The sequence below is a fragment of the Gallinula chloropus genome, assembly GCF_964237585.1.
Source record: "Gallinula chloropus genome assembly, chromosome: 4".
In the NCBI taxonomy this organism is placed as follows: domain Eukaryota; kingdom Metazoa; phylum Chordata; class Aves; order Gruiformes; family Rallidae; genus Gallinula; species Gallinula chloropus.
This window is the reverse complement of record NC_140088.1, coordinates 53204157-53276245: the sequence shown is the minus strand read 5'-3', so window position 1 is coordinate 53276245 and position 72089 is coordinate 53204157. Positions and strand designations below refer to the sequence as shown.

The 72089-nt window shown below is 37.6% G+C and overlaps 2 protein-coding genes across 2 annotated transcripts; one reads left to right on the top strand and one right to left on the bottom strand.

Moving 5' to 3' along the window:
- Positions 1 to 23682: 23682 nt before the first annotated feature.
- LOC311191435 (UPF0462 protein C4orf33) lies at positions 23683 to 30813 on the bottom strand. Its single transcript, XM_084263623.1, has 6 exons — positions 30684 to 30813; positions 27589 to 27778; positions 26126 to 26186; positions 25895 to 25946; positions 25565 to 25764; positions 23683 to 23933 (listed from the first exon to the last, which is right to left on the bottom strand). Exons 2-6 carry the CDS (start codon positions 27767 to 27769, stop codon positions 23834 to 23836), a joined length of 594 nt encoding a protein of 197 aa, XP_084119749.1. The 5' UTR covers positions 27770 to 27778; positions 30684 to 30813; the 3' UTR covers positions 23683 to 23833.
- A 599-nt stretch (positions 30814 to 31412) lies between these two features.
- On the top strand, positions 31413 to 68437 carry SCLT1 (sodium channel and clathrin linker 1; the record flags this gene model as incomplete). Its single annotated transcript, XM_084263246.1, has 21 exons — positions 31413 to 31623; positions 35091 to 35158; positions 35860 to 35912; positions 36689 to 36758; positions 37831 to 37886; positions 38221 to 38347; positions 39160 to 39282; positions 41766 to 41831; positions 42994 to 43064; positions 44516 to 44606; positions 44779 to 44870; positions 46427 to 46604; positions 48941 to 49039; positions 50645 to 50716; positions 51627 to 51701; positions 52185 to 52330; positions 53174 to 53366; positions 54703 to 54899; positions 64182 to 64260; positions 65323 to 65418; positions 68262 to 68437. The coding sequence occupies 21 exons, from the start codon at positions 31413 to 31415 to the stop codon at positions 68322 to 68324; spliced, it is 2226 nt and encodes a 741-aa protein (XP_084119372.1). The 3' UTR covers positions 68325 to 68437.
- Positions 68438 to 72089: the final 3652 nt, after the last annotated feature.

Sequence of the window (72089 nt, the reverse complement as noted above, 5' to 3'; positions counted from 1 at the left end):
TCATTTTAATAATGTTTCTGCCAGCACTCACTGTTCTTGTTATTCAAGGTACAGCAGCCATAACTCATGTCTCCAGGGCATTATTGTATGTATACTTTGGAGTAAAGAGGGCTCTTAGGATGTCTAATATTATGTCCTTTGCAATCTGTTATTAGACTATGAATCACCTTGCCAGTTAATCATACGATTATGAATACTGCTGAAGACATGAAAACCAAGAGGGATTGAAATGCATATATTTCCAGATTAAGAAAAGCTGTTTCAGAAATACAGGCAGACTAGTGGTGATACGTTCTGAACTGCATCGGATTGGTGCACAAAACTGAAAAAAATTTAATCAAAAGGGCTTTTTGGCTTAGTTGCTTGCAATGATACTGGAAAAGAGAGGGAAAGAACATGTAAACTTCCATCTTCTGCTAAAAATGGAGATGTAAAAGGAGGAATTCAGTGAATTTGGATGAAACCAAATACAATTAAAAAACAATAAATACATCAACCCTCTATTTACCTGCACTGTCATTTTGAGCTAGAAGAGGCTGATGCATTTAGTTAGTTATCATCAGTACTGCATAGCATCACTAATCTCTTGCCTGTTTATGCTTTAAGAAGTCGTTTTACTGTCCTCCCGCGTGCTTTGCTGCCACCTCCAGGATGCTGTGCTTATAAGACTGGAAGTTTAAAAAAAAACCACTTAATGTACTGAAAGTTACTTTGCTCCGAGACGCAATATTTTAAGTTGTAAGCATGGCTTTAATTTCATTTAAATAAAAAGTCCCCCAAAAATCTGTTTGCAGACACCATCCACAGCATGGGTGCCATGACGGCTTACAGATGCAAAAGCTGCAGGCTGCTTGTTAGAAAAATAAAACGGTGCTTTAAAATAATAGCCTATTTAGCATAATGCTAAATTACAGAGGAAACCCTATAAGAAGATATTTATGCCATACTTTCATTCCAAATGAGTCTTTTGTGATTGTTACTCTACCTAATTCCAGTAAAAGAAAGAGTAAACAGGCAGTTCTTAAAATGGAAGTATTTGATAGGGTGGGATTTTTCTTTTTTTCCCAATTGTTTTAAGTCATTCAAGGCACTCCACGAGTCCCTTAGAAGGAGTAATAACTGCAATGAAAAAAAGGTTCTAAAGCCTGTAGAACAAGAACTTACTGGTGGTATCTTTCTTCCTCATTTACTACCAAGAAGATCAAGTTCAAGTAGATTGAGTAACAGGTATCTCTAAGGAATTCATATGTCCAGAAACTGTAATGAAGTAGTAAGTTTCACAGGGCAGTCGGACATGATGGACAATGGATAAAAAGTCCTAAAACAATTGTCTTAACATTGAAGTGAAATTGCTTAAAACGCTGTATAATTAGTCATATCTACTTAAGTCATTAACAACAGCAATTCTCTTACACATAAATCCTTTCATTCCTCTTTTTAGCCACATTCCCTTGAATATTTCCTGACATACCAATGTATTAATTCTGTACTGTACTTGACTCTCTCAAGTGCATACTATGTACCTTCAGTGGATCACAGTCCCAGAACTACACCCACATTGATAATGTCCTTTACCTCTCTATCTGAACATCAAGCCATTTCTAAAACGTATGATTTGCCTCTTCTACACTCTATTTCCAAGGTCGCTGTTTGCCAATACAAATGTATTGGACCCATAAAAAATGCACAGAATAGGTGTTCACTAAACTACATGTACCTTTGGAATTCAGAAGTCTCTATTATTTTTTCCTCTATTTGAGATACAACTCATTTGCTTTCCAAACTGATAAGCATTTGAAGCAGCTATTAATTTGTACACAGCTATTATAATACTTCTATATAGTTAGAAAGAGTAGTTTGAGAGGAAGACAGGACAAGCACTCTGGTAGAAAATTTGTATGTAACTTGATAAAGTTTGACCTGTAATCCAGAACACAGTGCATATGTCAATATTTCAGAATACTTCAGAACTACTAAATAAGTTATTCCCAAATAAAAGTATTGCATTCTCAGTAAGGACTTGGCTGCCTGGAAAATTCATCTGTAGTTGCTTGAATTTAAATAGTCAACTACTCTGGGACCTTGGACTAACACGGTCATTTCTCATAAATCCTTTTAAAAGACATCATAATAGATATTCTGTTGTATTAGCCATCCCAAAGAACTAAAACTTAACACAAATTAATTTTGTTCTAGAGAGGAACCTGTGGTAACTCACAGCATCTCAGCACCTCATCAACATCACATATTAGTAATCATCATTTGGACAATGGTTTAAGTGTCTGCTAGGAGAAATTTGAGCATTCAGGTACTAAGGATCTTTTGGATTGTTTTCTTCTGCCTTTTTTTGTTTGCTTTTTACATGCTCTGTAAATTCCAGGATTTACATTTTAAAATGTCTGCATTTCCAAGGAAAGCTAAAAATTCGAATTAAAATGGTAAAGAAACTGGGAATTCCTGAGATGAGGTAATTTTGTTATTCATACCAACTCCTTTCTTATATAGATCAGAAATAAGACGTTCATATAGTTTACATATCTGAATTTAAGTTTTAAAACACATTTCTAGAATACATTAACTCCATTATTGTTATAGTACCATTTTTCCCCCTATAGCAGTAAATTGGATCACATCTTTCTCACTACTGTTAACTTGCTTTGGTTCCATGTAAACATAATCCCAATTAGATGTTCATCACATACACACTTCTGTCAATATTCACTATGGTTCTTCAGCAGAAGCCATCGATATGACCTACACTATTTTCTAACTGACAGGTCATGCATCAGCCACATGCTGTTTATTTGTTAGCTACATTGATTTAAATGCTTTCTTATGCTTTCACTTGCATATCCAAGAGGGGGAGAATATTAGGATGTTAGGATGCAATGAACTACTCAAAGCGAACACACCATGAGATGAGCGTCCATGTCTCAAAGAGCAAGAGAAAATTAAATACTGTAAGTATATCAAGCTGCTTTTGCCATGATGATTAAAGGGTAACAAGCTTTCAGGCATATATATCCCTGAAAGAGTTCATACACTCCACTTACCATGGCAGCATCATCAATGTCTTTTTCACCTAAACCTTGTCTCATTTTTTAAAACACAGAACTGCAAACTTTATCATTTATGCTGATGCTGTTACAGCTAATGTAGATGGGAAAATGGAGTTCATGTCTCCAGTGTGGAGAATGAACCACAATTTCTGACCCCTTTAAACCAGACAGAATTAAGCCTCTTCCTCATCACATGAGGTTGAGTGGAAACAGTATTGTTTCATGCTAAAAGGAGGATTTTATAGTCTTTTTGAGATTACAGCAACTACAAAAAAAGCAAGGTGGTGTAATTTGTAATTTCACTCCATGACTGCAAAGGGATCAGATTTCCTGTATTCTCTAAATATATGCAGAAAATTCATGACATGGAAGAAAACAAAAAAATAAAAAAATCTCAATCACGACAAGCCACAAAGGAAAAAATTAAATTAGTGACCACTGTGGGCACAGTCTGTGTCCTATTTCAGAATAAATCTTATTGAGATGAGAGTCCCAAGACAGTCCCATTTAAACTAATTTGGCATAAAATACCACTCAACACAACGGTGGCAATGTCTAGTCTCAACTGTCTCCTGCAATTTACTTTTAATCTATCACGTTCCTCACCTTCTGTGCAATTTCATGGCAGAAAAATAATACTTCCAAGTCTACTTTAAAATAGTGTTTCTGATTACAGACCATTAGTTGTAAAGACATTGAAGTACCTTATTGCTTCTATTGAAATGTAAATATTTGTGATTTTTAACATCTTGCTATTCAAAGCAAAGTGAGGTATTCATTTACCACACTTTATTCAGAACACACTGAGTAATATTTACAGTCAACATTTTATTTTTTCTCCAAGGAAAGTAATTTCTTTCCTTGGTTCAATAATCATTGTCTTTCAAGCATTGCTATCACTAGTGCAACTAAATACCCTGGCATCTTTTTCAGAAATTATAACAACTGCAGGAAAAAGGTAAGATATTTCAATTACAAAAGCACATTGTAAATAATAAATTGGGTAGTTTATAACTGCTGTGCCTCAGAAGGAACTGAAGGCAGGATCTTTAAAATAATTACCATTATTTTCTGCCTACCTTTTGTTCCAAGACCTTCATCAGTAATAGGTTAGTTCTTCCCAGTCCCCATCCCCTCCCCGCATCCAGCCTCCACAGTACGAGTTAGACAGGCCAGTACGGCAAAGGCTAAAATATAAGTGGTGGCCATTCCCCATTTCTCTCTACTCACCTCGTTCAGCAAAGAGAGTAGACACAGCAGAGATCAGAAAAGGGGCAGCAAAGAAAAACAATCATGCAGACTGCACTGAAGATCACTTACCCACTTACTCCCAGGCACTCTGGCCCTCAGCAACCGTGCAAGTCAATGATGAATATTCCAGTAAGACCATGCTGTTCGAGTAAACAGTTGTGTCTAACCTTTAGCTGATAGAAAATGATGCAGTATTCTATTATCTTCACAGACAAATGATTTATTGGTATACTTCATATTCCTCAAAGCCGTTTCAGCTATTACACTTCACAACTGTACTTAATTTCTAATTCTATGTGCCATTTTATGTCTGGACAGTAACACCAGGGATCCTTAATTGCTAAATGTATGTTGGACTAGTCCGTTTTTTCCCCAATACATGCTCCCTTAGGCATGCTTCTACAACTACTTCACTATGATGTTTAAAGGCTGATCTCGAAGTCCTGAAGCGTTTTTCATAGCAGATGCTTTACTTTCATCTTGTCCTCCCCTCCAAGATAACAACCAAACGAACCAGGAAATCCTCTGTCAATATTCTGTTACACTACCATGCAGCTTAGCATATTTCACACCAAAGCATTTCAGGCTACTTCTAGGTTGTTGCTAGCTGACTACAAGTAACCAACTTTAGATATTTATTCCAACTTATTTCCCAGTCATTTTTTAAAGGATCAACAAGGCTTAATTTTTCAAAAGTTCTCCAGAATTCCCACTGTATTCCAGAAAGTCTAATGATTTGCATAGAAGTCATTAGAGAAGGGGAAAATGTTTTATATCCAAGTATTGTTTATGCACTGGACAAGCTTTACTGCCTAGTATCATTCTGTTCTCAGAGATAATGCAAAGACTTTTCTTTTCTTTTCTTGAACTTAGCTACAATTAAAAAATATTCTGATACATACATAATATAAAAATCTAGATATATTACATAACAGAACTCAAGAACTGAAGCACCTCCATTAGGAATTTTCAAATATTAACAATATAAAAGCAATTCCTTAGTCCAAAATAATGAAAGCTGTTTTCCATCAAAAGTTATTTCTGATATCTACAGAAGATCTGTGTATTTGTGCTTCATATTCATATCTAGATAACCATGAATGGAATATACATGGCCTGAGCTCCGTCCTCTCAGTAAATCAGCTTCTGCTAAGCTGAAGTGGAAATACTAAAATTCACAATTGACTGTTTCAACAGTAGTTAGAGAATTTTTTCAAGCTTCCAGCAGTAACCTGGAGTGCAAAGACACTTCTGTAGTGTTTAAGAATCTCCTCTTTCCTTCAGTACTACTTGCATGGCTGCTAGCACAGTTGCCTCTTCACAAGAGTCATGTTTAAGTAAGGCTCAGCATCAGCTATTACAAAATGTAATCCTAAATATAATCACTAGATTAATGCAGTGTCTCTTTCACTATGTTTAATTTATATCTCCTAGTTTATATTCAGATTTGCCTGTACCTACCTGTTCAATCACACCACTTCTCATTCTGCAAGATCATTTGCAGGGACTTCATTCTACTTCCATAATACACAGCATGATCTCTTGTCTAAGCTCAAGCTATTCTGAGTCTGGAAAAATTCTAGTGTGGATAAAGGTAGAGTATCTTAAATAAAAGAAAAAAAAAGTAAAAAAAGGAAAAAATGTAACAATGTCATCAGAAGGCAAATTATCATTATTATTACTCCTTACACTTCTGCATTCTAAGTCTTTTCCATTCCTTCCCTGTTTTTTAGTCCAATCTCCAGTGTACCACGCATTAAAGTCCAGTTGCTCCCAGAATTGGAAACACAGTAAACATTAACCTCAACTCATTTTCAGCTCTAAAGCAGACTAACCTGCCCTCTACTGCTTGTGCAGACTTCATTCAAAAGAGGTATTACAGTTGGAGATTAGGGGAGCAGGTAGGAAGCACTGATATTTTTAAAAACCCTGCTAGGTAACACCAAAAATAAATATAAAAGACACCCCATCAACCACATTCCCTTTTTACTGCATTACATACCTAAAAATGATAACGTCTGAAGAGCTGTTAAAGGAAAATTTCTGTATTTCCAAATCTTTCAGTTCTTAAGGGATGCTATTAAAGGAAACTCAAGTTTCATTTTACTTTAGTAAGCTTTCAAATATTTCTGAAAGACATCTATAAAGAAGTGAGCCTTCCAAATCTCCTTTCCACCAAAAATAACAAAGTATTGTGCAATTGTGGGAAACAAGCTCTCCATGAACTAGAAGTCCCCCTCTCTTCTTGGCCTTTGCTCACTGATTTCTGTTTTTCTGTACTGCAGGGGTTAGCTAGTGTTGTAAGTCCTGAGCCTTAGCTGATTACACCTAGAGGTCACTACTACTTACAGAATCAAAATCAAATCTGCAGAACATTCCAGTAGAACTTCTGAACCAGTTTTTGCCTTGGCCTCAATAATTCACGACTGCATTAGACGTAACTTGTATGAAAGACTGTCCTGTGTGAACAGATTACTATGTTCTTATGTCATATTCTCTGTTCACTCAATTTAAGTGACAGACTTGCCAAGTCTGTGTCAGTCTCACTGGATCTGGGAATACGCATATTCACCAACATATAACCTACAGAAAGACACCATGGCACAACCTTCTCCTTTCTGTTATACTGAATCTGTTCCATATTAGAGAAGAACCAGTGAAGTACCTGAGTTCTTGTGAAATTTTCATTAAGCAAAATATGGAGCCTTTGTTGCTTATGAACCCTTTCTAGAATGAAACTACAGTCAGCTGTTCACACAGACTTCAGATTTAAGGTATAGGACAATTTTTTTGTTCTTGTTTTAATTTTCTATCATTTTATTTTATAAGCTAAATGTATATTCATAGTGATTTTCAAAGATCAAAATTTGTTGATGGTACAGCGATATTTATATATGAATCAGCTTTCAGCCCAGAAAATAGTTATAGGTGCACTTACATTTAACAATGCTGGACATGGATTACACAGAATTATTCTCATGAGTTTCACAAAGCTACTGTACACATTGTTTTAAACTTAGTGGGAAGCTCATGAGATCTCAACTTCTCCGTACCATAACGTAATAGAAGGCAAGGTACAAAATTAAGAGACAGCTTGATGATACCCAAGGTCCCCCTAAGGATAAGCAAGCTATTTTGTTGCTGAGGTCCACAGCAGCATGCCAATCAGTGTTTATGAACTTGCATACCCTTCGTAAAAACGCAGTTTTGCAGTTAATGAGCCATTGATATATATACTTCAGAGATGCATAAAATTAGAACTAAAGCAGGCTGCTGACCTAATAAACCTTCCATTAGAACTCTTTCAGGTATCATTTTTATCAAAGTCATGATGAAACCAAGACCTAGGGAACACCCACTGATTTCAAGGTAGAGTCCTACTCAATTCCATAGTGAACCCTTCAGCAGGATAATTGATGCTACCAAAGCATGAATTCAAAACTCTGTGTTTGACAACAGCCTGAGTAGGCACTGAGATAAGATCACTGTTTCACTGCCAGGGTTTCCACGTAGTCCTCAGGAACTCAAGAGAACTGGCAATAAAATTGCTCTTTATACAAGAGACAAGTGCAGTAAAAGACTGACCTTGGATCGCCAGATATTTTCAAAGATATCTTGTTGCCATTTTCATGAGCACTAAATTTGGTTAAATGGAATGGAGTTTATTGAAGTGATTATTAAATTAGCAGTGAAGTGATGATGGTACCCGAGAGTCTTGCGTTCAAGACCCTACCTAACCAGCAATAGAGGGTTTAACTCAAATCTAGTCTAGTATGAACTTGCAAATAAAATAAATTTAATGATAATAAAATAAGCTCAAAGATTTATTTTCTTATTAAGTATATTTGCAGGACTTTCAGAGAAAGGACATTATATAAAGGAGCACTAAGATGAAAATTGAGTCTTTTGATGAATTAAAGACAACTAAACACTGCTTCCTTTTGATCACAACTGGGTCGATGTCACAAACCTAACAAATAACTATGAAGTCTGGTGTAGGAGTTTTAAGACATACGTTATTTTTTCCACTTCAGATTCCTTAATCTTGAGTACTTACAAGCACATTCAATTCCATTGTAAAAGAATCATCATTATTTATCATAACCCAATAAATATTGCAATACACAAATAATGGCATCTAGTTTTTTCTAACTTTTCTGTGTTAAAAGCGAGAAATGTGCAACCCTACTAAGAGAAATGTCTTATATCAAAGTACACACAACAGCTCTGCACACACAAAAAGTCAGAAGAGGACAAAGAAATTTAAATTCAGAATTTTGGAAGCCTATATAGTCTCTATTTAAGTATCTTCTATGCTGCTCAGGTTCAACTCATTTAATAAACTCAACAGCTTAAAGCTTAAGCGATTAAAGAAAGGACACGTAGTAAGAAAAGACATATTAAAAGTAAAAGCCATACTCAGATGTAGCCACGTTAAAAAATAGAAAAAATTGTAATGAGCCCTACGCTTAGGAGAGAGCATTGTGCAGTTAATTTAAGTAATGAACCTTTCAAGTGAAATGATGTAGTGTCACAACTCATTTGCATCCCACTTAAAGTGTAATTAAGTTTCCCTGACAGCATGGCTTATGGCTGAAAGAACAGACCTGGCTGCTAAATTAATCCAGAATCCCTCTAGTTAATAACACTCTGCAAAGAAAAATTAACACACTTTCATTTAAAGTTCCTAAACTTAGATTTAAAGCAACACTATAAGGAATTTTAGAGAATGATTTTGAAGACTTCAAGCCGTAATCAAATCGCACAACTGACTTGAAGGTGGTTGTTTCAAACCCAAGACAGTTTGACCCCAACCACAGTGCACAAGATAATGCAGCAACATGTCTAAACATCTTCCCATTTTTCTATTATTCTCAGAAAATGCACCTTTGCACTGCAGGACCTCCATGACCAGGGGAGTATTCTCAACTACAGGGAGATAAAAGGTCACAGTGAAAAGGTGCTCCTAACTACAGCAAAATGGGTGATCATCAGCTGATTCATTACTTTCAATTATACTGATGACTGATATTTTTGATAGAACAGTAACATCCAGCAATCCTCAGTAACACTGTCATCTTACTTGCAGTTATATTCCTGTGTGCGTTTAACAGCGACGAACCTACAGAGTCTCTTCTTTATTCTGAAAATCTCATTAGAGACAGTTCCATTTCTGCAACTGGAAAGAATCCAATTTTAGCAGCTCCACAAGATCATTCCCAAGAGTCACTCTGAAATACATTACATGAAAATCTGCAAAGTCAGAAACTTGATCCAAAAGGAACAGGTACACAGTGGCTATAATTAAACTGTAGCCATTACAAAGGGCTTATTCCTTTCCTACAAGAGGATTAGTTATAACAGCTTTTGTGATTACCAAGTATGACTAACTGAAAAACAAAAATCATGTACTGCAAAGTGTTTTGATGTTCTGGAGAACAATTTTACTCAACAGTTGAAGAAAATGAAAGCTGGAAGAAGTTATTTTCTGTGTAACTAAATGTTCCAACTAGTCACAAAAAAACATGGTATTACAGTTGGTAGTAATAGAATGCGACCAACTGAGTCTCTGAATTTGAGAGATTAAGCTACAGTTTTATAATACGAATGCCATCGCTACTTAGAAGATTGGTCAAAATAACTTCAAATATTTTCAGTTAAGGGGATGTTTCAGCAAAGCACACTGCACCCAGGAAAGGAATTTTAAAGCACCTCTACGGTCATAATTTATACCAATGAAAAAGCTAAGTAGTACTTGAACTGTAGTCCCTTAGATGATAGATCTTGCTCATCTGCCTGAATGTGACTTTCAACATAAGACAACATAGTTTTAGTAATCTGTACCAGATGTTTGTTTTCAAGTAGTTTTAGTCATTACTTGACAGTAGGAACTGATTAATCTATATCCACAATACTACAGCAGCTGGTTCACAGATCTCTCCCAGATTCCACTTTTGACCTGACATTTTTAAATACACCAAATGTTAACTAATGGGGAAAACAAGGAGCAGGAAAACAGCATGAAAGCAAATGTTAGGAGTTCCATTGATAATTTACACTTAAAAATTTAATTCTTTTAGATGTGATATATCCATCATTCATAGTGTTTTGCTTTCATATGGAGCCACTTGCAAGTCTAACACATTACTCAAGGTCACACACATATCACAGATAAAACTGAAACCTGTGGCAAAGACAGTTGTGCTTTAAATACAATGAGATTTTGAGTTGGTTTTGCAAGTAATTATCAAGAGTTTATTGGTGTTAAATGAACTAGCATTTTATAACAATTGTATAGTAATGCTGTATAATTTTCAGAATATGAATGTCGCTATATTCCCACCAATCAGGTCATTAAACACTAAAATATTACTTTCTTTAAAGCAGCAGATAAATACCCTGTTTTGGCAGGGACAGAGCAATTTCTAATTCCTTTTCTGCAATAGTGAACATGAAGACATGTTCTAACATAGGTTAAACAGAGACCACCCAGGGTTCTTCGGGTAACCAGAAAATTCTGAAGCACTACAGAACCATCAATCCTGAAATGAAGCAGAAGCTGCTACAGTAGGTTTTTTTCCCCCTCTATCAACATCCTGCTTAAGTTGTGAATTCAGAGCCACTGGGACTTGAGCTCTGAATTCAATGCATTCCCTTACAGAAGCAATATAGCTGAATACATTCTCTGCAACTTATTCGTATACAGCCATTACATTTCCTCTCGAACATTTACACTTAATAATTGTATGCAAATAATCATGTAACATGGGATGCTCCATATTCTCATTAGCTGAAAAAAAAAAACCTTACTGTAGACAACTGTCCAGATGACATTCCATTCTGGATTTAATCCAAAACCCATTCAAGTCAAAAGTAAAAACTTATTTCTAGACTTCAGTGGCCTCAGAGCCCAATCTTGCTTTATGGGCAAAACAACCTATTCATACTCACAAATCAGCCCCTGACCCGGTTCAATTTCTTCTTAAAGTATTGGATAAATTGCTTGTATGTTCTTCCAATCATATATCCATAGATAACACAGAATTCATTATTCTCAGGTAGCAAATACTTTCAATCAATAAATGACACATCATTCCAACTGCTGCACCTTATATCCACATTTTATAGCAGATCAATCCCTTCCCAGGGTATTTAAAAGAAAATCATTAGTATTTCAACCTCATTTATAACATGACATTGGCAAAGAACTTTGAACTAAAGCATTTTCAAATACTCCAAAATATTTTCATTATTTGAACAAGGATCTCAAACTTTCTCTACTGTTCCATGATTATTTATTATTCAGGGATTACTCAACTGATTCCCCAACAAAAGTTTCAACATACAAGCTTAAGAAATACAGAATATTACCTGTGGAAAAAAAATAGTTGAATGCTATCATTGCAAGCATTAAAATGAACATTGAATTAGACACTGATTGTGATTAAGAGCATTCTTTCTGCAAAGTGCTATATCAAAAGCATACTTAGAGATTGCCCTGGGTTTGGTAGGATAGAGTTAATTTTCTTTGTAGTAGCTGCTACATTCCAGGAAACTGCTTGTAGGAAGTAGGTCCTACTTATGTAATGAAGAACTCTTAGTTCATAATAAAGATTTATGTATGTAATTTGCATGTTTGTGGGTGTTTTCAAAATAACATGGCTCTGTAACTGTCAAGGGCTCTGATCTTGTTGGAAAGAAGCATCCACAATTCCTAGAATACTAGGATTGCACTTCTTGCCTATCAGAAGCTTGCAGATGCTGCTCAGCAAATCTCAGAATCAGGCCAAAATTTGATTCATACTACAGATGCTTATATACTTCAATCCATATTCAAATCACTACAGCAAGGCAATTCCAGCAAAGTTTTCCAGGAACAAGAGTTAATTTAACATAACTAGAAATGGGATTTCAAGGTACAACCACATCATTTACCATAGATTCTCTCCTGCAACTTGTGTGAACTTCAGTATGGGCTTTCTGGATTCAGTTTCATATTTTACTTGCACTGAAGACTGCTTGATTCCAACTGGAGATCCTGTGCTGTATAGTGGTACTAATTGCAATTTATGGCCAGACCTATCTAATCAGAAATATTGATGTTCCAGTTGGCAGGTGGCATCAGTTGATTTCTCAAAAAAAATAATGCTTCTACTGTGCATCATCTAGCACCCAGCCTTTCAGACATACACATCACTTCAGATTCTGACAACTTTTAACCATTAAATACAAAAATAACCTTCAATACCAGTGCTAATGGAGCTTAAACATGAAAAGCTTTGGACTACCTTCTGCTTCCAATAACTAAGATGCAAATGCAAGCTCATAGGCCTTCCTGAAAGCTGATACTACATGTGCAAAGAAACAGTTAACCTCACCATATTCCTGTTATCTCCATTCGTGTTAAACAGATGACTGATACTCAGCTCAGTCTGACAGCAATTACAAGCTCCTTAACTGTCACTCTCCTAACAAGACCTAAGATTCTGAAGTGATTTCTAATGCAGATAGAAGGGCTCAGGGAACATAGAACACAAATTCAGTGGAAACGAGGCTTCACAAAACAGCTTGTAACTAGTATGTTCTAATTAGATGCTGAAAGACACACAACCATCCACAATTAATTCTATTGATAATATGGCTTAGGGAACATCACACCCAAGTTCGAAAAGAGCACAAGTGCCCAAAAAAATGCAAAAAAGGGTGGCTCCCCTTATGTGGCCTGCTGAAAAATAAAAATCTTACTTTGTATAATACCCAGACCACAGGAAGGCTGGAGAGGGACTCTATCAGGGAGTGTAGTGATAGGACAAGGGTAATGGATTTACACTGCAAGAGTAGATTTAGATTAGATGTTAAGAAGAAATTCTTTACTGTAAGGGTGGCAAGACAATGGTACAGGCTGCCCAGAGAAGCTGTGGCAGCCCCCTCCCTAGCAGCGTTCAAGGCCAGGTTGGATGGGAGTCTGGGCAACCTGGGCTAGTGGAGGGTGTCCCTGCCCATGGCTGGGGGTTGGGACTAGATGGGCTATGAGGCCCCTTCCAACCCAGTCTGTGAGTCTATGACTTTAAACAATCCAGTCCTTACGAGCACAGTTACATTGGATCTGCTGAAAAGACGACAATTAGTAGTTCTAATTAACTGGCCATTAACTTGTGACTCTAAATGCCTGATTTTAAGAGCAGTATATTTCTTAGATTTAAAGCATTATTAATCAATTGGCACCATCTTTTTTATTGTATTAACTTTCTAAGAGTGGAAAAAAGTACAGAAGATGTTTCATGAACTCTGAACAGAGCAGACCATTCTTCTGAATAAAGTCCAATTTTTAAGGGCTGAAATGGCAAAACCAATGTTTTTAACTCTAAATGTTGATACAGGAGCTAAACAGAAAAGGAGAAGTTGCACAGATCTTTGGACAAAGTTACACTTTAAGGATATTATTCTGGTCTTTCTAATCAGAAAAAAACTAATGGATTTCAGCAGAAAACAGACATTGTTGAAAACTATGGAGGGCTTTCAGAATACATGGAAGGGGAAGCTGTTAAAAACCAAAGAGGAGAAGTCAGCATGTTGTATTTCAGCGAACATAAAATTGGGTGAATACAGTAAATGCTTGTGATATAATTTGTGAAACAGTCCCCATTTTAACAGATAAATTACACATAATCTAAGCAACACTATCCTGATTTTAAGTACTTCAGGCATTGCAGACTCAGGAGGATGAGAATCAAAATAAAGACTTGGCATTGTGATACTAACACATGCAGAATGTGATTACTTTTCCCTATATAATTTACTAAGCCTGCTAATTAATCTGGAGAGCCTCACCCAAGCATCAAATCTACAGATTAACTGAGATGGAAAGCAGTCAATTTAATTCTCTATTAAAGCTACCTAAACAGGTGCAGAAATAAAAAAATAAGTTTCCACTTCCCATTAACTCGAATATTTTTAAGTCCTGAATGCTAAATCTTAACACCACAGAGATGCAACATGTGGAAACAGACTCCTGCCTGAAAGAGCTTCCAGTATACAAAAACAGTCTTTCCTTTAAAGAAAAGAAGTGCCTTATATTTGCCATTACCTCAAACTGTAGTAGTTATCCCTTTTGTTCATGTCTATGTTCCTTTCTTTACGTCAATACACAGTCAAATAAAGTTTATTTTGGTTTAGGGTTTTTGCATGTGTTTTAGTGGTGTTCTCACCCCTCCTAGAGAGAGGATCTAGGGTCAAGGTTGGGTGGGGAAAAGGCTTCTTTGCTTCTTCATAGAGTTGTATATACTGACTTACCTGGTGGCTGAAAAAATTCCACTGGAAGCACCAAAAAGATATCAAGCCAGAGGCAATGGCAAGACTTTTAAGTAGCAGCCCACATTCAACTTTCAAAGCCATCTTTCACCCCAAAAACTCCACTAATGACCATCTCATCAACAGTATCTGAGTAGATATAATACAGTCACCATTTCCTAGCAAAAGAACAGTATTACAACATGATCTGACAGATTTTGAACTATGAGATCCCTTAAACGAAGAATTTACTCTCTTCCTCTCTACACAAATTATTGCAACTATAAAAATAAAATCAAATAAGATAGTCAGCTCTATTCAGTAGTACAAGAAAACACTGATTAACACTAGTTTAAGCAGTGATTTGTGATATACAGACTGGTATCTCCTTACCTATTGTCCTCAAGGCAAAAGAGCCTATAGAAGTGATTGAAGGGATCCATCGCAGAATAATAAAGGAGCATAAAAAGCCACTGTGACATAACTAGGCAAGAGTTCAGGGATAACCAAGTACTCTGCAGCCTTATATACTTCATAGTTAGTCTCTTGTCTTTGACTGCATGTTCCTATACCACATTGAATTACATATACCACATGAACTACCACATTTATTCTGTACTCTCATTTCACACAAGGGACAGAACGCAGGGAACGAATCTTTAAACAGCAAAATTTTGCTATTTATTGAGACAACAGGAAGAACATACAAAAAAAAAAAAAAAAGGTCATCGAAAGCTAACTTTCCATAACTCACCACTAAATGTAATCCTGTCCTGCCCCACATTCCACTACTACAATTTTATTCTTCATGTTGAAGTCTCCCATACAGGTTAAAAAGCAATAGCAATAAGAGGCTAGTTATGGCATAGTCCACCAGACTACAAAAGACAAATTCCGCATGGCTTTCATGATCTTCTAAAGGCAGCAGAACGTGAAAGCATTGCTGAATCCAAAAAGAGTTTCCTGTAACAGCCACAATTTTTGCATTTTTCCCACTGTCCCTATCTCCATTTCTTCTTTTTCCTCAGTGATCTTTCCCTTGACTTCCACGGACTTTTTGCCAGGCCAAGTCTTCTCTCCTACCTTCCCTTAGTTCTCCAGTCATGTATCCCCAGCCATCCCCTTTTATTTTCTTGTCAGTTGCTTTCACATTTTAGAACCTTCTCCTAGAATTAGTCTTCCTTTGTAGCTCCATGTCCCACCCAGCATTTCCCATTCCCTTTTCATTTCATGGTTCCTACTCAACCCACAATAGCTAAGACTGAGCTTCCCAATTTCCTGATTTGTAGCATCTTTCTTCCACTTCTCAGTACCTTGGTTCAGCATGGTATTTTGAGAACATCAGCAAGAACAGTTGCTTTGCTCTTCAGTTGTAACACACAGTTTTAATGCAATTTGGAAGTAATGAGAAACAACTGCACGGAATTACAAAACAATTCCAGACCTATGTATTTCCAGATATAAAATAGATAGTGTTTCAGACCATGAATTCATCTAGCCCAGTGGCCTTTATGCATAAGTAGATGCCTAAGAAGAGTAAGAACAGGAAGTGAAGACTTACTACACTCCCAACGTCCAATTGTTTTCAGTTAAGGAGGATTTCTTGAATATACACTCAAAAACCTCCACTTTATATTTCTTCCAAGTACCTTTCCCAGTCTCCCACTGGGCCCACAGAAACTTCTCAAAGCCACAGTGGCAGCATAATGGTCTGAAAAGTGCCACCTTCCTCTGCTGCAAGTGGTTCTCAATACATTCGTAGTACGGTCCATCCTCCTTTTACTAGGAAAAGTCAAGCAGCATCCAGCTTCTCTTTGCTGCTACATGCATCCAACTCTACACAGTAATTTTTAGCCCTCTACCACATCCTCAAACTACCTCTTCTCCAAGCTGAAGACAGCCCTAGCCTAACCAGTAGATGCTCATAACAAAAGAGCATTCCTTATCACATGATCTGTCATTGTGAAACAGAAAGAGCACTTAACATTGAAGGAGTTAAAGCCTAGCAATTCTACCAGCCAGTGATGTATTCCCAATCCCTGCAGAATCTTCAGAGAACTCCTCTGTCAAGATACAAAAAGCTCTTTTGAAGACATACAGAATAGTTTCTGAAAAGCTGTTGCAGACATTACAAAAGACTCCTCCTGACAAGAATTCAGACCTCCCACCAAGTCTCAAGATTGTGTTCTAGAAGTTGTAAGAATTTAAGGAAGTACAAGACCAGAGTTTTGTATTCTGACATTACTAACTACCTTCCTCTAAAACAGCTAAGTATTCTGCTGAAATTAATAAAAGTTTTGAAGTAAATGCCTGGCATAAGAGCTTACAGACCACTCCATTAACATTTTGGAAAACAATACATAACTTTAAAACAGGAACCAATTATTTAAAGTGCCAGACACAATTAAATATAAACACATGACTTGTAGAAGCTGTAAAGCACTGAGAAAGAATAATTTTCCAAGATGTTTAATTTGCTGATGGAAGCAAACTCAGCAGTAAGGAAGTGAACCAATTACATTGCCTAGACTTAGAGAGATGAATAATTTTATGACAGCTACTACTGGCATCAAGATATAAACTTCATTGCCTGCAGTGACTGAGTTCAAGAGAGAACTCATGGAATAAAAAACAAAATTAAATTGGCTAAAAATGTGTTCTACAGAGGGGAGTTCTTTATTTTTAAAAGTTGACATCTGAAAATTCCTTTTTTCCTCCTGTTTCATATTTCAAGAAAACCACTAGTCTAGGTTGGATTAAAACAGCAGTAAAGGCACAGTAATTTAGATTTGATTTCAGAGCTATTTCAGCATAATCCAGTTAGTTCTGTTTTACCATGTGTAAGAATATACTTGTATCTGCAATTGAACTACAGAATTGGCAGAGGGTATTTGTACACATACTCAGTAGTCTATAGCATTATTTTTGAAAATGAATCATGAACAGATTTTGATAAGTTTGCAACAAATAAGTTTTTCCTGAATCATCACTTAAACCCCTCCCACAGACCACAAAACTAAGGCTTTTGCTTATTTTAAACCAGAAGAAAGAAAACAAGCATTCCCAAACAACATTCTCAGATAGAACTAGTTTCTAGAATTTAATTCTCCTGATAATACTGATACTAATTTCAACAGATAGACAAGTAGATGGAAAAAGGCACAATTACAATACACTTTAACTGTTGCATTGATCTCAGTGGGACTATTTGTATGAGCATGTGTATAGCTGTTTACACAACCAGTGTAAATAAGGGTTCTATAATCAGGCTTAAAGCACTTCCCAGTACTTTCACTGAAGCACTGTTCAGAGACACTATCGTAAACTCAAGCACTCAGTGAAAGCAAAAGCAAGGAATCATCAATAAAATAAATGCAGGTTAACTATCAAACTTCAATAGCATTGCAGTAAACATACCATAATTAAATGCAGTGAAGTCCACTTTACAGATAGCTTTTTGGCAGCATGAAAGAATTGTTTTAAATTTTACATGCAGCAAACGATGCACTGCACTCTAAGTATTTTACATGGCCAGAATTTAAAATACAACAAACATTCTGTTCTGAGCCTTTTCAGGGGCACAAAATGCCTCAGACTGGGGAAAAAAGGAACAGCAAGCAACAGAGTACTTACCATTACATTCATCAGTATTGTACCATCATACTACTGGGCAGTACAAGTAACAACCAATTTGCATTACTAATGAGTTAATGAGAACAGGTATTACAGTAGCTATACTTGTCATGGCAAATGAAACATACATAATCCAGTACAAAGTTAGAGCTTACTAACACCTGATCTGGCATATTAGAGAAAAATTATTAAAAAGCATATAAAGACATCAGCAAAATTTTACTCCCACCCTGCGCCTTTGCATAAACTGCCCTCACTGTGCAGTGTCACTAGATGTAGTGTTAGATTCTATCACCACCATACCTGACAGCCTGGTGTTATTCCATTTTTGCATTTGAGACACACATGATCTCTGTCAGTAGGACACACTACCACTAAAGGTTTCTTTAAATAAAACTTGCTTTTTGCATTTGTGTCGAAGAATAATTTTCTGTCTCTCCAAAGCTACAGTTTTTGAATTGTTTCACACTCTCCTCTAAGTTTCACACCACTAAAGCCTCACCCTTGAAGAGATACACCACCTCTTATAAACCAGGTGGTATTAAACAAAACAAACAAAAAATATTAATTCAGAATTGAATAGAGAATTTTTGGAAAGTTTGCCAAAGACCATCCAAAACGTTTGAAAGAATCTTCAAGTTAATTACAAATCACAACACTTATATTACAGACACCTCAGAATTTATCTTCTGGGATTTTTGTCTCAGAGTTCTTTGTAGAACTACCATAAGGGACATTAGAATTTAGCTACACAACATTCTTTTGATAAAGAGGTCTCAAAAATCAAAATAAGCCATCACTGAAATGTCTTTTTTCTAAAATCAAGGATATATAGTAAGAAGGAATAGATCCAGTAAGGAATGGTAGCACCAGGGCAGTTTTGATATCCTTCTTCTTCCACCTAGTGGCAAGAAGCATAAAAAACAAGGTCTTCTGGAGCGCAGGCATGAGGTATTTTCAAACACAAACTCTATTATAAAGATTCACTGACATAAAAAGGATTGAGCATTACCTAAGTAACAGAAAAATATTTATTATCTCAATTTGAATTTAAATTAAGACCAGTGTTTTCAAACATTCTGCTTCTCTTTAGGACCAACATCTTCACAACAGGACATACTGAATTAGAAAATGGATTAAATCACAAGTGCATTTTCAGAGGCAATGGCAAATTGACATCACATCCTCATGCTTTCAGCTAACCCTGGCATTAAACTTGGGGAAAGTCCATCCCTTGTCCTTTGTGTGGGAACTTCTCCTGAAAAAAGCTGAAATAATAGGAATGGGTGATTTATTTCCTCAAGTTTGAAACGGAACAAACCAAAAAGCAGCATTGAAAACATGCTGGGATATTTATCGTTTCTGATACATTAGCAGCAGGATTAACAAAACATGACTCCTCATACACTTAGATTTTATCTTGAGTTTAGGAGACAGAATGTCTGTATAACACTAGTCTACAAAATCTAAGATCACCGCTGTGACAGCACCTCACAACCCTTCAGTTCCACACGTTTCCTAGTTCGCTGATCAAAGTCTAAAGTTAAGAGGCTATATGTATTACAGCTGAAGTTAAGCATGCATCAACTGCTTCAAGTACTGAGCACTACAACCACAGGATAGTATCTCCTTTTCCTCAGTTTGGGGTGCTGTGAGGAACTGTCTCCCATTTGTGTCCACACATTTTGCAAGAATACAGTATGTTCTGTGACTATCTGTTCCCCTGTTATTCAGCCTCATTTCCCAAGGAATTCTCACTAAATAGTTGTCATTACACAACATTATCTAAAGCCTTCGTGGAGCTAAAAAGATACAAAACAAAACCAAGCAAGCTACAGATACTGTGCATACCTCACTGGGTATTCACCCATTCCTAAAGTAATAGAATTCCTGCATCTTAGACTTAGCATGTCACACGACTGTCACATTTTTAAAAATTTAAAAAAATCTGTTTCTAAGAGAGCAATAGATAAGAAGTAGTCATAGGGTTGAAGTGCTTAAATCCGTTTAGAAGTGAAATGGATTTGTGGATGGAGTGCTTGCATGTTCTATGCTTTCTATCATTCAGCTCTGCATTTTATCAAATAGATATCCTACATAAATAACCAGTGTGATGACTTATCTGAATTATTCTTGATAAGTCCAATATACAGAATGAGCACAATGCTGAATGCCCACATAAATGCACAAATGTATATACACACGTGCACTTAGCTAGACTGGATTGAATCTCATTCCTTTCAGACAAGGGTTAACAATTAATCAGCATGTACTGAAATGAAATTCACGTATTTCCTCATGTCATTAAAAAAAAAAAAAAAAGAAAGAGAAGCAGCAACTGAAGACAGGCTACAACTGGACCCCACAGTGTAACACAACGCCTGGTTTAAAGCAAATTGAAGCAAGCAACCTACAAACTAGCTAGTTATCTCAATGACCACTGATACCCCTCCTGAGAGCTTTAAGTGATGCTAGCAAGGATTGTACCATCCATTGATATGCTATGAATTCCACATGCCAGTACACTGTGCTTCCATCTAAAATATGCCTGCTGTAGACTCCCTCCTCTACCAAGGGATTAATTTAACTTTAAACCTTTAGAAATAAGTCAGCACACAGGTTCTAGCTCTGCACTCCATGAGCCCACATGGAAATCTTCTGATGAAAGCTAGTACTTCGCATTCAAAACTACTCTAAACGCTTAGAAACATACAAATGAACAAAGTGACAGCAGGGTGGAGTAGCATGTGCCTCGAATAAAGCCTGTATGATAATTCTCATTTTCAGAAGCATCTAGCATTACAATTTGTACTGCAGAGACAATTTTACTTTAAATTACTTATTACGGAAAGTAATGTATTTGTCTCAGTTTATAATTTTCATCCCAAGTCAAATGTGAAATACTCAGTTTGAAGTTGGAATGAATGAGATGAAGCCTTTGAATAAATTTGATTTACTGTCCTTTGCATATAAAACATTGTCACATGATAAAAACCTTTGTCAGAATAGTAAGCTAATTTTGAATCTCTGTAGATGCTTTTTTTGACAGTTTCAAGCAATTTCTAGAAGTTTAGTGTACTTTTTTTGCTTTTGACTGAAATTTCAAAAGCAGCTTTAAGATATCAGTACCTGGAAGATGATTGAGTATTTCAGATTGATGTAATTCTTTCAAAAACTGTACATGGGTTGAAGGTAGAACCTGAAAATTAAATGTACAATACTTACAATTTTCAATAGATGGCACTTTATAGCAAGGAATCCATAATGTCTAATTAAAAGAGCAAAAACAATTGGATGGCTGAGTGCATTGACATGCCAAAGTTTGCATCTGAAAAAGCCTACTACACTTAAATTTGAAAGTACAGTTCTACAAAACTGAAAGTACGAAGTGAGAACATAAAATCAAACAAAATCTCTGGAGTAATATTCTCTCTCATATTAATCACACTGAGATGTTCTTCACAAAGCCAGGAAATTCTTTTCTTCTCAGGTAGAATTTACAGTTAGAATAAAATTTAAAGATCACACACAATCAGAATCATAGGGGTTGGATGGGAACTTGAGAGATCATTGGGTCCAACCCCCCTGCCAAAGCAGCTCCCTAGCTCATATTGCACAAATCGGTGTCCAGACGGGGCTCGAATATCTCCAGACCACCCTGGGCAGCCTATTCCAGTGCTCTGTCATCCTCACTGTGAAAAAGTTCTTCCACATGTTGGTGCGGAACCTCCTGTGCTCTAACTCGCAGCCATTGTTTGCAAAGAAAACACAGTTATTACTGCAAGCAAACTCAGAAGAAAACAGAGAATCCCTTTTAGTAGTATGACTTAAGAGTACAGTCTTGTGCAAAGTTTTATACATATTTTGATATCCAAAGCTACAAAGTATATTTTTAGAACTATTTATGAGCTAAACAAGAAAGGCCTGGGAGCACTGCTGCCTCAGTTATAATCCAAGTTACACTTCTAAACTGTCTGCCAATATTACCAGAGTACAAGGTGCTTACTGATGAGAGTCAAAAACAGCAAACTGAAAGTGACATTTAAAGAAATCCATGCGGACTTAACAGTTATCTTCAGCTATCAGTAGCTACAAGATCAAAAGTCACTCTTCTCAGAGATGTACAGATTGAACAAAAGGCAGTGGGCACAAGTTGTGTCATGGAAAATGGCAATTTAGAGAAGGTTTCATAACAGAACTAGTTGAGTATTGAAACAGGCTACCCAGAACATTTGAAGCTTCATTTTCAGTTATTTAAAACTTGGCAAGGCCTTGAGAAAATTCATCAGCTTCAACAATAGCCCTACTTTAAGCAGCATGTTAAGGTACAGGAACACCAGTCCCTTCCAGGAACTTGTAGGATTCTAAATTTTTCAGCAGAAAACACTACACAAAAGGATAAGACAAATCTATATCCACCAGGAAAAACTTCTGAAAGACACTCCCTCAATTATGACTAAGCCATATTCTCTTAGACTCCCAAAACAATTCTTCTCACAGGACTGAGTACCACGTCTTGGTTTGAATCATCATTCCAAAAAGTTTGATTTTGAAGTTACCAATTTTTCAGATTTAGGATAAGCTAGTGGGTAAGCTTCCCATTTACTAAATTTATTTATACATGATCAATTCAGCAGCCACAATCATGCTGGACAAAAAAGAAACATCTTATTTTTAAGTCTTGTGCATACTTACAGGGTAGATGTTACCACTTAACAGTATTCAGTAATGTTAAAAATATTCATGCCCATCTGTAGAAAATCTAGGCACATACAATTAGAGTATTTCCAAGTCACATGCAAACAAAATTATCATACATCTGAGCTGAATCCTTAAGGTGATGTGACAAGGTATTGGAAAAAGCTTTTGTAGGCACACAACCATACCTAAAGGTTTTACTAAACATTATTTGTCCCAGAAGCTTTTCCTGGAATACATGAAAAGCTTTTTAATTCCATCCTCTGTACCTAAATATCACTAGAAAATCCACACTGAATTTGAAGCACAGAGGTCTCCTAATCAAATAATACAGTTTAAGTTTCCTCTGAAGCACTGTGCAAGGAAAAATTATAGGAAGGTATAGGAAAGGGTAGTGTAATACCTCCACAGCACCTTGCAGTGCAAGCACTGGGCCACAAAATACCATGACGGTTATAGCCTTTTGTGCTCCTGAAGGTGTTCCTTCTACTGACTGCAATTATAAAAATTAGACACATGATCTCATTTAACAGCCAAGAAAAAAACCCCAGCAACAGTGAATACAGCAACTACAGAAAACTGAAAGAATCCAAGCCAGGTGTTGGCCTTGTCAGGCTTAGGTCTCTTATTTTTCCTCTTCTATTGGTAGGAACAGATTCATCTATTGCACAGATGAAGAACTCCATACCCAGGTGAACTGAAACACAAGTCACTGCATACTTCGTACACTTTGAATCAACGAGCCCAGACACTTTGGAGTTGATTTTAAGATTGATCAGTGATTTTTGTGTCAACGACAGCCTTACTAATCTGGTATTTACAAACTCTGCTCAAAAAGCAGAAATTGTTTCCATACAACTTCATCCAACCTTAATGCTATAAAAATGCATGCCTCAATCCATTTAATTAGTGAGAAATTTCCATATATCTGATTCAGGCTGCTTCCAATCTTCTCCCATTAGTCCTTTCAGGTTCAATTCTTTGAAAAATTCCAGGCGATGACTGCAAAGAGAGGACAAATAAGAGTTGTAAGTGTCACAGTTTGTATCTGAATTAAAGGCAGCATCCTTAAGTTTAATTAATCTTTCTTTTTATGTTTTCTTACACAGGAAATGTTAGCAGCACTCCATACGTTCATCTTCCAAAATCTGAGATTAATGAATAAAAAGACACTACCGTGTTTCTAAAAAATCCTGCACTGGAAAAGACAGGGCAAAATCCTCATGTTCATACCTATGAACAAGCATGTCACAGCATCAAGTGAAGTTAACATAATGCTCACCTTTTAAACTCCCTCAACTTACATTGCCTGGAATTGCAGTCAGAGCAAGAGCACAGCTACATCCTTCTTTAAAACTCATCCACACTTCAAAAAATTTGAAATTTCTAACACCTGACCAACTGAAAAACTGTATCACAGGGTTACCCTTTCCTTACAGAAAGGGGGAAGGACAGATAGGATAATGAAGCCAGCAAACATATTTTGTTTTCCTGCAGGATTAGAAGTCTTGTTTTCTTTTAAACATTATGAATTAGTTCTCGCTAAGAATTTCTCCTTTAGGCTACCACATGGACACTGAAGCCAATTGCTAATTAGTACTTATATTAAACAACTGCCAAACATTAGACAGTATATCTGACACTGTAATAATCGTTTTTAAGGGAGTCTCTTCTTAGGAAGCAATTTGTAACAGTAAAGACAAGCTAAGAGCAATCTCTTTGGATAAATGCATCTGCTACCTATGTCTGAAAACATCAGTGTTTTTTTAAGAAAGGCACTACAGAAGAAATAATCCCCTTCTGAGAAATATTACAGGCATTCTCCACTTTGCCACAGAAAAATAAAAGTATCTGTTTCTTACAGAACACAGATGTAAATGTATTTTATTAGTAATAGCTTCAATCTTTATTAATAAAGACATGCCACACTTTTCTTAAACAAAAGAGGTTAACTTAGCTAAAATATACCTTACCAATCTGTCACTGTATGTTGGGTAACAAGTTGCATAAGAACTACAGCATACCCTCTAGAACTAGTTCTCACACAAAGTACCCAGAAGTAGCAGTTTTTAATCAAATCATCTCAACCTCACAGTAAAAGAAAATAAACAGGCCAAAAGCACAATTAAAAAAAAATAATCAAGATATTCTAGTTTTTCTACTGATACTGGGTATTCTTTTATAATACTTTCCAATTTAGTATACCTTTTCAATTTTTTTCACGACACAGAGCCATTTGTAGAGGTGAGGCTGTTTAGAACAGCAGAGGATAAGCAGAAGAGATTTACTGGAAATTTATCTAGTGAAGTTAACACCAAACGGCATTTTCCTTGTCTCCAGCATGTCCTGAAAAGTAGAACAACCTATCTATGATTTAGCTAAGGAAGGTGATAAAACAGATGCCAGTGGTGTTGAATGCATCACTTTCTACACACCTAGGGGACAACATAGAAATCAAGCACTAATTACAGCTATCTGCCACAGTGTTTCATACAAAGTACAGCACCAATGGATCTGGGGCTAAGCAGTATAATTAAAAATACTAGAGGCACTCAATTTGAAAGCCAGATTAGGTTTTTATGCATTCCAAGCATAATGTAACATTATTACAAAAGAGCTAATTTCACGCTTACAAATCCGGTTTCTGTCCTTCCTGCAGTTGATGTCGAGGCACAGGATAAAGTGCTTCATATTTTCTGTCTTCTCCTGAGCCATGAATTGCAAATGCATTGAACTTCTTAGTGCACGGTGGAAAATAATTCCAAGGAAGGTGAGCTTTACCCTCCCACTTGTTTTTTGTTCTCGTCACCTCAAACTCTAAAGGAAGTTCTTCCTGTTAAGGGAGTGAAAAACAAAAAAAAAAACAAGACAAAATAAGAGGTGATATGACCTTCCAATCAGGCAACAGGTACCAAAAGCACAATTAGTTTTTCTGTATATTATGAATGTATTTAACCACTTACTTTCCATACTTGTCTTCTGCCTGAAAGCAGCAGCACTAGGTGTTGCCCATGTCTGTCAAAAATATCAGACCACAATTTTCTTTAAATGATGCCAAGGTATTGGTGTACTGCAAAGCAGTACAGTAAAATATAAACATTTCCCATATTTCTGTACAATTCTGTACCCAGTCTTCCTCATACATTTATCTTACAAGCATTAGAACTGGACATGTTTCAGAGTGCTGTACTTACGGACAAAGTTCAACTTCTAAATACTTTTCAGTTCTGTCATTCAAGAAAAATGCTTCTACAACTAAAAAAAAAAGCTGTCAGTATTTTATACTAATCATACCCCACTAAAACTATTCTGTTAGCATGATTTTTGGCCTGTGCCATGCCAGAGTTTGTCTAGATGTGTACCTGCTAGCGACTGTTTCCTAACTATTTGCGATGCTGTGTCATAACTGTAACATCAATAAATTTTTAGTTTTAATGCCTATCATCATAAAATCAGTACAGTGCTTCATAATGCTTTTTATTAACTTAACTCCAGCTTTAGAAACACTAATCTTGATGCAGCAGAAAAGTGGCAGGGGTACTAACTAATACTGTCAATGCAGTAAGAAAAGCATCAGCATGCTGCTATTTCACCTAGTATGCTTGCTGTGAACAAAGCTGACCAAGACAGAGTGATCCTAGTCAATCACACTCACAGTATGCACTCCAGGTAGAGCACTTCAGTACAAGAGTCTTGAGTTTGCTGGTAGCCTCACGATAAAGAGCACCAGAGACAAGAAAACATACGATGGGAAAGGAACAGAACAGTAAGAATGATGAAAGAATAAGCAGCACAGTTGCTCACCACCCAGAACCAATGCTCCACTAGTTCCCAAGCCAAACTGCCTCCCTGCCAAAACCGCCCCACCCCCAGTTATATATGGAGCATGATATCATATGGTATGGAACATCCCTTTGACTAGTTTCAGTCAGCTATCCTGTCTGTGTCCCCTCCCAGCCTCTTGTGCGCCCCTCGCCTTCTAGTTGGCAGGGCAGTATGGAAAGCTGGAAAGACTTTGACTTCACATCAACACTACAACTACCTAGCAACAACTAAAACCATCAGTGTGTTATCAACAGTATTCTCACACTAAATCAAAACCAGAGCACTATACCAGCTACCAGGAAGAAAATTAATTCTATCCTCGCTAAAACCAGGACAAGTGCCTGTGCTGTCATCAGGAAGAGTCAATCTCATAATTCCTGAAATCAATCTAGCTCCTTGCACTCCATTTCTTTATGGCCACTGAGCAACAGAATGTATTTACTTCTTTCACCAGCCACCTTCCAGCCAGCAGTGTTAGAAAAATCAATCCATTGCCAAACATAAGAACATTGTTCTTGGTATCAGTTTGGGGTGGTTTACAGCTGAATGTAGTATGTGGCTTATGGTTACTTAAGGAGCTGTGTAAGGGTAAGGCAGATATTATAACCTTGTGCTTTCCCAGTATTCTTCCACAGATTTATTTTTCTTAATTTACATTTCAGATCTGATCTTAAAAGCAGTGCTGTGACCAAAGACACGGAATTGAATCATACATCATACACTCAACCAGTTTGCAAAAAATAACCATCATAGACTCTTAAAGACAGGCATATTAACTACAGAAGAACATCAGTGCCTACACAAATATTTACAGCAGAAAAGTTATACTTACCCTCATACTCCCACAGTCGACTAAATGGTTTCCCTGGCTCTCCAAGTGGTGCTGGAGGATCATTAAAGAAGGGAGCATTAACTTCCATTAGCAGTCCTTCATTGCCTGGCTTCAGCACGATTGTTACTGGCTCATGACTCACAGGTAAACCATCCCACGTGTGTTTAATTGTAAATTCCATCTTCTTTTACTACATAAATGAGAAAGGACATTTCTGTCAAAGAATACCTCAGGTTCCATTCCAGCATCAACAACACAGTTCACTTCCCTAAGAAAAAGCACCTTCTCACAAATTCAATCATCAAATCATGTTTTTAGACATCAAAAGAGCTGGGATAGTTTAACTTTATTAAGCAACTTAAATTATATCAATGTTTTTCATAGATTTTTATATCTGCATGGTTACAAATTATTCTGAACAGTCTTACCAAGCTTAAAGCATCTCAACTATGTATCTAAACAGCTTCCACAACCATCAGAAATATTTACCAAGAGAACAGATAAACAAAACAAAGTCTCCACTACAAGATCTTAGAAAGTTTGTTAATATGAGAATAATCGAGAAAAATCTTCCATGAATCTGAGAACATTATTTCATCTCTACCCAGACACCCATTTTCTTGGGACTCACAGAAAAGTGAGCGTAATTTACCACATGCTACATCTGATAGCAAAAGGCGTATCACGTAAGATAAAACATAACCACATGCATCGTACTGCCTATATGCCACAGCCTAGCGCTTACAACATATTAACTGCATCTGATAACCCTCTGCTAGCTACACTAACCAGTTTCCATTCTCTAATGTTTATGCAGAAAAGCACCAGACTTCTTCTCTTGAAGTTCAAGTTGGTACAATAATTAGAATGTTTGGTAAGATATATTAATGATCAAGGAGATGATGATGTGGCAAAACAGGTGTGACAGATTAGAGAAAAATTGAAGCAATAAATTGAGTAACTAAATGCCTTAATTTAAGAAGTCCAGTAGACAGGAAAGTCAACTACATATATAACTTTTGACAAGATTTTTAATAAAATGAAAGCTAGTTAAATTCTGGCCAGCATTTTAACTGCATGATATGCTAGACAAGCATCACATGTGTTTTATAGAAGACACCTGAGATAGCCCTAGAAACTATCAACAGCTGTTGAAACATATTCAGTGGACTATTGAGCCTTAAACTTATCTAGAAAATATGAATCCATAGGAAACATAGGCAAGCATGGGTTGTAATTTTCTAAGGAGCCAACACTGAGCAGCATCAGCATGAAGTATCCACAAACAGTAAGACCCTTCCCAGTGTTCTTTTCAAATGAAAAATATTCCTGTAAACAGAGTGCACATGCCTTATGTACATGGCAGATGTACACACCATACATACACTTAGGATGAAAGGAAACAAGATAGAATTTCACAAGCAGGATCACTTACTCAAAAGAATAAGGTTCACAAATATATGGGTGCATCTAAGACAGTTTTATAAAGTGTTATGAACCCATGTTATACTACATTATTAAACTAGCTTTATGCACTCAGAAGTCAACTCTTCCTTCTATTACTCTATTTGGAGTTTGTGCTAATACATTTAGCTATTTGCATTCACTGGTCAGAGCAAATACTTGAAATGCTAATTTGAATAAATTGTCAGATTTCTCTAGTATTTTAAAATAACATAAAGTTCAAATAAAAGTAGCCTAGGAAGATCTTAAAATCCAGGGAGATTTACAGGACGAGCGATTTCGATTTCTGAGGGAAGCAGGCAACATGAAGCATTTCCTCGTGCACAACATGTCAAAGGTTCTATCAGGAAGAGTCACAACATGGCAATTAAAAAGAAATTCCACGAAAAAAAAAAAAAAACCCCAAACAAAAATCCCCAGCAGCTTTACATTCTTATTTACACCTCCATGAGCAGCAGATTACGTTTTGGTAAAAAACCTGACTCCTGCAGGGCCAGTTTACAGCGTATGGAAACCAACATGCTGAATGCTCAGCCCATCGCTGTAAACTATTACTGCTCTTGATTAGAAGAGCGTGCAATTTTTAAAAGAAACAAAGTAATAAGGGAAATTACACCACAGTTATTAGCTCTCATTAGAGAGATACATAGCTCTCAGGTCTTAAAGGGCATCAGATCTACGATTTTCCAAATGAACAGCCCTTTCATGTGAGTGTCACGTTTATCGCGCCACCCGGTGCCGTAGGCCAGCCCCAGGCTGCGGCTGAGCACCGCGGGCCGCTCGCTCACCCCTCCCCGGGGGACAGGGAAAGCCCCACGGGATGGGACAAGGGCAGCTCGCTCTCACAGCACCACGGAAGGGAAAGCAATAACATAGCCCGTGACAAAATACGCGCCCGGTGACACCATTGAGTACTTTAGCGAGGTGATAACGCAGAGCGCCAGGCCTGCCTACCCCAGAAACTATTCAAAGCCCCACCACACACGGACCGCCCCGGAGCCGCACGGACCCGCCCCTCACAGCCCCTTTTGTGGAGGAGCGATTTCAGGTGGGGTGGAAACAGACCGGGATAACTCTGCTCACCTGGGCTGGCTGCTTGGGCAGGGTAACTCTGGCCCGGACGGAACCAGGACACACGGACTTAGGGAAGTCCATTACCAGCATGCTTTTCGATTACAGTAAAAGCAGCGGCGCAAATTTAAATTAAAGCAACAAGAGGAGGCCATTAAGTTATCTTTTAACGCTACACCTCTGCTAGCTGTTAGCAGAGACGCAAATGCTAAACGAGACGGTACTTTGCAGCAAGTACTTTCTCAGCTATCCAGGAGCACTAAGCCTACGCAGCCCCAGGCTGATCCTCATCAGCGAGGGGAAGCTCCTGCTGCTCGCCCCTCGCACCGCCTCACGGCTACAGCTCTCCCCACCAAAATCCACAGCCTCCCTCCCACACTCTGCTGGCGTGAATAACGAGGACAAGACAGAGGAAACAATTACACTGCTGTTTGTCTTCGTTGCTCCACGAGCACAGAGGAACAGCTAGAAGCCGCGTAACAGGCGGAAGCTTTTACCACAGTTAAGACTCCATCGCCAGACACAGACATGGGCTGAAAACTGCTCCAGGTTTCGCTTACCCCCTACTGCCCCAGCCGCTACCGGCGGCAGCGGCACTTCCCAAGGAGAAACACCTATCTTTAACCTATAAGCCGCTCAGAAAAGTTTGACGAGCCGCTCCTTACGTCTCAGGAGCGAACTTCTTCCCGCTGGTCCTCCCCCAGAAGCTCCACCGCGCACGCGTACACCCCCCTCCCTCTCCGCCTGCCGCTGGAGCGCTTCTCTGTCACGTGGTCTAGGCGCCGTCTGGGGCCGAGCTGGTCGGTAAGGGAAGAGCTGAGGTGTATGGGGCTCACAGCGTGGGTAGGTGGGCACGAGTCGGTCCCCGGCACGGGCAGGTCCTGTCCCGGCCCTTAGCCGTTACGGGGGCGTGGCGCAAGGGCGCTTGCGGGCCGTTAGCGGCGGCAGGGGCCCTTTACCTCTCAGGCGGCTGGCTGGGTTGCTGCGCTGCGCTGGGCTGAGGGTAAGAGGCTGGTTCAGAGGGGAAGCTCCCACTCTGGGAAGCGGTTGCTGCCCCCGCTCCATCCAGCTGCGGCTTTACTTAATGAAAGAAGTGCGAGCTCGTGGGTGAGGGGAAACGCGTTCTCAGCGCCTGGAAGTTACTGCATCCGACCCTCTCCCGAAGAGCCCTCCCCTTCCCTGTCCGCCGGCGGAGCTTTGCCTCGCACCGAGGGGCGGAGAGCGGCTGAAATAACCAGCTTTTCCCCCGGGGCGAACCCTCAGCGGCGGCGAGGCGTTCCACTGGAACCATGGCCGCTAAGTCCGGCAGCGGGGGAGAGACAGGTAAGGTCTTTGCGAACGGTCGACTTCGCGATCTGCTCCTGACGCATCGCTTGATCAATCACCGGTTGACTCAGGTGTTGCCCCGGGGCCATTGGAAGGATGGAGCAGAGGAATCTAGGCACTGCCTCTTCGAGCTGGTGTCTGCTTTTATAGAGGCTAGAAGCCCTTTTGCCTGTGGTTGTAGCAGTGAAGATTTATATTCTGTCTCTCTTAATTTAAAAATAGTTTTGATGCTGTTATTTGTTAGATGAAGTTGTGATAATGCTTCTCTGGTAAAACAAAAAAACGTATTTCCTATGTTTGGCTTACAAGACAGCTTTTCTTGCCTTTCAGTTGTAGGTTTCATATAAGATTTGCTTTACAGATTAAAGCACTCTTATTTAAACTTATATAACTTAATACTTTTAACATCATCTTAATATGACTCACTTGGGTGGGAAAAATCCCAGACGTAAGATACAGACTGGGAGAAGAGCTCCTTGAGAGTAGCCCTGCTGAGGAGGACTTGGGGATTCTGGTGGATGAGAAACTTAACATGAGCCAGCAGTGTGCTCTTGCAGCTCGCAAGGCCAATGGTATCCTGGGCTCCATCAGAAGAGGGGTGGCCAGCAGGGACAGGGAGGTGATTGTTGCTCTCTACTCTGCCCTCGTGAGTGCCCATCTGGAGTACTGTGTCCAGATCTGGGGCCCACAATACAAGAAAGATGCCGAACTGTTGGAGAGGGTTCAGAGGAGGCCACAAAGATGATTAGAGGGCTGGAGCACCTCACCTACGAAGAAAGGCTGAGGGAGCTGGGCTTGTTCAGCTGCCCCTTGTTCAGGGGCAGCTCATTGCAGCCTTCCAGTACCTGAAGGGAGCTTATAAACAGGAGGAGAATCAACTTTTTTAAAGGGTAGATAATGGTGGACCAGGGGGAATGGATTAAAACTAAAGGAGGGAAGGTTTAGATCAGATATTAGGGAGACAGAGAGAGTGGTGAGGTTCTGGAACAGGCTGCCCAGAGAGGTGGTGGATGCCCTGTCCCTGAAGGTGATCAAGGCCAGGTTGGATGGGGCCCCAGGCAACCTTGTGTAGATTCAGGCCTGGAGGTTGTTGGCCCTGCCTGTGGCAAGGGGGTTGGAACTCTGTGATCCTTGGGGTTCCTTCCAACCCAGACCATTCTATGAGTACGCTTTAATTACTATCAGCAAAATAATGGCAAAAATTGATTCTGCACAATATAGAATGAATTGATGTGTAGTCCTGGGAATGTTATTGTTCTTGTCACTAGTTAGTGTTGTAGGAAAATTTGATAGCACAGTAGGAAGTAGGGCAAGATTGCTGTACATCACTCAAAATTTCAATTGATGCTAAACTTGGCATGACAGCTTTGGGTGGCCGAGGGTGAAAGAACAGGTCTTCTTGATTCCAAGGACCTTAGTAGCGTAAAAATTTCTGCCAACAGATTCATCCCAACTCAAAAGTCTGTATGTTTATCAACTTTGCATGATTATTATACTGTGGTGAGAACATGTCATGGATTTTTAAGTATTGGTGTTTTGCTTTTTGCCTTGGGTATTTAATTTGGTGTACCTTATTTTATAAGCCTTTAGGCTCTGTACAGAGCTCAGACTGAATTCACTGTGAAGTGGTAACAGTTGTCTTTTTTATCAAGGAGTTTCAATCTCTTTTTAAAAACCTTCATATGTTTTGAAAGGTGCTGAATGGCAATTTGGAATTGTGGCTTATATGCCATCTGAGAGATATTTGAGGCCTACTCTCATTCATGGATTGCTGTTTCTCTTGTTTCAAGAATATGAAATCAAAGTTCTAAAATGCAGAATGTGTGTCATACGCTTAAGAAGGGATTCTCTAAGCACTACTGTATTTAGCTGTGTGGAATAAATATTTTTTGTGTTCACATGAAGGTTTGCAGAATGAAGTGCTAGTCTCTGGTACTGATCAATTATAAATTGAGCTTTATCTGACTGCTTTTTGTGCTGTCAGCAACCAGCCCTGCAAATAATAATTCATTCACTCCATTGCATGTTTTTGAGATAAGCTACTAAATATATAGAACTTTCATTACCAGAATGTGTTTAATGATTCACTGTCAAAGGTACGTCTGTTGTATCTTTTGTACCTCTGGGCTCTCATGTTTGCAGGCCGCTTTGGCTAGCAAGGGCAGCTACTTTCCCTTTCTAGTTCTTTGGCATCCTTTTGCTATCACCTCCTTTCTACCCCCTCTGTCTTCTTCCTATATCCTCCTATAGCTTAGAACCAGAAAAAGAATCATGGAACATTTATCAAGAAAAATAGGCAAGAAGTTTTTTTAAATAGAAGTGTATGCATTACCTGCTTGGCTTCCCTTTTCTTTCTCTTTACATATCCGTTACAAAGGTGTCACTCAGTTTCTTATACGATAGACAACTTGGAAGAGACCTACAATAATCATGTAGTCCAACTGCCTGACCTATTCAGGACTGACCAAAAATTAAAGCATGCAACTAAGGGCATTTTCCAAATGTCCTTTAAACACTGGCAGGCTTGGGGCATCAACAAACTCTAGGAAGCCTGTTCTGGTGTTTGACCACTCTCAGTAAATGTTTCTTAATGTCTAGGTTAAAGCTCCCATGGTGCAGGTTTCAACTGTTCCCACATGTCCTATCACTGGATCCCAGGGAGAAGAGATCAGCACCTCCTCTGCACTTCCCTTAAGAAGCAGTGGAGAGCAATGAGGTCGCCCGTTAGTCTTGTCTCTAGACAAGCCCGGAATCCTTAGCCACTCATCATAGAACATCCCTTCCAGCCCTTTGACCAGTTTTGTTGCCCTCTTCTGGGTGCATTTAAGGACCTTCATGTCATTTGTAAATGGTGGAGCCCAGGACTGCATGCAGTACTCTGGGGAGATCATACTAATGCTGAATACAGTGGGATAATCACCTCTTTTGACCACGTGGTTTTGCTGTGGTTTTATTAGATCAAAGAACACTCCATGAACAAGTGGAAAGAGCTGTTATTTCTCCCTTTCAGCCTCCTGCTGGTTCATTAATTTGTAGTACAAGTAATCTCTGAAATGCCAATAGACAGACTTAGATGAGTAAGGAAGAGTGATGCCTTTGTTGATGTTCCCAGCTCGGCAGTGTGAAATTTCATAATTCATTATGCTTTGCTTTTATCAGAAAAAGCAAATACTGACAGACTGCCATTTCTTCATTCTTGTCTAGGTTTCTTCAGAATGTACTTGAACGCTCAGATCCATTTATCAGTGAATGTCTCTTGAGCTAAGTTTGTTGAAAATTTATTGAGAACAGCAGGGCTGAGTTCCGAACAAGAGTTAGTAGTCAAACATCCAGCTAATTTAATTGGACACACAATGTGATTTGTTGCACTTAGACTTAATGAATCATTAAAATGTGTTAGTGGGTTTTTTGGGCAGAAATTTCATTTTCTAAATAAAATCAGAAGGAATTAATACACAGTCTTTGTAGGCTTTTCCAAGTCCTATTTTCATTAAAATAATTGTGCTAAATTGAAGAATTTATGAAGCATGCTGTATGCCTTCAAAGCGCTACACTGTTAAATATAACTCTGACTGCCAGTCACATTTATTTAGATAATGGCCCTTGCTGTAGGTATGATTTTTAAACTTTGTGTTATATAGGTCAGAGATTAAATATGTCTCTTGGACAGAATGAAACAGACGAGTCTTTGAGAGCTACCACTGAGCAGGTATGTGAGTTTGGGGATGGGTGTAGTAAGAAATTTTGTGATGAGGTTTGGAGACGATACCTTTGCATACACAGAGCACAGCCCACTTTGATGTGGCCTGGCCTTTCTTTGGGTCTATCACACAACTCTAGAGTTGCTTGTTTTTCCAAGCAGTAGCAGAACAACACTGTTGTAACAGTGAATTCTGGTATTTTTAGTGCATCTTCAGAAGTTTGTCATATGCAGGAGAATCTATCCCTAAAATAATCCTTGTTTTCTACTTTAGTAGACTTTTTCATTCTATAGAGTTCTCTTTTCTAAGAGATTGGTCTTGTGTGAGGATTACCTTTTGTGCTGGGTACTATAAGCCTGTCTGAAAGCCTGTACAGAAACTAGCATCTGCACTTTCCTGATGCCGAGATGCATGGAAACGAACTTAGCTCTTACACAAACTTATGATCGCTCTTTCAAGAGCAAGATGATTCACCCTCAAATGAAATTATGCTTTATATCTGAGCATTTCCACAGGAAAAAAATATATAATTTTTTTTAACTGAACCAGTGCTCAAGGATTTATTTTTTTAACATAAACCAGGAAGCGATCATGTGGGATATTGTGTATGACTACAGTACAGGCAGAACAACAGCTTTGGATAGCATATAAAAATTTAAAACTAAATGCAGTCATGTGCAGGTACTAATATATAAGTGTACCGTTACAGAGAAATGCTCCTGTTGGTATTGGCATGTCAACATCCAGGACAGTGGACCAAAGGTAACTGATTCCAAATGATAAGCTGGATTACTACAAAGTATTCAAAAGAAATTGCCATGTGCTTTTAGAAGTGTAATTATCCAGGTGAACCTGATTGTATGTGCATGTGTTCCCAAATCTGAGAAGTTGTGAATGGAGCTCCTGTAGCAGTTGTTTTTTAGATACTATTCTGATTATTTGTTAAATAAAATACATTGTTTCATAATAATTGCCACTTCTGCCTGTCCTTTCTTGTTAGCTTTATTTGTTATCTCTCCAGACTAATAGAGACGTTTCGGAATTACTGTCTAAAGAAGGATATCCCTGCCTATGGCACAGGGTTGGAACTAGATCATATTTAAGGTCCCTTTCAGCCCAAACCAGTCTGTGGTTCTATGATTGATTCTAATGAAAAATATATTAGGAAGGAAAGATCATGTAGGTAGAAATACATTAGTTTACATAATTTTGTAGGCTGCTTTATTGCCGCATGTGAAAACAGTGATGAAGTCTAGTCTTTGAGCACTTAGGATTCTATAGATGAAATACTAATGTTGTATTAATGGTCATATATAATGTCCCATGTTCTGGTTCTGTTAAATGGAAAATTTCCTGTTAATGAACATACTTTAAAAGTAGTAATTCAGTTTGTTCATTTGATTCTGGTGAATGTCAAGCTTGGAAATAAGTGTCTGTTTCGTTCTTTTCTCTAGATTAATAGTTCTGTAAAACTAGTGAATTATCAGAACAATAAGCATTTACAAAATCTGTTCTAAGCATGTTTTTCAACTTCTTAGGTTATCAACTCTAATCACAGAGTATGGTAAAGACATGGAAGAAATGAATGAACAGCTGCAGCTTTATCAGGTATGGATGTCCCAAACATTTCAGTACTGTGTTCTTGGTGTTTTATAGTGTTAATACCTGGGCGATTAGGTTTTTGTCAATAAATGAAAGTATGCTTGTACCATACTTCACAAAGTTGACAGATTTTTGTGAGATTGTCCAAATTGCAGAGCCTACTGTGTGTTTGGAGAAGTAGTGTTGTGAAGTTCAACATGCATGTTCTATTTTTCTAGATGTTCTGATATGATTGTACATACTTTCCTAGGTGACACTCAGATGAGGCAGCTGTTTCCCCCTTTCCTCACAATTTGATCTTGGCCATGCAGTCCAGCTCAGTCCTGCAAGTGTAGATACACCCAGCCTTCTTCATTCCTAATAATTTTTCCCATTCAAATAATTCTTTAAACGTTTATTATCACAGAAGCTGAGGTGGAGGCAGACTATCCTTATATGAACCACAGAAGCATAAATCTTTGTAATGCTTTGTATGATCACCAAACAGCAAATATGTCTGTTTAGTATTCAAAAGTTGTGGCATACAGAAAGAATTTTTTACTTGTGATCTAAATGCAAATTTTATATTTTGGTTTTGGTTTAATGCACTTAATTCGTTTGATCTGACCACTGTAATGATTCTGCAAATGCAGTCTTCAAGGTTGCCCGATTGCAGAAGGCACTATGGTTTTGTTGTTAACAAAACATTCTATTTGACTCAACTGAAGTTTCTGCTCAGGTAATTCCTACGCTCTTATCTCAAATGCTTACCTCATAAAAGATGAGAATTATCCACTGTGTCCCTAGAAGAACTCAAGTTGTTTAAGAATCAATTTGTAAGACCTGTAAGAATTTGAAAAGATAAGTTTAATGCTCATGACTTCTGAATTTTCAGGTGTAGCAGGACTTAGCAGCTTCAAAATGCAAGTGGCATACTGTGACTTCACTTAGAAAAGAAAGTGGCTTTGATTTACTGCCTTATGCTGAACTAAATTGTCTATCTTCTAAATTGTCTGTATCAATCAGAATTAGAAGATGAAAAAAATACCAACGTTTATGGCACTTAATGAATGCTTACTTCTACATGTTTTTGTGTTAGGCACAAATGAATGAGATGAGACTAAAGATTGAACAAGTCACCAATGAAAATGAAAGGTAAAAAATTGTACTGTCCTGTTGCTACTGCTGGTTTTCTTGATCTCTAAACCATAAAAAGATTTTCTTCTAGGACCTTGAAATCTTCTGAATCTATTTAAGAGTGGAAGATCTCACATTCACAAGCTTACTGTTAGAGTCTTTAAGCACTTAATACAGATTACAGCACCAGGCTTACGAGAACTACATATTGAACTATTTTTAAATGGCTGTTTACAAAGCATAATTTAATGATTTAAATATGACTTTGAAGGAAGTACTATGTACATGTTGAAGGTATATTTCAGTTGTTCAAAAAGAAATACTTTGCACAACTTAGATCTTTGAATTTCAGGCTGCATGCAGAGTTGAAAGATGTTCTTGAGAGTCGACTTGAGGATCTTCCTTTCATACCGATGGGAACTGATATTCCTGATGATGAAGGAATATTGAGAAGCCTTCAAGAACAGCTGACAAATCAAGTGTGTGAGATGAAATATTTGTATTCTTAAGCCCCAGCAGATGAGGAGAAGCTATTCCATTGTGCCTTGGCAAATAAGGGGAAGCTGTTCTGTTTCTTCATTCAGAATTAATTTGTTCTGAGTTCTTGAGAGTGTTTTAAGGCCCTATTGACTTCCTGTAGCTGAAGAAACAAGTATTTATGGTTTCTACTTAAAAACTTGGAGGAGCTTCTCTCCTAGGTTCATATAGGAAGTTCTTAATATTAATTGGTGCATGTAACATTATCTAGGTGCCTCAATTTTTATATTGAATTCCTGATGAGGAAATTACTGAAATGCTTCGTTTAATTCAAGGTTTTAGAGTTACTTGTCATTTATATCACATTACACTGTTTTTGATTAAAGAAGGCAAGGATATGTGGGATGTAGCAAATGATATTTACATCTGAAATACTAAGGAGGCTTTTTTTTAAGCTTATTACAATGTTACATCAATCCTGTTGCATATGGAAGTTAAATTGACAGTTACATTTTAGTATTTGAATATTATGCTTACTGTGGGCCTACATTAAACACCTGTAAAAATTAGAACTGTTAAAAGAATCTGGAAATCTTGCCGTTCACTTGTGGGTGGAATATCAACTTGTAAGCATCTGTTTTTCTGCATATTAACTTGGTGTTTTGTCTATGCAGTTGTAATGTGAGCAGAGGAAAGTACTGAAAACGGCATTTCTTTAAAGTGGAAGTTAAAATTTCACTTTTTAGAGAATGATAGAGGAAGGTAAATGGGCTGTAACAGAATATTGAATTCTAATCATTTTTCTGTAACCTAGGAAAAAGAACAAGCAATAGAACACTGGCAGACTGTGTTAAAGGACCGTGATCAGCTCCAGCAACAGTACAAAGAACGTAAGACTAAAACACAGATTCACATAGCTGAAAGGCAAAAGCAGAAGGTAATTCTCCTTTATAGTTTTGTTAATTTTGGAATGACTTTCTTCAGAGATTCTGTGTCTGTGTAGTTAGACTGAAGTGAGGCGGTTCTACCTGTACTGTTAATTATTTTCCATAGTAGTCTAAAGCTTGAGTGATCAGATGTGATCACGGACTCGTCCACTAAATGTACTGTTAACAATTGGAAAAGTTATTTATTTTAAATATATGGACAGGAACATGAGGAATGCACTATTGGTACATATATGTATGTGTTTGCAGACAAGATATGTATGTGCATATAAATAACTATGTTTGAATTGTATGGTTGGAAGTTCAGTACAGTTCAGCATCTGAAAAAGCTGATAAAGATTTCTGAATTCTAAGGTGTAAGTCTTCTGTGTTTTCTCCTATGTCTGAATCCTGAATTTTGTCTGTAAGGTCACAGTGGGATAGCGGAAAAATTAGTCTCCCTTTCTTGTTGTCATTACTAAAGGAGCCTGTGTAAACAGATAAAATATCAAGTGCGTATTCTTCTACTGCTAGCCTCTGTTTAGAAGCTTGTTTCTCTTTTGTTCCTGGGGAAGGCCTTTCAGGAAATCTTAGTTCAGAAAAGAAATTGGTTTGCTCTGAGAAGCTATATAGATGCTCAGTGTGTGAGGAGTAGATATGCCTGTATGTACCTCACTACAGATATTTTGACATCTGCAAAGAGGTTACAAATTTCTAACACTTGATTTCCACTTTCAAGTACACATTAGGCTCCTGGGTAGACATACAGCTCCCCTATATAACAGAATTTATTTTTTTACTAATTCTTGTTCTTTTGTGATATTAAATCCACCTCAGCAATATGGTTTTTTTTCAAGAAATAGGAAATAGATCTGTACAGCTATTGTGCTCTGTCAGTTTTCATAGTTATTTCACATAATAGTTATGAGGACTCTTACCTGCATGTAGTTCAAACTTATTGCTCCTGTTATTATTTCTTGTGTTGAATTATTAGTTACTGGTATATAAGCATACAGAGTCTTTGATAACTGTTGGAGGGTTTAGGGCTGTCAGATTTCCCTAAATTCTTGGTGGGTTTTAATGCCGTTGTAAAAATAATGATGTTGAGCTGCCTTTTATTCTTAAATGCTACTCCTACAGAAAAAAGACTTCAGTTAAAAGCAAAAGTAAATTAAAACTTTTAATGGAGAAGCAGAAAACAGCTGTCAGGGGAATGGAAATAGGTATGGCCAACTAGGATTAGAATCATAGACTATCCTGAGTTGGAAGAGATCCATAAGGATAATAGAGTCCAACTCCTGGCTCCACACAGGGCCAGCCAAGTCAGAGCATGGGACTGAGAGCATCATCCAGACACTTCTTGAACTCACTCAAGCTTGGTGCTGTGACCACTTCCCTAGGGAGCCTGTTCCAGTACGTGACCACCCTCTCAATAAAGAACCTCTTTCTGATATCCAACCTAATCCTCCCCTGTCTCAACTTCATACTGTTTGCTCGAGTTCTATCACTGGTCACCAGAGAGGAGATCGGGGGCTACCCTTTCAGTCCCCCTAGTCAGGAAGCTATAGACTGTGATGAGGTCTCCCCTCAGCCTTGTCTTCTCCAAGCTGTACAAACCATGGAACTTCAGCCCCTCTTCATAAGACTTCTCCTCCAGACCTTTCACCATGCTTGTTGCCCTCCTGTGGACTCCCTCCAATGTTTTTATGTCCCTCTTGTAATGTGACATTCAAAACCGCTCACAGTACTCAAGGTGAGGCCACACTAGTGCAGTGTAGAGTGGGATTAGATTCTGTGAATTAGAATTGACAGAAAGCAAAGAGTAAAGATGGTATCATTGTAAGGGTTTAAGTAGAGGAGTTGTTGCAGTAGTTTTCTGGCGAATGTTTGGTCTTGAGGCTGTGAAACAACACAACTAGGAGATCTTTCAGCTCAGGGACTTGACTCCTCCTCTCTGTGCTCTGAAGATACTTGGCATGCTGCAGATGATTTAATTAATTTTTTTTGTATGTGTCTTATGCTAGTTTTCCTAGGAACACATCACATTCAGAAGAGGGGAGTCAAACAGTCTTTTTATATGGGTACACAAAATATCTTATATGGTAAAGAGCAAATTCAGTGCAGGCATTTTTTAACTAAGGAGTATGTGTCTGTGCAAATACAATTACTTAACAAAAATGCTTATAGTAACATTGTAGTATGTATGGCTCTTTAAAGGCACTACTCATTATGCTTTCATATTTTGAAAGAAATTGTGTATGAGTTTTAGAAGATGATTGGTAAGTCAAATTCAGATAATTTTTTCCATAGCAAATGTAATTTGCCAGATTACTAGGTTAACAGGTAAAAGCAAGCTAATAAAAATCTATGAAGGCATATTGAATTTCCTGCAGCATGTATATGGTTTTTTTAAAAAATGTTTTCTGTTGTCTATGTAGCTCTCATAATTGTACTTTATGAATATAATGTAAGGAGCTCTGAATTCTCTTTTTAGGGTGAACTGACTGGCTTTCAACAGTTGACTCAGAAACTGCATATAGCCAATGAGAAAGTAGAGTTGGTAAGTAAAACCTGCTGAAAAGTGGCCTAGTAAATTACAGGACTTTTCCCCTACTAGACTCTGAAAGTATAAAAGAAAAGCAAAAAGTCTGTCATACATACCTGGTTGGAAGAGAACTTCTGCCACTCAGCTTTGCAAACTTCTTTAGGGACCAGTCAAAAGTCAAGTAGTAATGGCTTTTTTCCTGAATTCCAAACACCAGGTCAGGGTGGTTGAGAGGTTAACTCATAATATTAGGTGAGCTCTTTCTTCAAGAAGTCGGTGGGAAGCTTACACCAAGGACTTTAGTATGTGGCAAGTGTACTTAGGAGAAATTTATTTAAAATATAACCTCTTACGTAGGCTCTGCCTCGTATTTATTAATTCATAGTTGGGCACAGCTGGCTTCAGTGTCTGTTGTTGACCATTTCAAGGATTATTTCTGAGCTCTAAGGATCTTCTAGTGCTTCACCAATATTCTTAGATTGTGAGACTCCTTAATCTCTAAATTTTAGCCAAGGGCTTCTGAGATTGACAAATAATTTTAATATGATAGAAAAATAAAGGTAATCCTTTTGTTTACATTAACAAAAAAAAATCCCCATTTGGCAAAGTGTATTGCCAAACACATAAAAGTATCATAGGATAAAGTAGTATGCCCTTTCCTGAACTAACAAATTGAAAAATAGGAAGTGAAGAGACAGAAATTGGTCAGGCTTTTATTGTAGTGAAACAGCTGTGTTTCCTGGGTGTGCTCAGTTAGAGTTGCTCAGCATGTTCTGGAAATGGGATTCCGTATTGAGGCAACAGTGTTCATTACTGATGTTAAACTATGTAGAGTAGTGAAAACTGCAGTAAACTGCAGAAATTTGCAGGAATATCTCAAGATGTTGAGCCTCTAAATTTTATCTGATGTTTCATTGGTATTAATAAAAGAAAAATAATGCATGTGGGCAAGAAGGAGCTTTTACTTTGGGTATGGTATGCTGTGATGGCCTGAAATGAACTGCTGGCTGTCAGAATACATCATTTAGAAGTAGGAAGTGCCTGAAAACAATTCTTAACAGTAGTCAAAAAAGCAAGAAGAATGTGTTGTATACTACAGAAATGCCCTGTAACAATTCTAAACATATAGCATTTTCAGTACAATAAGGAACATGTTACAAGCTTCCTTACTTTGCAGAACAATCAACAGTTCCTGAAAACTATATCACTACAGAATGCGGAACTAGAGCAGCTACGAAAACAACTAAGGTATAAACCAGACATTTTTAAAAATTATTTAGTATCTTTTCTATAGCTTTTTGTAACCTGCTGCTGTATCACTGGCCTTGTTTGTGCTGCAAACTGACTTGATGTGTGCATCGTATGTGTTAGTTAATGTTGTTTGGTTCAGCTGTTTCCCAAAATAATCATCATTGGATCTTTGAGTAAAAAGGAACAAAGTCACAACAAAACTGACTCTGGAGATAAGTTTCTATTAGCATACAATTTGTTCAAAATTTTGTTGCACTGTTCCTTATCATGCCTAAAAGTTGAATGTTCAAAGTAGTCTCAAGTTTAAATGTTCTTAACAAAATTTCCATTTGCTGTTTCTCAGTAAAGTGCTCTAACCCATGGGCACTGTTGAGTTTAGAGGTAAGAGAAGTGTTAATTATATTCATGAAGTATATCAAGGAAAATGAAGAAAAAAAGCTTCAACAACTTCATCATTATTTGTATTTATGGCTGTAGTTAGGTCAGTGCCAGTTTACTCTGTTACCTGTCTGAATTAGTGATGGTTGAGGTCAACCCATTATTTAATTTCAGCAAATAGTGGATTCATAGACTGACAATGAAAAGGAATGGCTTTGTTACCATACTCCTATTTTGTATAACAGTACCTAAAGCTTTTAAAAATAAACCTTTAAGTTTATAAAATTAAATGTATATAATGTACTTAAATTTCAGGTTAATCATTAAATTTTCCTTAGATTTTAGTGATTTTTTTTTTATTACTGGCTGGTTTTTAAATACTGAAAGTATGAATTTAGACTTCCATCTAAGTATCCAAAGGGCTAGAGTGGTGATCTTCATTCTCATTTTCAGAACACTGTCTTTCTGATTTAGTATGTTCATGTTGGGGAAGACCGCGCCATGCGTGTCTTAAATCAATCAAAGCAGCTAATTGTCTGCCATTAATCAATGGACAAACAGTAGCTTCTACGTTAATGATCAGTATTAGTACTATACAGGTAGACTGTGATATGAGGCATTTGCAGTATATTAATAAATACACACAAATCTATAAATAGCCTTCTGTAATTGATCCACGAAGTAATGATCTCTCGCACTCTTTCCTGTTAGACCTTACGTAGGTTCACACACCCTCTCTCACAGGAAGCATGGATTAAAAGTGTGTGCACATGTGCACAGATGCTCTATTTTTGGGAAGTACTTGTTGTCCCATCTGCAACACCCCTCCTGCTGAAGGTGTAGGTGCTCCAGCTTTATGGTTACTTAGGCTGCTTCCTGAAGTCTGCTAGTTGTGCCCTGCTGAGGAAGCAGCCCTGGAGTTCCCATACACAAGCCTGATTCCTTGGTCCCCGTTTAGTATTTCATTTGTGCTGTCAGTTGGCTGCAGGCTGTTCCTGGTTGTAATGGAGTTGGGGTTTTTTTCCTTATAATAATTGAAATGTAATTCATAGGCTGCTTTCCTTTTACAGGCAAGCCAAAACAGATGAGCAGGAAGCAAACACTAAGGTTGTTGAAATGGTCAGATTGACAAAGAAGCTTCAAGGCCAATTGGAGAGGAAGGTATTCTTGACAAAGCAATAATTTTCTATTGAAATTGAATGGCTAATCAGTCATCTGAATGCTGACATTAAATTATGTGTAAGTTGTTCTCTAACTGGTTTAATGTTAGTATATCTTTATTTTGTTCAAGGAAGTTCAGATGATGTCTGGGTAATAGATATATTCTTTCTAGGAAGAAGAGGCGATATCAGCCCACCAAAGAGAAATAGCATCTGAGAAACACCTGCAAGAAATGCAGTGTAATATAAAAGAATTAGAAAAAAGGTAAAGAGAGCTCATTGGGTGTTAACAGGATATATGAACATTAGATAAAGTACTATCTTCTTTTAGTATCTGGCTTTTATTCTAAACAGTTCTGTTTTTACAAACTTTTTCTTGTCTGTTCTATCCTGCAACCTTTCAGAACAACTTCCTAGTTCATTTTCTTTAAAATGACATAATGGGCTACTTGATGTTCTTGACTGTAGAGAAGAAATGAGCTATATATTTTTCATTCCAGCATATAAATTCTAGTTACTCAAGTCTGATTAGCTTAGGTGGAAGTCCAAAGAAAAGTATTCATGCACAAATTTGAAAATGTTTATTAAAACTAGCTGGTTTTTGAAGTGTTAAGTACGGTTTAGTTTCAGGTCTTTGGCAATCTTTATACAAAAAAGATTTATTTAATAAAACTGTTAAAAGTACACTTTGTAGCAATAAATGCTAGGAACAAAAGTAGTGAAATTTTAATTCCAACACTACCTACTGGAAGATCTAGGACTCAGTCAGGTTCTTTCGTGGGGGTTATTCTTTCTCCCCCACTTCACAGTCTAAGGCTATCACAGTTACCTGAGCACAGTGATTTTGATTCAAGTATTGTGAATCATTGTTGAGTTATTAACATTAGTCAAAAGACCTGATAATTAAGAATAATTGATAAACTTATTGAAATAATTGTGTGACTATTCATCTTCCCGTCTTAGTCGCAGCCTTGTGAGCATGATTAGGAGGCTATTCAATATCTCACATAATTACTAGGGAACCAATCTTGTGACTCTGTGTTCAAGCACTGCCTTGAGTTGTGCAGACTTGTGTGGCTACCCCTACTTGATGAATATCACTTGCCTAAGGATTGTGCAGGCTGTAAGCTTATTTTAGAATGTCTAAAGGAATTAGTTAATTTTATTATTTTCTGTGGGGTTTTGGTTGTGCAAAGATTGGGGGTGGGTTTTCTTGTGTTTTATTACAAACATGTAATAAATGCTTGAAAAGGCAACTCCAGTGTTGCCAAAAGTGCTGACTATGGATAATTGTAGCTGTGCACTTTATTGAACCAGCAGCATTTGTAGAACTTCCTTAGACTTGTTTTGAGGATACCTCTGAGACTCTTGCCCTTTCTCATACCTGCCAATACTGACAATCATAATTAAACAGTAAGAATTTCTGAGCTGTTGCAAAATTACCAGTCCTGTTCTAATGGTATAGCTGCAACTTCATTGCCCACATCCAATTATTCCATTTTCTCCACAGAGGAAAACTTTATTCCTTCTGGGGTTGTTCTATTCTGGTTTAATATAGAACATGTTCAGTGATGTGTCCCAGGCTAGCAACATTCTTGTAAGGATCTTCTGAGATTAGATAGCTGAGTTAACTCCTTTAATTCTGTTTCTTACCAGGACTCAATAATATTAAGCTCAAAGACTCTGTCCAAAACCAAGCAGAAATCTAGGAATGAAGTTTTGGCAATTTAGGAATAAATACTCCTATTTGCTTTGTTTGAAAGTTTTACTGTCTTAAGCATCTTATTGTTAAAGTGCAGTATAATTATTACTCTCTTGCAGATTTTCTGTTACTCTCAAAGATGCTGAACAGCTGAGAACAGAAAGAACAGCCCTGGAGAAACAAATTGGAGAGCTTCAGGCAAAGTGTGTTAATATAGAAAGGGAGAAATATGATGCTGTTGAAAAAGTGAAAGATTGCATACAGTTCTTAGAAGAAGCTAACTTACAAAAAAATCAGGTAAGGCAATGGATAATTGATAATTCTCAGATACTAGAATATTTTCATTGTTTACAGCTGTGAAGTCCCTGATTATGTATTCTGAGAGGCATACATGCATACACAACCAAGCTTCTTTTATGTCTGTGTTGTAGTTTTACGTGGCTGGGTTCTGGTGGAAAGGGGTAGTTGCAGGGGTGGCTGCCCCACGCTGGAGCAGGTGGAGAAATACAGGAGATACTGTGACCTGCATTGGAGCAAGCCCCTGCCAGCACTTGCAGCCCATGGAGAGAGACAGAGACACAGAGATGAGTGAGAGTGATCCATGCCAGAGCAGGTTTCCTGGAGGAGGGGGGAGCTCGTGACCCTGTGGAGGACCAGGCTGGAGCAGTTTCAGCTTGAGTGACTGAGAGAAGTTGTATGATTTATGACTGTGCCCCATAGAAGTGACCCACGCCGGGGCAGCTGGTGAAGACTTGAAGCTCTGTGGGAAAGGAGTCATGTTGGAGAAGTTCATGAAGGACTGTCTCCTGTGGGTGGGACCCCACGGTGCAGCAGGGGAAGGGTGTGAGGAATGAATGCCCCCCTGGCTAAGAAGGAAACCAACTTCTGAGGAACTGACTATGATAATACTGAACTTGAACCTGAATTTTCCAAAAATTTTTATAGAGTTTCTTACCAAATACTTTTGAACAAATTGGGCTGTTGCAAAAAAGGAAGCTCCTGTTAGGAATTTATAACCTAGGAACAGTGAGGAAAGAACTAAAATTAAAGGAGCATATTTGTTGTATGATGGACATAGGTCATCAAGAGAGCAAGTTTTGGTTCAGATCTTAATTATTCAGAAGAACTCTACAAAATTGACTGAGTAATGAGTGCATGAAGTCTGCAGTCAGGAAAAAATGAAAAGGCATTTAATTAGTGTATAAAACAGCAGAATAAATTCAGATGTGCTATACTGGTGCTGAATTTAGTTTTACCAGTCAAAAAAACTGATTAGGGTGTAATGTGGATGTCTCTTAAGAATGCAGCCATGCAATCCTCAGTGGTACTCGATACAATTAATAGAATGAGAGTTAAAAATAAAGATGTCTTTAAACACAGTGCAGTCTCATGAGAAGTTTTGATCAGCCCATTTCAGGCAAGGCACAGGTGAATCCAGAAAAAGTTCTGAAAAAACAGGGTCTACTCCAGCAAGTCTTGCTGTGTCTGTTGATAAAAAAACCAGCCTGTTAGCAGGGTTCTTAACTTTCCTGAAGTATCTGCTGTTTGCCTTTGTTGGAGATAGAACACAGAGTTTGGTTAACTTTTGTGTAAGGTAGGGTCTGTGTTTTAATTCTAAGCTTGTTTGTGTCACCTTTTTAGAAATCTAATGAATTTTGTTTGCTGGAAAGACATAACTTTAATGCACATCTGATGGCTGTAGCCATTTTTTTTTCAGAGTTTAAAACCCTGTAAACACTCTCTTGTTTTAAAATTATTGGTAAGAAGCATAAATCACTTTTCCAATCTGCTAAGTCCTAATACGTCAGAGCAGTGTTACAACATCATCTTTCATCCAAAAGTAGTTTAGCAGATCATTTGATACCACTTACTATAAACTCACATGAAGTTGACAGAAAGAAGTGGCCCAGTAAAAATTGTTGTGATGTAAATTGCATGTCTAAGATAGTAACTGAACTGTTACAGATCAATAAGTGACTTGGAAGTAGCAGTTTAGATTAATGCTATGTAATAAACTGTAATTATCCATCCATCAACAATTTTATATTCTGTAATCTTTTCAGACCAGCATTTCTTACTGTATTTTAACATCAGTAGCTTCTTTGCATCCTCTGGTGGAAGGGTTCTTTGCTGCAGCTTTTTCTGTAATTCTCACTGTTCTTATATGCTGAAGAGCCTTTTGGTTCATTGTTATCCACACATTCCTTAGCGTCTTATAAATTTTTATTCCTTTACTTTGAGTTTTATGGGAGGTGAGCGATGTAGTATAGTAATCACAAAAACACTTAGCTGTATGTAGGAGTGTGTGTGAATGTGTGTACAGGTATTCAGTTTTCCAACAGAGACCTTTCTATGTGTCATTGTTGAAAAATCTGAAAATCCCCATAAGTCCCAATAGAAAAAGGCATCTACTGACAGTAACTTTTTGTGTTGTTCTGATTTACAAGAATGTGCATTTAATGCAAAATGTTCTCACTGTTCTTGTTTCCATGTTGGGTCTTGGTGTCAGCTAATCTATAAAGGAAAAAAGGTTTTTTGAAAAGTAACTACATGTGGTTTGTTCTCTCAGTGCTAAATACTATGTCACCACTGAAATGTTATCAGTAGTATTTCAGTTTTATTTTGTTTTCTAGGCACTCTTTGGGGTGACACAAAAGGAAGAGGAAATCCAAAGAATGAAAGATGAAATGGCTAAACTTGCAGAAGATACTGCTGCAGCAATTAGAAAGGCAGTAAGTTAGGATATTTAGAAAGAATATGGAGATTTTTGGTTTTCCTTCGCATGAAAAGCTATTGATGGTGCACAATCATCACGAGCAGTTTCCTTACAACTATTTTGATAATATACGTAGCAAGGCAACATGCCTAAACTATTGTACTCTTCAGCTTTATTGTCTAGACATATATTCTTCTGAATTAAATGCTATTATTAAATCTCTCAAGAAACAAAAGTGTTGATGTCTGTGCAGACACAGGTCAGACAAGGCTGCACTGTGAATATGTAAAGAATGGCACTGTGAATATGTAAATAACGGCACTACAGTTTCAAAGATTCTGTTCAGTAGCAGGTCAGCTGACTGTGTGTTGTATTGGTATTTGCTTTATGATACACAGCCTTGTCTTGGAAGTTGCTGATGGAAGCTCATCATATACATTCAGATGATAGGACCTGTTGAAAGTAATTCTATCAGGCTTTTGGCATCTCAGTACTTAAAAATGTTCCCCTGTTTAGGCAAGTAAGACTCTTCTCCCATGTACAGCTAACAGTCAAAAGGCTCATTTTCATAGCACACTTAGAAACTAGAATTCGGTAGAGAAATGACTAAAAAAAATCTGTAATCTCTTTATTATTTTTGTTGTTATTGTTTCAAGCAGCTGAAAAATCAAAGTTCTTCTGATAAAAGACTAGTCGCAGAATGAATTTTAATGTTGTGTCCCATCTGCAGTTAAAATGCAGACTAATCTACCTCGAGGTCCTTAGTAATTATCTGCATGTCAGACACTTGCTTTATTCTAAGGCAAACTCCAGAGGCAGTAAAGACTTGTTACAGCCTTGTGATTATCTCATTTGTAAGTTTTCAGTGGTGTAATTGACATTGCCTCCTTTCACTTTCTTCACTATGGCACAATGTGTATAGGTACTGTGTAGGGATGAAAGGATTCTTTTTCTTTCCAGTTCATTTATTTTGAAAGATTTCAGGTCCATATGGCCTAAATTTTCAGAACCTTTACAATGAGGATATGGATGTTTTGTACCTTCTATTTGGTGGTTTCCTGAAAGATTGAAAAAACTTGTGTGGATTACTTAAAACCTCAATATTTAATGTTGTACATGGTGTGGAGAAGGTGCAAGAGTTGAAGAGCAACTAGGATAAGCACTCTAGTTTTGATAATTATTCTAATCAGAACATAGAAGTTTAGAAGTGCCCTATTCATTATTTTGAAATAATCTCAGTAAAGTCAATCTATCAAAACCATGAAAAGTAAATTTTTGAGCTATGAGTTGTCATGTTTCTCCAGGTATTAACAAATACTTTTTTTAACGTGATCTAAAAATATCTGTTTACACAAATTGCAAATATCTTGCACTTTGTGGACAACAGCTTTTCTGACAGTCTCAATGTTCTTTTTGTAAGGCCATGTTCTGATGTCTTTCTGGGTTTTTTTTTTTCCCTAAACACCCTCAGTTTAAGTAGTATGGATTGATAATAAACATTCTTCTAACATTTATGTAACCAGATTTTTCAGTTATTGCAGTACCTTATATTTCTGTATTTTTATGAACAGGATGGAAAAATAGTGAGTGAGATTAATTTTTTACATTTTTTTTTTCCCAGGTAGACACCACAAAGAAGCAATATAATGTGCAGATTTCTCGACTAACAGAAGAACTTTCAGCTCTTCAGATGGTAGGGTGGTGACTGATAAAAAGTATTTTTGATAGCAAAATATTTGAGACTCCTAGGTTTTCTTTATCAGTTAAAATGCTAGATTCAGGTAAAAGTAAGTCAAGTAAAATACCAGTAATGAATAGCTATGTAGGACTGTTCTTTATTACTGTATAGCACTTTGTCCTGTGTGTCTCCACACATCAGCGTAACGTGCAGTGTTTTTCATGTTACTTGACAAAAGCAACCTTGTACAGTGTCTTTGCAGTTGGTGTGGAGATTGAGATTTAGGTGTATTGGATATTTGCTTTAAAATTTCATTTTTAATGTGCGGGTTTGCCTTATATGTTCACAAACATAGGTTTTACTAAAAATCTTCAATGGCTCTGCATGCCATACACAGTTCTGCAAATCCACACACTTCTTGAGTTTATTCCTTGAGTTATTTATATTTTTAGTATAGTACACAAGCATCTTGACAGTGAGATTCTGTTTCTCTAAAAAACAGTTCCTGTGCAATGGCTTTTCTTGAGTATCCTGGTTTCTTTCAGGGATAAATAAAGCATGGGAAAAGCCAAATACTGCGTATTTGTATTTGAGTGTGTAGCAGTGGAATATCTAGACGTTTGCTAATTGAAAGTCTATGCATCACAGTTGTCTTATTCTTGAATGAACCAGAAACTTGTAACGAATACTGTGGGAGACCAAAAGAACTTGGTGCATATTACCTATTCATGGATTAAATTATATTAGTCTGTACAGTGAATAAGACTGATCCTATAGACAAAATGAGCAGGTAAATATAAACAAATACATACACATCAGCAGTAAGAATTGTATTTACAATGCCTTGGTTTTGGCTTTGGCATTTTTTTAATGTTTCTTTTTTATTACTTTTACTATATTTTTTTTTAATTACTTTTTATAATAGGAATGTGGAGAAAGACAGGATCAGATTGATCGAGCCATTAGGGAAAAGAGAGCAGTGCAACAAGAACTTGAAAAGGTAAGGCGATTGCATGCATTTTTACATTACGTTTAGGATCTCTTTTCGAATGGAAATGTTACACTGATTTTTCCTTTTTCTCATGTTTTTTTTTTTTTTCCCCATAATGTCCCTTACCTTATTTTTTTAGTAGATTTTCTAAATTGTAAATTTTTCTGTTGTTTTATTTGTTCTATTTTAAAGTTGTAATCATAAACTGAGAGGGTTCTTTGAAAAGTGTAAAAAGTAAAAGGAGAGTTGTTTGACACAGTCCAAAAGAAACATAGTACATCCTACAGTTAAACTTAAGCTCACTAGACAGAAAACTAAATGAATGCCAGAATCATTTTCCTGAAGTAGCAGCATCAATGGTAGGAATTCAGTTTTGTTTTAAATCACTGGAAAATAGAACACAATGAGGAGTAAGTAGCCTCCTTGTCTGTAATACCCTGCCAATCACCAGTGCAAAGTAAAAATGGTCTTATATGTAAGTTTATTCTTCAGATTTACAGGGAAGACAGAGGACATGAATCTGACAATAGAAAACTAGAGCAAATGCATCAGAAATACTTACTTGCAGAAACTGCAAAAAATGACCTACAGCTACGGCTACAGACAACACAAAATAAACTAAAGCAGCTGGAAATGAAGTAAGTATTGGATGTTACGGAAACTAGAATGGAAAGCAATAGAAATTATTTCTATTTAAATTGTTGATTATGCATTATGTTTTTGTCTTTTTAACCAGTAGTAGGAATAGTATCAATATACCATGATTCTGAAGGCGGTTCATAACATGCTATGGAATAAAAGACTTTCCTTACAAGATAAGAACTGCAAGCAGTTGTTTGACACAAAAAAAAAAGATAATAGGAGTATATTATTTGGAATCTTACTGCATTTTTAAATCCTGCTTGTGGGAAAAGTTAATCTATGAAATATATAGCCAGAATGTATTACTTCATAAATTCATGTACAGTATATCTCCTAGTGCATCAGAACACCATTTACATAGCTTAAATGTTGTTTCTGTGTTCAAAGCTAATAGACATCATTGAAGGTCCAGTAATACACTGGTTAAAAAGTACAATGTGATACACAGTTTTAGACCAAGTTGTTCTTTTCAGCACAAAACCCGTAGTATTCTCTAGAAGCTTGAGTATTTCTGGGTTCTGATGATCATAATTCATCTCACTTCACCAGAGTAATCTTCAGTTGGGAAACTGGAAATGTTATAAAAATTCAAATCTTCTGTTTGACGTTATCATTTCCTGAAATTGCTACAATATTAGATTGGTTTTATGAATTCCATCATCTCGATAAAATTCTTTGCTGACTTGTGCATCTTTCTAGCTGTCGAGCTTATTAAACATGCTGAGCTGATAAACAACTTTCAGAAGGAAACAGGGGAACAGCTGTACTGGATCAGACCTTTTCTCTAGTAAATAGTAGTTCAACTCTTGAGTTCCAACAAGACTTTTCTTCTTTTTAAGCTCTGAGGAGGAGAAATCTCGTTGCCAGGAAGTTATCTGTCAATTGCAAAGCATTCTGGATTCAGAAAGAGAAAAGAGTGTGTTTGTCAGTGATCAAAGGCTAAAACTTCAACAAGAGAATGAACAATTGCAAAAAGAAATGGAGGACTTGAGAAAACTGGCCAGAGAGGCTCAAAACAAAGCTAAAATAAAGGTGGTGTATATATGTTATTTTTATTTTAACATTAAGACTGGTATTTGCTTAAGGCAGCAGTTCTAAGAGAAAATTATTGAAAGCTTTAAATTAAGGGTGAAAGTTTCAACGATACTTCCTGGTTTCTGCTTAAAAGTATTTTGTTGTAGCATTGTGTCCTCAGAATCTATTGGGTAACTCAATCTCTGCCAGTGAAATTGTATTTTAATATGTATTAAATTCTGCTTGATATGAAAGGCCAAAATGTTCTTAGCTTTTTGTAAGATTAATAGATTAAATAATAACACATTCCTCTTAAAGTGATTTCACTTACTCCAATTCCAGTTCTTCATTTATCTACTGTCTGTAATGTATTAGGAATCTCTGTACAACTTTCAGTCCAGAGTGTTCCTCTACTTGTATGTATATGTGCTGTCAGAGTGATGTGTAACTAATAAATAATTAGTTGTCAAACACTGGTTCTGCATTTTTTTGGTCAGAGAACATTTTTCCATGTGAATAGATAATTAGTTGAAAAATAGATCTTCTTTTTGAATGTGTTCCATTAAATACACCTGAACAGACTGCAGGTGGGATAATGAATTAACAGTAACTTCAACAGATTCGTGGTACCTTTGGGTTCTGGAGGAACAGCTTTGATGTTTGATGTTCTTTCTAAACATGTGAAGCTGGTACTTTTGCCCTCTGCTCTTAACTCCATGTGTATAAAGATATTGAAAAGGAATCTGAGAACCCACAGGAATGAAAAATACTTCCGCAAGAAGTTTACAAATTCAGTGTCCACTTTGCACTACAAGATAGAGGGAAGTGGTCAAACTTAATAGGAAGTCTTGTTCCCACTCCAAAACCCTTTGGTGAACTGTAGTTTAAAAACAGGATCAGAGTCTTGGAACAGATAAGTAGTGGTTATAAAGCATATACCAGATTTCTGTCTTATTTTTAAATCAGACAAGCTTTTATTTTAGTCACAGCTAAGATTTATTACTTGCTTTCATTTTCCTCTGATATACAAAGGATTTTTAGAAGCAGTTAAGAAACTCCTAACATGTTTTAGCTAGATGAAAAAGGAAGAATGTGTTTCTGTGGAAAAAACACAAGGTACAGAAAGATAGAGTATTTACAAAAATAAACATACACAGCTGATTATCCTTTATTGTCAGTTGTACCATTTGCTTAAATTGGCTTTGGAACATGTATCTATTTGAGTATATAATTACAAGTTTAATTATTGTATGTTACATGCTTTCAACAAATGTTTATAGAGAAACTGAAGTGTTTAAAAAAAAAAAAAGTCAAAAGTGAGAGACTTGATTGTACCCAATTTGTACTTTTCTAGATAAGCACAATGGAGCATGAGTATGCTGTGAAAGAACAGGGATATGAAACTCAACTTAAAGTAATGGAAGACACCAATCGGAAGTCTACTGATGAACTCAGGCGTCTGCTTGTAGCTCAGCAAAAAATAACAAAAAGATGGAAAGAAGAAACAAAAAATCTCACTGAAATTACAGAAGCCAGGATTGGCAAGCTAAAGTAAGTGCAATTTTGTTTGTCTTTGGGAATTGGTTACAGTTTTAGTTACTGCTTGGTTTGTGTGAGTAGACCTGTGGTGAAAAGAAGAAGAGCAAACCATCCACACTAGATGACGTGCTCCCAGGAAAACAAGAAACAGTGTCCTAAGAAGAACTTTGATGTTCATTGTGAAGTTAGCACTGAAGTAAAATGTTTTGAAATTGATGTGTGTAAATTTTGTAATGACAAAAAGTAAATAGATTATATTACTTATAATTATCTCTCTGAAAGTATTGCAGGCTTAATTTTAGACAATATTAGATTTGTATTGTGAAAAACCTCAATGGTTATTCAGAACAGTCACCATAAAATCCATTTTGGAATGAGTCTCTAGACTGCTTAAATGAGCTACAAAAAAACCTACTGAGATGCACATCTAATGTTCTCTTTTGAGCAGCTGTTGCCATAAATGAGGATCCAAATGGGTTGTGTGATTGCCCTAAGTGCAAATATAATATAAACTTTACTCTTCTCTTAATTCATAGAGGTTGCCAGATAACTAGTTGATACTTTAATTCCCAGCACAGAGTATAAAAATATTTTGAAAGGACATAGTAACAGGGGCATCACACAAAATAGACATAGATTACATACTTTTCCTAGATGTTGGGGAATTTAAGTACCTGTGGTGCCTGTGAGCCAATACACAGACATCAGCTGGTTTAGAGAAGACAGTGATGTTACTGGAAATGAGTGAGTAGAGAAGGAAGTATTCCAGTGAAAAGTTAGCCATTTGTAAGTTATGTCTGAAATAAAATCTACAGACTTACTTTTGTTTAAAATACATACCACTATCAATAGTTTCTACATGGATATTAAAATATTAAGAACCTACATGGATCAGTTTATAAAATAAGCAGATAAGGCATTTACGTTTACATTCCTTTTCAGCGTGTGACACATTGTGCAGTGTTAAAGTGCAAGTGAGTGATTTGTGCAGGGGATTTTCTGGTGTTTCTTCCATCTCAGGTTCCTGACGTGTTGTGTTTAACTGGCAGGTAACAGGCAAACTGTGCCTAGTTGCGACCTGACACACTCACTCTGGTTAGCCAGCTTGCTGGTGCTTGTAGGAGGCCAAGTTTTAAACAAGCTTGCTGTCATCAGGGGCCAAGATATGTATTTACCTTGTACTTTAGCTGATTTCTAAGCTCAAGAAACTCTCTTAAATCAAGTAGACTATTAATTAGAGATGAATTTAGCCTGATATTTTTATGGAGCTTCCCAGAAGTTTATGTCCTCAAGATCTCTTCCTCTTCAAAATTGGTTGAAGATGGGAGGAAACTGACAGACAGGTACACAGTAACTTCTAAACTAGGATGGCTGATTCCATAATTCTAATTACTTCAAAATTAAATTTGTTAGGGAAGAATGTAACATTATAGATCTCCTCATATTTTAGGAAGTGTGTTCAGTGGGGTTTAGAAGAAAAAATCAGAGTATGTAGCTTTGTTAATTTGTGAAATTTGAAACGACCCTTTCACTTTAAAGAGCAGGGTACATTCCTGTATAGTTCTTTGCTCAGATTGATTTATTTTTTTTTTTTTAAAAAAAAAAGCTATCACATTAAACAAGGAAGCAAACTACTTTCCCAAGTAAAATTGAAAACCTGTAAAGTCTAGCTTTTATTTCCTTTGGAGTAATAGTTGGGGGGGTTGTGTGGGTTTTTTTTATTCTAATGATTTACATATTCTCACCGCAAACCATAATGTTTCCAGCATCCTATGCACTTTTTGGAGTCACTGTTTTTTAAGCATAGCTTGATATTTCTAGTTGTCAGAATGCCAACGGTGTGAGTGGAATTAGAACCCAAGTTTCTAAATCTGAGCAAGGAAAGTAACTTTCTGGAAATATTGCCTACGTCCCTGCAAGTGTTCAAGGCCAGGTTGGATGGGGCCCTGGGCAACCTTGTGTAGATCCAGGCCTGGAGGTTGTTGGCCCTGCGTGAGGCAGGGGGGTTGGAACTCTATGATCCTTGGGGTCCCTTCCAACCCATGACATTCTATGAACAGACTGATACTACTGGGTAAGCAGTACCTGTTGAATGAAAGGCTCTGTTTGAAAGGCCTCTTGAGTCTAATGCAGGAAATGGTATCACCAAGCATTGTAGCAGGGTCTAAGCGAGAGGCTGATGTTCACCCCACTTTCTTACATAAATACATCTTTAAGTTTCTGTGGTTCTGAGAGAATTAAGCTGTGACTTTGTAAAGAAAACTTAGTACTTTCCTTAATAACTTCATCTTGTCATGACTGAGCAGCAAGGCTAGGGTATTAGATGAAGATCTCAGTATACCCTTTTTTGGTTTAAAAAGATCTCTCCAGGTTTAGCAGCATCTTAAGAGTTATTTGGTGTGTTCTGAGGAGAGTCTGAGACATGCCTTGGCACATCCTGTACTGTTTGATGTATTGGATTCTTGTAAACATGTGAGCAAATACAGAGATTGTGTTGGTGACGTGTAGCAGAATTTCAATTTTTAATAAGAATTACTAATCTTACAACATACTGGAGTGCTTTGTAAGTGAATGTTTTTCAGGAAGTTACAAACTTCCTAACAAAGTCATACACATGTATACCAGGGAGGTAGCTTACATAAAGGCATTTTATATTGCATTTCACCAGACATTTGCTGTTAATGCAGCTCTCGTAAGCACTGAGTCAGTGTCCTGTTTGTTAGTGTAGGTGTTTCCCATTCCTTTGCCTTAAATTCATGATGTGTTGCTGGGTTTCAGTTCTGTCCTCATTACCTTCATTTTCCATGTGAAGGTGTCTGAAACATTTTGGCTTCTTCACTACCTTCCCAGCAGCAGCTGATAACTTTCCCCTATTTTGTGCTGCTCATCTTTCATTTTCTAAGTCTCTGGTGTTTTGTTAGTGAGATGCAATACATAGGCATAAAGGAAGCATTAAATAAATACTTCTGATAAATGAAGCAACATCAGTGAAGGTTAGGTGATTTTTTAATTTAAAAAAAAGGAGGGGGGAAAATAATTTTGCAACCTGTAACAATAGAGCAGAGTGTTTTGGTTTGTTTTTTTAAATAATAGGTCAGCAAAAAAACCCTGTAAATAAAGATGTTGATAAACTGATACTTCCAGGCTTCACTGAAAATTATTCTGAAATTCACTATAAATTATTCTGTGCTTTCTTTTGGGTCTGAGTTCAAGTTAAACAAGTAATGGTTACCTATAAAACTGAGGTTGGAATGCAAAACATGGTGTAGAAGCAGTAGGCAATACATTGAATATTTGTAGACTGAATTCTACCAATTTCTTCGTAAAAATACATTACAGTCTCCATTTATGAGAAGAGTTTTCTGCACTTTAAGCATCTTAAGATGCTGTACACATTGAGAAAGAATCTATTGGTGACAGACCTCACCTTCACCTTGCAAAAGGGTAAGGAACCACTTTTGCTTATGGCAAAAGTCAATCTTGAAGGTAACTAAGGTCAGTGGTCTTTGTGACATAAGTCATGTTTTCAAATAAGAACATTAAAACATCGCTCTTGGCAGCATGACTAACCACTCATGACTAGTGTTTATTCTCTTTATTCTTGCAAACATTAGTCTGGCAGAATACGAAATGAAGTTATTCTGAGTTTTGCTTCCATTTTAGATGTACTTTGAAATCTAATGACAGCTACTGAAATGAACTTAGACAGCAAATATTTACAATTATAAAAGTTATGCAAATGAATGACTGCTGGTAAAGCTTGTAAAAAAAGTGGTGTGGTACTCATGTTTGCTTAAAGATGAATTGTCCCAAGGTACTTGTATTGAATTTAGGTTGTCTCTTTCTCTAAGAACGTATACATAAAAACATGTTTTTAATCTATATATGTTTACAGATGCATACAAAACTGTCATCTTCAGATTATGTTTTGGGGAATTTTGTATTTCAAGCTAAGGTGAATGTACTGTACTGGGTTTGAGTAGTGTGGAGTTAATTGTCTTTATAGTAGCCTGTGTGGTGCTGTGTTTAGATTTATGACCAAAATGCTATTGATAACACAGAAGTCTTTTAGCTGTTGGTAAACAGGGCCACTACAGTATCACAGTCTTCTCTGTTTCTCACGCTTCTGCCCCACTTAGGATGCTGGGGGTGCACAGGTAGCTGGTAGGAAACACACAGCCAGGACAGCTTGAACCCAACTGAACGAAGCAATATTCCATACCATACAGCATCGTGTTCACCCTATCAGCTGGGTGGATGGTGTTCCAAAGTAGCTGTGGTTTGGTTGTTACGCTAGTGAGAAGTGACTGCTTTGGCAATCGCTTTTGGCAATTTTTAATTTTCTTTCACTTACCTATCTGTCTTTCTCTTGACCCATGAGGGTTTTTTCATACTTGTACCCTTCCAGTTCGCTCCCTCTTTCCTCTGGGGTTGAGTGAGTAACTGTGTGGGGGCTTACCTACCAGCTGCATCAGTCCACCTCAAGACTGAAGGACGGATGCAGCTTTTGAGATGGAAATGCATATTAGCATGTCATTTCAGCAAAATAGGTTTGGTTACTTCCAACAGGCCAGCATTTTGACAGTTGCAGCTCTGGTAGGCTCTGAGACTGAACCAACAATTCAGTTCTGACCAGGAATAACCAGTAGAATTAAGTAAACTTCTGGCAAAACGTCATTTTTCATGTTCTTACAGTGGTTTAGATGGGAAACAGTAAGAAGAGAAATACAGAAATATTATTAAAATAGCAAACTTATTTCTAAGGGGTTTGTTGGGGTTTTTTTTTGTAACACAGAGCTTTTAAGTCTTGATGAATCATTTAATGATTATATGTTCATTCGTTTAGTGACACTTACTTGAGCGTCTATTTGATTAATTTTTTTTTATCCCCCTGTATCTGGCACGCTATTTTAAGTAATCTAAATAACCAAATTAGAATTAGGTTTAATATTTTTAAAGTCACTTTGACATTCAGTGATACTTCTGCACAAATTTCTGTGGAGTTCGATAAGTAGAAGCAAGCCATGTTGTTCCTGCTGTTGCTGATCTACAGGGTGTAGAGCTTCCAGTTCTGAAGTTGCAAGCTCTAAGATTGCTGTCAGATTGAATGTCCCAAAAACTCAAGGTACTTGGGTGATCTGCCTTTGACAGCTGTGGTAAAAAACCAGTATCGGGAGTTTACAGCTTCTTTTAACTTTCTTGTCTTCATTTAAAACAATTTACTTTTGAAAGAAATTATTAATATATACACATACTCTTAAAATTCCCTGGTTTCACTGAAGTGCTATAATCTAGAAAAACAGGTCCTGTGCTAATATTTGAAGGGAAGAATCTGGCTAGGACTGTTCTTATTACCTTACAGCATAGTATGTAAAACTAGGTAGTTCTTCAGGCTTAAGTTGAGAAGAATAAGTGACAGCAGAGATAAAAAGTGAAATCAGTAATACCAGAGGAATATTTAGGAAACTTGTAAATTGGAAGAAAACAAGCTTTAGTAACAACAGAATATAGGATAGTTTGAGAAGGGGGTGAGAGAGAAAGTTCTGGTAACAGAATTTAAGCAGAAAATGGAGTAATCGAATCTGTCAGAATTTACTAAAATAAAATGGAAGACTGTATCCCTGTTTAAAAAAAGGGGGTACATTATGTATTGATTCTCTAAATCCACTTTGATCTGTCTTACTTAACTAGGTTAAACAAAAAGAGTTTGTAGTACAAGCAGATAGTTAATCCCTTCTAATTGGCATGTCAGTATTTTTCATAGATTGTTGTTGTTGTTGTTGTTCTAATCCTGAAAATGCAGAAGAGAATTTGTGTAAACTGAGCAAAAGTTTGGCAAATAACCAGTGGTACCAGGCTCCTCCCCAGTAGCCAATGCCAAAAGCACATTTTTGTTGAACATTATTCTGGTCAGACCAGGGATTACAACAAGATTCACGTTGAAAAGCGTATGTCATGTTCAGTCAAAAGCCTGAGTTATCCACAGAGTGCCCTTCAGTGGAGTAGATCCTGAAAACTGCAGATGAGAAAAAGGTAGATCTTGTAACCTGAGCAACAGGAAATTGACAAAGTTCTCTCAACTTTCCTCTGTTATTTTGAGCTGTTAGGCATGTGGATGATTGTTCAGTTAAGGTATAGTTTAGCCTGAGTTAGGAGTACTAATAGGTAAACACAAGTCTGTTCACTTTTTAGAAGTATAAACTGAATCTACAAAACAAACAGTATATGAGAAAGTTTATAACCCTTGGCTTAAATGATGAAGTATTTACTTTCAGGTAACAGTGGATTTAAGGATCTTTACAAATCTTAACTCTCTAATAATAATTAAAAAATAATACTAATACACAGTATGTGAACAAATTGGTAAGTAACATGAAATGTATGCCATTTAGTGGGGGAGGAATCAAAAACATTTGTTCTAACATAAACCTGTTATATTTGAAAAAATGTAAGGAAATATTAATTTGAATTGTAATTGTCTGTATTTAGAAAAAGGGAATCCTTGAACATACAGGTTTTATATTTAAATACTTTACTTAGCTGAAGTCATCTGATGGCAGCTATTTGGGGTGTCTTTGTTCCAGTTTCTGCTTCTGAAACATTTCTGTGGCACAGTTAAGAGTCCCTGACTCATCGGTAGCCATGTGTTTTTCTGAACTCTCAGTTTTATCTTTTCTGTAATTGAAAAGAATCTGCCTTTTTTGGTGCCCATATATATGAGGTGTTGACCAGGATTGCCTTCTCCTCCTCTCTACATCCGGTACAGCACACTGAGTGAATTGCACAGCATCTTGAGATGAAGAACTTTCCTCCATGTCTAAAACATTATTCTTGGCTGCACTTCCATAATGTTTGGCAGCCATAGCTGCTTATTTTAAGATGTTCATTAAAGAAAAAAAATTAAAAGGATGAGAGACAGCTGCAGGTACTGGCAGCATACAAAATTCATAATTACTAAGAGTAACTGAAGCATATTATAGTATAATTCAACCAAAAAAACAGCTGGCACATGCTGTATTTGTCATATGAGAGCTTTGCAGAGTGTACTTGCTACAGCTGGCAGATTTATCACCTGTCTGCCAAAATGCTAAAAGCTCACCTTTTGTTTCCTACTCACTTAACAAAGACAATATGGAGTAGGGACTCATTTGATTATTCAGCGTAAGTGTTACTGCTCAATTTTAATATTAAAATCTCATCATGTGTGTGAGAGGGAGGGTTAACAATCAGAGTGAATTCACTGCCTAGCTCAATAGCCATCGCGTTTCCCTGTGCTTATGAGGTTAAACTGTGGGGGTTTTAATACATGCGCAGTGTGATCTCATTATAAAAATAATTTCTTGATACACAGCTGCATATGAGCATGTAAACTCTGGTTATGGCCTGTGCTGCTAAGAACGCTAATTCCGAGTAGAGAAGACAGATTGTTTTCATTAACTGAGAATTTTAATTTAGAAAACTAATCTATTTGGATAGTCTACTGAGGTGATGTAATAATAAAGGTGGTGTGTCAGAATGTAAGAATTTCCTTGTTTTCAAAGCTTTTTTTTACTAGTGTAGTTAAACCTGAGCAAAAGGACTCTATACATTGTAGAGAGCAGTGTTTGAATAGTTTACGAAGGAGTTTATTTTGAAAAGTTATGTATGTAAAGATATGACAGGGATTGTATAAAAATTGCTTAGTTAATAAGATCGATTACAAAAGCTGAATTTTTAAAACCCAGCTGTTCAGTAGGGCACCTGTATTGAAAATACTTGATCTTGGGGCGTGGTATTGACAAACTGCAGTAACAGTGTTAGGTATTAACATACTGTCTTGATCCTTTTAATCCATCTTCTTATTTTATATAAAGCTGTTCATATGTGGTAACATAGGCATAATTGAGAAATAATTTTAAATGTTTAAACATCATTTAAATATCTGCTTAGGTACTGTCATTTTTATAGCAGCAAGTAAACACAGTTCAACAGCTTTTGATGATACCTACCTGGAATTAGTTAAAGGGGTTGGTTGACAACAAGGGAGTGGAAACTACCAGCCAGGTGTACTGCAACCTTACATTAGCAGAAAGATTGCAACCTGGTATCTCAAGTGTCGTAGAGCAATTTTTCAGATAAAATACTAAGTTGTTTTTTTTTTTTTTTTTAAGAGGAAATATTTGTTGACACCTAAATGCCATCATTTAAATATCAGGCGATTTTTAAGATAGAGATGTGAGGTCCAAATATCTCCTATCTCACCTCCATTTCCCCAGAAAGAATTCAGGCTTTAACTTCATTTATAGTTCACGTAGTTTCAATAATCGGCAGAGCACCTGAAGGTTAAGTATCAGCTTTCTGAGCATTGTCATGAAGGTGATTGCATTTCAGCATATTTTCAACTTGGGAAAGGAAGGTAAAATGAGAATAGATTTGAAGATTTCTTTTCATAAATACGTTTGAGCCTCAACACAGAAGATGAAAACAGTGTCAAGAATCTTGATCACACCTCTTTTTTCTCTTTTTTTCCTCTTTTTTTCCTTTTTTTTAATGTCTGTTCCTGGTGGAGTAGAGACAGGTCAAAGGCTAGACCAGACTATTTAGTTCTGCATTTTTCTCCAGTTAAAATTAACGAAGTTCAGAGATTTTTCCATCTTTGCTCATCCCTCTTCAAGTGGCTTGTGATGACAGAAGGCAAGAACTATTTCCTTTGAGCACAAACTCAAAGATGTCTGCAGTAACCTAGATATTTTTGTCTTTGGTGCTATCAAATTCAGGATCACTGAAATTCATTGAGTATAAAAGTAAAAACCAGCCTGAAGAAGGTGACGTTTTCCTATTCGTCATGAAGCATTATATTGTTAACTGTCTCAGATATAGAATGGGTTGGGTTTTGGTTCTTCGAAGCCCCTTCAAAGATGTCCCCATTGAAGTCTGGTTATGGGATATTGATTAGAGTGTTAATCTAAAAAATCAATATACTGTGAAATGCAGCTTATATTTATAGCATAGTTGATAACATGCATGCAAAATACCATACCAATAAGCAGAAAGGAAAAAAAAGTAAAATGTCAAGTGCTCTTGACAAAGTCCTGCTGCTTCAAACAAATACATCTCATACCTCTGCCATTGTAGTTTTGAGTACACATCAAGAAGTGCTAGCTGTGTAGGGCTTTTGAAATCATTGTTTAAGAGCAACGCTTAATTAAAAATACACAATAAGGCCCTCTAAGGCAATGAAGTACCTATGAAATTATATTCCAATAACTGATGCACTACTGTGTGTTAATCAGCATCTTTTCTTCTGATTTACAGAAGTGAGCTGAAGCAACACAAACTTCATAGCCGGGAGCTCATTTCTCAGCTGGAAGTGGCAAATGAAAAGGCAGCTGAGGTAAGATAGTGACTGGTATAACAACTACTTTCAGCTACAACCTGATATGCACACACACTAGGACATTAACAGAAACCTGTTTAGGTGAGCTATGTTTCTGATTTAGGAAAAACTAAGGAATTTTCAGAGTTGTAGTCATAACTGGAAAATCCCCGCTGTTTCTGCTGACTGATGTGTTCCAATGGCAAGACGACAAACTAACTTTAATCTCCAATTACAAGAAAACATGAGGAGTGGCCATCTTTCAGGGTTACCAGTGTAGCAATGTTAGATAATTTGGGAAATGTTTCCAAAGTCACTTACGCCTATGTATGCCTGCATACCTCTACAGAGGAGTAGGCATTGTCTTATGGATAATGTAGCATATACAGAGATACCAAATTCTCTGCACACTCTGGGTATAATGGAATTTACACTGTATGTGCATATATGCATATAGATAAAATAATTATCCATTAAAGATTAAGGGCAAGGTGGGTTTGGAATGTGCATTGTTCAATAATTAATGGACACTTTAGAAAACAGCTGTCCTGTCAGCCTCATAAATCTGAGATAACATCCGGTTGTCTCCAGGATCAGTCCTTCTGTGGTTTTTTTTCTATGATGGCGTAGTATTTAGGGGAATGAAATGGGGCTGATGCAAGAATAGATTTCTTTAAGTAAAGCATCATTAAGAAAGACTTTATGCGTACGATTTGATGAAGAGAAGAAATCTGTAGCAAGTTCATCATCTTACCTAGCATATTATTTTTCCCTTTATGTACAACTAAAACATTTACATTGTAAGATTATGTAAATTAAATTACCTGGGTTAAAATACCACCTTGTATGCATCTTACTTAAAGATGGTGAAACAAGTAAAACTTCCTCTGCAGATTACTCATGACTGGAAAAGTCATACGATACCACACGTGAGCTGGAATTCTCTGTAATGTATCAGCAGCACATCTTCAGTCTTGTGAGCAGTAAACAGTTCTGCTTGTTTTAAGCTTTTTCACTTCGGTGTGTATGGATCCAGTAAAAACAACTTTGCATTTGTAATGAGATATTTTGTTTACACAGGATAAAATATTAATTATGAAATATCAAGAATGCATCAATAAACTTCAAAGTCGACTGAGCCAGGCTGAGCAGAGGGCAGCTACAGCATCTCAAAAGGTACAAAAATAACAAAACCCATGTTATCTAAGTGCATGTCAGAAATCCCATTGAATATTACAAACATAGCTTGTATCATTCCTGATGCAGAGATGATCATTACATGTGATATTACTAATATAATTGTAACAATGAGTTTGTATTTCGGATGCATCATCGCAAAACTGATGCATATTCAATTAAATGCCACCTTCTGACAGGATGCTTAAATGACAGTATAGATTTGTTTATGGAAACAAATTTGATGCAAATTAAACTTGTGTGGTTCAAAATACGTGAACGAAGGTGTATGATCATTCCATGTTCAGAAATGGCAGCAAGTTAATAGATACTTAAAAAAAGCCTCTTTAAATAACTGCAGCTCCTGTTCACAGAAAGCAGGCTGTTTTAGCTTGGTGTAACCCACTTCAGCAGTCCCAACCTATGGCTGGATGTGATAGAGCGAATGTTGTGTTCCTACACCTGTCTGCTGGGGACTGTGATTTAAAACAATGCATGACTTCATTCAGCTGATAGTAACAGAACTGCGTTTATAGAAATTGCTGGGCAGAATAGCTTGTTTGTGGGGTTTTGGTGTCTTTCAGCCAAAGAAGTTCCCTGATCTAATTAATTGTGTGGCCACACAAAGAGTGCGGGGAAATGGTGTGTGGTGGGTGCAGGATGGAGTTGATAGTGTGGACCTGTGTAGCGTTCATCAAATTGCATTCTTGAGTTGCTTCTGCCATGTCATGTGAACTCCCAGAGCTGTTAACTTCTTGTCTGTCCACTTGCATTGGCCTCCAGTAATGGTGTCCCAAGAGGTTTTTGAGTGTTGGGAAGAAACTCTTTCCTGTGAGGGTGGTGAGGCACTGGCACAGGCTGCCCAGAGAAGCTGTGGCTGCCCCCCCGGCGGTGTTCAAGGCCACGTTGGATGGGGCTTTTGGCAGCCAGGGCTAGCAGAGGGTGTCCCTGCCCATGGCAGGGGGTTGGGACTAGATGGACGATGAGGTCCTTTTCAGTCCAAACCAGACTGGGATTCTGTAAGTACATCCCTCTGCAGTTATTGTCACTTAGGTCTAACGGGTTGAAAATTATACAGACAGAATAGGAAATACTTGGCTTTTTTTCTAGGCCGTGGGAAGAGGGGAAGGGAGGGATGGTGCATGTATCTCACTGTAGTGAACATTTCAGTAATCCTGAAAACTTCAGGCAAGGTGTGTCAGAGCCATTTATGTGTCTAAGACCTCCTTGTGCACCATTGTGATCGCTTAATAAGCTGAATTGTTGCTGCCTTGTATTTCCATTTCCCTTACAACTCAGCTCCTGCTTTGAGCAGTACTGGTCAATATTTCTAGACATTAATGATTTGGGGAGGGAAGGCTTTCCTCTCTTCAGAGAGAGAAACTTTGGCCTTTAATCATCTAAACCCTGTGGTACCTGTAATTCGGTATTTTCTCTGCTGGCAGGTGGGGCTTTTTCCATCCATCATTCTGTTTGAGCTAGACATCCCATGGCAGGAGGGGGTGTCACACTCTGGGTTCACTTATTTACCAAGCAAACTTGTGACTCGGGCTGGTTTCCTTTTAAGTAAAGGTGGTCTTTGCATGTCCTAATTTTTACAGTCATTCAGGAAACACATTTACAAGTTGTTGCTTTTTTAAATGTGGGTGATCCCACGTGAGTTACAGAGAGAGGAAATGTTTAGTTGATCTAAATTATCCCATTGGGACAAATGGCATTTCTTCTCAGCAGCAGTGAAGATATGGGCATAGCTGCCAAGCTACCCTAACGTAAGCTGTGTTTCCTGGCTGTAAATGCTCTCTGTTATGACAACATCTACCCCGCTGGTGAAGATCTGCTCTGAAAGAGTGACTTGGTTTTTTTAACCTCTTCTTTGTTACATGGATCTGTTCAGCTCTAATAGTTCTGCAGTGCATGGTTGTGTCACCTTTCAAGCGAGTAAATTTCTAGCCTTAGTGCCCATATATAGAAAGAGGTCTTGCTGTTCCTGAAAACATCAATAATTAATTGTTTCTTAGCAGTCTCCCCCTGAAAGGTAACAAAGATATTTGCTGAGAACCTTAGCAGCTAAATTGCTGTCCAGCTCTTATTGCTGGTCTTCAGAACTGTCTTGCCCTCTTCAGACTTGGCAGAGGTTGCTGCTGGTGTGGCTTCTTTGTAGTGATTTCAGAACAACTGTACCAAGCCCTGTCCTCTCCACAAAGTAGATATAGCAGTGCCATCCCACTAATGGCTGGCAAAAAGAGGTCTCCAGGAGTGCTGCTATAGGAATGTCTGTCCACTGAATCCAAAGAATCCAAGTGTTTATTTCTCTTCTTACTGTCAGAAGACTGAATGTTCATCTGTGTGCTTCCTCAGACTCAGAATGGTAACTCTTCTCCGTATTCTGCTGAATGTTGAAGGCTACTTGCTGACCCAAGTGTGCATTCTTGTTACATTATCTGGCTTACTGTAAAAGGAAATCAAATATAGGCTGGAGCTGGGCTATCAGGGAGTCTAGAAATTACAGTTCACAGATTATAAATTTAAACTTATTTTTAAATAGTAATTCAATAAGAAACAAAAATTCAGGGATGCTTTTGCACAGGTTTAAAATATGTGTATTCTATGTAGATGTCTTTCAAGTATACTCCTGCTACTTAAACTTTTATCATCTTGAATGCTTTGGGACCTGAAACAAAAGCAGTAATCTGTTGAATGAATTGTAAAGTCTACTGTTTACCCGAAGTTCCCACTTACCTATGCTTGTTCCCTCTCCTTTATGACTCCTTCCATATTGAACTTTTACTGATACTTGGATCTTACAAAATTTAGATTAACTATCTGCTTGGTTTTAATTTCAGCTCAGCCTGATAACTATGCAAAAGAATAAAGCTGCTTCCCTGAAAGGTCTGGAATATATATGAACACATTTCTTGTTCATTCACACCATGGTGGAGTTAAGAAGATTGCTGCAGAAACTTCATATTGGAGTGTTCAAGTCAAATGCAGAGCAAGGCTTGTACAACTTAGATAAACATTTTCTGATTTATTCGAGTAAGGAGGAGTGGATGAAGATACTGCATCTGTATGCATAGTAAAGATTGGAAGAAGACTGCAAGATGATGTTCTTGAAGTCATTCAGTGGAACAGACGAAACAGCCTGATACAGTGCCATGGTGTATTGGCCTTCTTTGGTCTAAAACCCACCATCTCCAACGTGACAAGATTTGTGTGCAGGGACTCAGTAACATTGTAGTGAAATTCGTGAACAGCTTTACTCACAGTCAATACCTTTCATTTTTCTTTTTAGTGCAGTAACTTAGGAACGTTTTGAAGCGAATTGTGCTAACAGTTGTTGTTCTTACAGTAGGCATTACAGCTGTGAAATGCCTCAGTTTCAGTTTTAAGAATTTGGTTCGCTGTGTTTTGATGCCCCAGGGAAACAGTTAATAAAGAAATTGCTCCTATGGCTATTGATACAGTGTGTTTCTAAGGACCGTTACCTTTCCTCCATTGTGCTGCTTCTTCCTAATTACTGTTTTACCGCTGTTCCCTGCCTTTCTGTGGATCTGCTCTCTCGGTTTGTATGTGTCTGGGAACTTGAGTTCCCCACCCCTTCAGTTTGCACAAAGCTGAAGTCAGCCAGCTAGGCAGCCTCCATGCGTTTTGAAGTGTTGGAATTCTACAGCTGCCAGTATGCAGGAATCCTCTTGCGTAGACGTTTGGCTGTCATGGATTGTAGAGAAACTCCATCTATATAGTTCTAAATTCAGGACTGGACTGTTTTCTCTTTCAGCATCTATTACTGTAAATATTTGATTGGTGTTAACTGATTTTGAAGTGTTGCCATCTTGGATTTAAGTGCTGTAATTTCTTGTCCTTCCTCGTTCATGCAAAGAGTGTAATTCTGGTTTATGAACCCTAATTCAGCTGGTGGCTGGATAGCCCTTACCTGTGCATAACGACTGCAGTTTTGGGCTAACAAACCCATAGGTCTGCCACACTGGGTCTTCACCGTATTTGCTTTTTAGAGGACAGACCTGGGTCGATCACCACATGGAAATAAGAGTCTGCACCACCTTCTGAAAACCTGTTTTTCAAGTAGAGCCTGCAAGATGGATGCAACCTCAAGAACAAATTCTGCTTACCTGAGAGGAAGTTACTGTAGTTGTACACCCTTCTTTACTAGGGCTTTCTCAGTTTGATATATTCCTGTAGCTGTTGCACACTCGCACTTTGCCAAAAGACTTCAAAGATTTTTTCAAAGCACTGTGGATACATTTTCCAGAAGCTGTGAACGTCTGTTGTGATAAGATTTTCATCAGTCAACAGTGTGTATGATAGAGGGAGGTAAGTAAGAACCAAGCACCTTATTTTCATTTGCATAATGCACATCTGAGATGGTGACAGACCACCTGGAAGATCTTCTGTGAGCTATTAATCCCATTCACTCCTTGGAGGTTCTAGCTGAAACGTGAAACCTGCCTGAAAATGGCAGCTAAGTGGGAGGTTTTAAACAACAGTATTTTTGTGTGTTCCTTTAGACACAGAAGGGCACCTGCTTGGTTCCCTTTTAATTACGGGTACATTCACTTCACTTGAGGTGCAGCTCTTTTGTAATGGTTATTTGCCAGAGTATGAATTGCAATGATGACACAAGCACCTAATAATAAAGTTAAGGGGTAGCAGAGCAATTGCAGCAGATGACACACTGAAGAAACATCTCCCACTTTAATCTGCCTGCCCAATCCTCTGAGCAGCTAAAAACTGATTAAATCTGTCTGAACCACAAAAGGGAATGTGGTCAAGTGAAGTGAGTCTTTTCATTGCCCTCGGTGTCTAGGGGAGGCTGCTGGAGCAGTGCTTGCAATTGGACTTTCATGTTGAGGCCAAGTTTGAGGTTTGCTGGTTAGGTGAGTTTTGCTCCTTCCCTCACGACACTAGATTGTTCCGTGGAATTGAGGAGCAGGCTTTGCAACCAGGCCTTGGCTGCCTTACATTTGTTTCCATCTGTGAGTTTCCTGTCACTCTTACATGGAAAAGTTTTGTTGCCCCGCCCCCTTCCTTCTCCGCCCCAAAACCAGGTTTTGAGTGTTTGGGAGATTCCCCAGTGCGACAGTAATGCTTCCCATTGAGTAAAACTGAGCTCTTGATTATTCAGGAAAAAGTTCTAGGTGAACAGTTGCTTCCATTCACAGGTGAGAGAAGCTGACAATGAAGGTACTACAGGTTTCGCTTTGTGTCTTAAGAGCCCTGTACCTTGCAGAAAGGCTGTTGTCAGCAGGGGATGGGATGGAATGGGATGGGATGGGATGGGATGGGATGGGATGGGATGGGATGGGATGGGATAAAAATTATTTACCCAGAGCTGGCTTTCTGTCAGCACTGCTTGACTACAGAGGTGTTTGTAGTGTAAGCATCTAATCAGTGTGCTTATCTTGAAGAGCTACAGGTACAAATCCTCACGTTCCTCTTCCAGTGGAAGATGATGGACTTTGGAAGGACACTGTATATCAGCAACCTGAACTATTTGAGGTAAGAAGACCTCAAGTAAAAAGGGTATGATGTGTTGATGGGGCAGACACAGCTGTCAGTAACAAGGCCCTGTAACATTCCTCAAAAAGAAGGAAGAGCTTTCTCTTGCAACTGCAGTGTGAATTCTGATACCGGTGATAATCCAAATTAAATGCTTATTTTAACCCAGTTGTTCAGATCATTGCAGTGAAGTTTATGTAAGAACCCAGATGAAACTACTGCAAATTCTAAAACGCTGCTGGCAAGGGTACTGCAAAAATGTACAGCATTTATTCACATACAGACAAAAAGGCACAATTCTACCGAATATTTTAACAAAAAATACAGCTGTCTTCAACTAGGTCTTTATAAATACTTCAAAAAAGGGAGAAAATAAATACGGGATTGGGCCATGTAATATAAAATAGTCATCTCTACATATACTTTTTATTTCTGTTTCTCTTCATGCACCTTTTTTTAATTAATTTCAGCTGAATGGACACCAAAGCTAGGCACATAGTGAAAAATCTTCTGTACAAGGTTTTACAAATGTAATGACAATTTTCTCAGATTTCTGGAATTAAGATTTATACACAACACGTATAACCCTTCATTTAGATTCGTGTGAGTTTGTAACCTAACAAATGGCATTCCAGGCAGCTTTACAGAAGTTCATCTAGCCTACAGATTGACAGAACACACCAATCATAATCAAAGATCTCTTGGTCAGTCTGCACAAGGAAAGGTAACGCTTAAAACAGAAATTCAGCAAATGGTTCTATCCTGGTAAAATACAGGGGTGGGGTTGTACTGTCACTGCTGGATTCTGACACCTCTTCTGCTGAGCGCTAAGCACGGGGGACAAAACTAACCTACACAGCTGGTCATACACTGCAGTCGTCTTACAGCTTTTTTGGTTTTGGTTCAGCTTAACTGGAAACACTACAAAGCTTACTAACCTAAACTGGGAGCAAAACAGGTAAGGCATTAACTCTGCACAACCTTAACATTCGTAATAGTGCAAACGAACAAGGTACCCCTTCCAAACTGCTGGGAGGTTTAACGTTTACTTAGAATCAAAATTTAGACTATTCCATCTATGGCTTGACAAACAATTCCCTCTATGGTCACGTGCTTCTCTCTTCCAGTAAATAGCAGTGCCTGTCTGGAAAGCA

Excerpts from the sequence above, each read along its gene's own strand:
- LOC311191435 (XM_084263623.1), bottom strand. The coding sequence starts at position 27,769 with ATGGAATTTACAATTAAACACACGTGGGATGGTTTACCTGTGAGTCAT. Across the intron at positions 25,947-26,125 it reads TTAGAAGTTGAACTTTGTCC|ACATGGGCAACACCTAGTGC; the intron begins GTAAGTACAGCA and ends TATTTTTGACAG. Across the intron at positions 23,934-25,564 it reads GAAGGACAGAAACCGGATTT|TCATCGCCTGGAATTTTTCA; the intron begins GTAAGCGTGAAA and ends CTCTCTTTGCAG.